The sequence below is a fragment of the Dama dama genome, chromosome 26 (assembly GCF_033118175.1).
Source record: "Dama dama isolate Ldn47 chromosome 26, ASM3311817v1, whole genome shotgun sequence".
NCBI lineage: Eukaryota > Metazoa > Chordata > Mammalia > Artiodactyla > Cervidae > Dama > Dama dama.
In genome coordinates, this window is record NC_083706.1 from 56730634 (window position 1) to 56801338 (window position 70705).

General features: G+C 52.0%; 1 protein-coding gene across 3 annotated transcripts; it reads right to left on the reverse strand.

Annotated features, from left to right (window-relative positions):
* Positions 1 to 28303: 28303 nt before the first annotated feature.
* THBS2 (thrombospondin 2) lies at positions 28304 to 54921 on the reverse strand. Of its 3 annotated transcripts, none has more exons than XM_061130589.1 (22): positions 54791 to 54892; positions 52149 to 52223; positions 49959 to 50515; positions 48432 to 48516; positions 45511 to 45707; positions 44274 to 44414; positions 43597 to 43693; positions 42384 to 42548; positions 42036 to 42212; positions 41736 to 41909; positions 41392 to 41519; positions 41161 to 41313; positions 40626 to 40844; positions 39758 to 39865; positions 38350 to 38509; positions 36617 to 36735; positions 35741 to 35975; positions 34276 to 34503; positions 33590 to 33861; positions 32825 to 32922; positions 31307 to 31446; positions 28304 to 30325 (listed from the first exon to the last, which is right to left on the reverse strand). In XM_061130589.1, exons 2-22 carry the CDS (start codon positions 52213 to 52215, stop codon positions 30318 to 30320), a joined length of 3528 nt encoding a protein of 1175 aa, XP_060986572.1. In that variant the 5' UTR covers positions 52216 to 52223; positions 54791 to 54892; the 3' UTR covers positions 28304 to 30317. The 3 variants fall into 3 exon arrangements, with proteins under 3 accessions (XP_060986572.1, XP_060986570.1, XP_060986573.1); XM_061130587.1 differs by lacking the exon at positions 54791 to 54892 and adding an exon at positions 50636 to 50713 and having other exon boundaries at positions 52149 to 52215; XM_061130590.1 differs by lacking the exons at positions 28304 to 30325; positions 31307 to 31446 and adding an exon at positions 50636 to 50713 and having other exon boundaries at positions 32821 to 32922; positions 54791 to 54921.
* Between the last annotated feature and the right edge of the window lie 15784 nt (positions 54922 to 70705).

Consider the following 70705-nt stretch of genomic DNA (forward strand, 5'->3'; position numbering starts at 1 on the left):
TCAAGAGGGTGTGAGTGCAAGGGCGCCTTGAGTCTTAAGGGACTAGTTTCCTTTCAAGGCTTGCCCTGTGTGGATTACAGATGGAAGAACCCTAGAAAAGCTTGTTGCCAAGAGTCATGTGTGAAAGGACAGCCGTGATACTGGTTATGTGAGCAAACACTAGACCGTAAGTGTTTGGAGCCGTCTGCTGGGGTTCCTGGAACCCCTGGGCGCCCAGAGGGCACAGAGGGTGTTCTCATCCTGAAGGCAGTGCAGGGCATGGGGGACGTGGCAGCCTTGCCACTGGCCCAGTTGCACCAAAGTGGAAAGAGGTCGGTTTTAAGTTGCAAAATGAGTTAAGAATAGGCAAATCCCCAGCAATTTTGTCTGGCCAAATTATACTTTTAGACTCATGCCTATAACTTTATATTTTAAAAGCTCACATTATTTTATAATCTCCTGAAAATACATCATCTTGCTATTTGTTTTTAAAACCTCATCTGGAACTTTTTATAGTATTTAAACACCTCCCCCCTCCCGCTTTGGATAAATAAAGTAACATCATCCCGTTAAGACCAACGACTGAATTGTCTTTAGACACCTCCTTAAGAAGCAGTTTTTAGGGTAGAAGGGTTTCACTGCTGTCTCCTAAAGAGCAAGGCCAGGCTGCCGTGGGCTCCAGAGTGCACGTTGCTGCAGGCCTCAGAGGCTCCTGGTGTCACCCCAGGCTGGGGAGGCAGATGCTGGGCTCCAGGATGGGGATCACAAAGCCGAGGGTGTGTAGATGGAATACATCCCAAACCCAAGTCTCCTGAGGCCAAAGCACCACGGCCTCTGCCCTCCTCGAAAAGGGAAGGGGTGTGGGCTGCCCCCATCCCCACCACCGCCTGGGCCCATGGCCCCTGCTTCTTTACGTAACCAACCCAGCCTCCGGGTGATCTTTGTGGTTGAATCACATTCTCTCCCATAGACAGTTGTACAGAACCCACATATTCCTTTATTCTATGTTCTTCTCCAAGGTTGTTGGTGCTGTGAGAGGTGGAAATGACTCTTGTGCTGGTCCCCAGGCCTGGGAGTGTCATGGACAGGGTCCCAGCGCTGTGACCCACCCTAGGACACCCCACCTCTGCCCGCCGTCCCCTTAGCCCCACGGCCCTGGCCATCCTTTCGTCCACCTTGTCGCTCGATGGCACCAAATACCTGCAGGACCTCAGCGCTGGCCATTCCCAGCCACTGTCCCCATGGAGGGTATCTGCACTGAAAGCCTCCGGATCAGCACGCTGGTTCTGTCCTTCACCCCAAGGTGTGCCTCCGGGACGTTTCCCCATCACCATCGGCAGAGAGAAGGGATGAGACGCACGTAAGTTCTGTACACCTTTAAAGATGGGTGGCCCCCTGCAGTCCTATAGATCCAAACGTCGGGGTGACAGTAAACGAAATGCGATGCTCTCGGGGCAGCTCTAAGCCAAAGCTTGACAAGGTTAATCCCACGTGATCCTCTTGACCAGCCCACAGAGCCCACATCTTCAAAGACCTTTTAAAGGAGAGCTGTACCCAGCCTCCCAGGACCTCGGCGAGGGTGAACATACCAAGCGCTCAGGACACCCCTGGACACCAGCACCTCGGTCACATGCGTTTCTTCATCGTCAGGAACCTCCCTGAGGCCACAGAGCGGTCAGCGGCCAAGTAGGGCCAGCTCCCCCTCATGCCGGAGCCCAGAGCAGGAAGCGCCAGATTTCAGGCTCTGGTGTCCTTGTCCTTTTTATTTTTCACCTAAAAACTTTGGGTCTTGTGAACAATGGATGATAAAAATAGCTCACATATTTCCTTTCTATTGGAATATCTATATCCTTCCAGTGGCTGGGAATTGGTGTAGCAACATGGTCAGGACCACCAATGCTGTTGTCCGGTGACCTGAGGTCAGATCTAGGCTCTGCCAGTTCATCTCATCACCTGCCTTGGATCAATTTATCCATCTGTAAAACTGACATAATGGCTGTTCTGGGCAGTTCAGATAACATAATTGCCCCAGGGCACTCATACACAGGCACAGGTACACAGTCGTTGTTGTTTAGTCGCTCAGTCCTGTTCAACTCTTGGAGACCTCGTGGACTATAGCCCTGCAGGCTCCTCCGTCCATGGGATTCTCCACGCAAGAATACTGGAGTGGGTTGCCATGCCCTCCTCCAGGGGATCTTCCTGATCCAGGGATCAAACCCACGTCTCCCACATTGGCGGGTGGATTCTTTACCACTGAGCCACCAGGAAAGTCCCAGGTACACAGTTGGTGCTCCGTAAATGTTGGCTACACATACTTGTTTTCAACTGAACTTTGCAAAGATCACCCTCTGTGTACTGTTCCAGATGCCCAGTGAGAATACTGCCCTTTAAACACTATTTGGTGATGCTGACCTAACAGGACCCTTTCTGCACCAGGTAAGAATGACTGTATACATCAGCCAAGTTTCTGTTGCCCCGTCAGCAGCCACGCCTCTGCGGGGACTTTCCTTGGGGTCATGTCTGCCTGACGCTCCCTACTTGTCATCCAGCAGAGGTTCCAGCTGAGAGAAGATAGCAGCAGGCATAGAGACAAATGTGTATAATTTCAGACGTTTCTGAAGTGAGAAATCGAGGCCACAGAGGAAAAGACCACTGTGTTCCAAAAAATGAAATTTGGTGTCAAAACGTATTCTGATGAGGCTATTGAGTTTCAAAGAAAGAGCATTTCACATGTCCATGCACATCTTAGGAGAAGGCGATGACCCGGCTGGCCTCCGGGGTTTGTGCCTCAACTCTGACACCAAACGCTGGAATCTGCAGCTTTGGCCCAGCCGTGTTTCCCCTCCAGCACAAAGACACTGCCAGCGGATGACAGCTCCACATCTATGCTGGGTCCAGGGCAACATGGATGTGGGGCACAGAGCCTTCTTCCTGAGCACCCCAGGGCCACCCTCTCCTTCTCCACTAGCCCCGCTTCCCTGCAGGGACCCCAGATTCTGCCCCTCCTCAGGGCTGCCCCAATTCTCCCCTTCCCATCCTACACCCATAAGACTGCTGTGAGCAGGTGGTGAGAACTTGGAAAAGCTTCTAAAACAAGCAGAAGAGGAAGAAAATTGAAATTAAAAATCAAACTGCTCTGAAAGCCCATAGCAGACAAGCAGTCACCATGACACAGTTGAAGGAATGAACAAGTGGATGGACAAAGAACAGATAGTGTCACTAAGTCTTTCCTGGTTCGTGGACACACAATGTGCATTTTTTAAAATGTCATCTTTTCTGCTTCTAATTAGTTGTGCATAGTTTAATGACTATCGCATTGCATCATATACAGCGGATACTTTCTGGGCAAAGTCTTCATGGGAGCAAAAGAAAACCCTAAGGCCAATAAATCAGTGTATACTTGATAAAAACTATGAAAGCAAAGCCTTTGTTGTCCTCGTCAGCCAGCAGGAGGGGTCAGTTCTCGTAGGGTCAGAGCCTCGGAGAGCGTGGCCCTGCCTCACGCTGGCCCCGTGCCCGCAGACCCTCACGCCTGCCAGAGACAAGGGCTGCTGCTTTATTTCTCAGACTCTCCTCCCTGCCAGCGAGGAAGATGAACACGGCAGGAGGATGCCAGCTCCCCCAGAGTTAAGATCATGTGAGCGGCTTTCAGAGACACTGACTCCCTGTCATTTAATGAAAGCAGAAATGAAGACTTGAGCACTTGAGAATCTTGGGCATTTTAGCCAACAGATTTATCTCACAGAAGATGATTTCCCAAGCAGCAAATGCCTGCTTGTTCTAGAAAGAATGTGTCCCGTGGAGACAGGACAGCACGTGGTCTTCAGAGCATTTTTGTCCCACCGGCCCTGCGCTCAGCACCGCACTCAGGGCAACACGCAGCCTCGTGGGTGGAGGTCGGGAAGCAAGGTTCCCAGCCCTGCAGGAGAGGCGTTCAGGCCCTGTGAACAAAGGGTGTTCTGTATCATTTTCTGGGCAATTTCTGAACAGTCTCACCTACAGGTGGAGATTGTCTTTAACTGACAGTGTTCTTGGCAACACAGACTGTTCTTGATAAACTGCACCAGGAAACTCCCACGGAGAGGAAGGGGGCGCTACGGACAGACCCACGACGGCGACACAGGACAGGTCACGTGTACCCGCAGGTGTGCATGTGACACACCTCTCCCTAACGCCGGCGTCACAGTGACTAACGCAGGGATGCCCTGATGCAAACGGCCCCCTTGTTCACCCATCTGCTCAGCCCCCAGACATCTCCCCTTCACCGTGGACGGCGGGTTCTCTGCTGGGTCTGTCAGCTCATGGGCACGACCAGCCACACGCCCAGCGTCTCTGCAGTGACTGTCTGAGGTTCTCTTCACCCCAGCCGGGGCCCCGACATAACCTGGGGGTCAGCAATCATCCTGGACTTTGGGTTCCTAAAAAAGAATAAATCCACACATCTTCCATCCACTGGTGGTTAAAGTTTAGTCTCAAAACAGATCTCTTTCTACAGCTGACAGGAAACACAGACACTGGGTTCCTGCCTCAAAAATGGAGAAGAGGTGAGTAAAGTCTCCTTACTTTTGGGAGAAACTCAGTGGCTTTGTGACCCAGAGCAGTTGGGGACCAGGATGCCTGCCTGCTGGCTGGGACGCCTGGGCGAGCGTGGTCCCTGCTGAGTGGATGCGGATATCACCCCCCTTGTTCTGCTCATGCCTCTGTGAGACCCCCACGCCTGTGTGTGCACGTTTGACCTGACCTCACAGGAACCTGGAGCCCAAGGGCCGCCTCACTTGTTCTCAGGAGAAGGTGAGCTGGGACTCCGCCCACTGCAGGCTCCGGGGGGGCGGGGCTTGGGGACTTGGCTCTGACCCACCCCAGGGGGCGGGGCCTCTGGGGAGGGGGCGGTCCTCTCCCCGGCGCCCGTCAGTCACAGCTGTCGGCAAACGAACAAGACCTGGGTCCCAGGGCTTCAGGGCCCTGACTGGGCTAGAAGCCCCTGGGCCCCAGCCAGACAAAGCCAGCGCCGTCCTTCTGTTGGGGCCAAAAGCACTTTACACCTAGTGTTTGCTGAGTCTTCGTGGCTCTTCTTTCTCTGTGCAAACAGCATAATAGTATTTTGAGATTTATTTGTAGGGGATGATAGTAGTTAGTAGTGATTTTATACATATTTGTAAAACGGGAAAGATTGTACCTATTTGCAGTGAATCAGGAGAAATGAGAGAAGTTCAGTGCATCCTGAGATCTCCTCTGCTGGCCTCTCAGGATTTGGGAATTTTCATTAGACGCTGTTCCACCAGGTGTAAGTAGCCTGGGGCTGACTGATGGCTCATGGAAAACATGGACATTCAGAGAGACTCCATTGGTGATGACATACAGAAAGATTTCTTGTTGCATGCAGTCCTATGCATGATGCCAAAGGTGTTTTATTAGGTTAATCTCAGAGCCTGCAGCTGGGCTGAGGTCTCGAGCCTTCAGTCAGGCATTGGGTACAAAAAGCTGAGAAGGAGGAGACAGGTTAGAAGCAGGAGACTGGGGTGTCTTGGGTCCACCTCTCACATAGGTGGGATCAGGCGAGCCCTGAACCAACTCGAGCATCCCTGTGGGACCGTGAAATAGACTTACTTGACAAAATTACCAAAGCTGCATCACACAGTTGTGTTGGGGTGAAGTAAGATAGGTGAAAGAAGTTATAATTCCTCCCGTGTGGCTCATGCCTGGGGATCTTGTCCACACTCCTGATGCTGGTCTCTGGTACCCACAGAACACGTATGATTCCTGCCAGCTCCAAGCCCAAACCAGGCAGTCACCTGCCTCTTAGTGAGAGCTGACCTTTCTTCCCCTTTTCACAAGGAAATGCAGTGTGATGGCCACTTCCCGCAGGCTGTGAGCGGAGGCAGGAGGAGGCAGCATCTTCACAGACGTGGCAGGCTTGACCTTGCCTGTCTTCCCATGAAAATAAAATTCATATATAGTGAGAGTAAAGCAAAGCCACAGCCGCACACGTCCCACAAAAGCAGGACATTGTTGACGTGAGAGAATTCGTCTCAGGAGATGCCGTCGATGACATTGTCCTTCACTTAAACCAAGCTGCTTATTTCTTCTGATGCTAAACCTCTTAAGCGGGGCTCCCATCACCTGGCGATGAGCAAAGTCTAGAATTCATGGCCACCTACCTTCAGTGTCGCTCACCTCACCCTCCTCACTCCCGTAGACACCAGAAGTGCTTCCATGGTTGGAGTGAAGGTGATTTCACCTCACCCTCCTCACTCCTGCAGGTGTGTACCTGTAGACTCCAGAAGTGCTTCCGTGGTTGGAGGGGAATAATTTGTTAAAAGCAGAGCCTGTGGTTCATCCACCGAGATGCCTTCCCCTTTCTGGAATGTTGCCTGGGCAGTAAGCTTCTTGCTGGCTGCCCTGGATATCATCTTATGCATTAATCTATGGGCTACTTTCATGCATATGCTTCCTGTATTGATTTTATTTTTGTAGGAAAGTTGACAGGGAATCACAGAAAAGTTGAAATGTCTCATGGATTCTGTCCTCCATCCTTCCCTCTTATTGTAAAATGTGATTTCTCCTTGGAAAATACCTCCTAAAATATAAACATTGCTTGGCAACAGGGTGGAATCTTGTGTCAGTGTGGCCCAGAATCTTCCTGAAGGTACAAGCCCTTAATTTTATTCTGAAGACAGTCCTTAAGAGGTTTTCAAGCTCCCAGAATTAATAGTCCTGGGATATCATTCAACAGAGCAAACTTCTAATGAGAGATGAGGGTAGTCAGCACACGCCCACAGTGGCAGTCTGTGAATCAGATCTCTCCATCTTTCCTCAGGGATACGAGAGACAGAAACCCAGTTCTGACAGGTCCTCTCTCCACTGCCTGGCTGGTTTGTCTGCTTTCCTCTTCTCTGCTTGCCGGGTGCAGGGTTAACAGCTCACCTGGCAAGCTGTTAGCAACAGTCAGCAAGTCCCCGTGAGGACCAGCCCGAGCTCACTTCCTCCCGCCATCCCCGTGTCCTGCTCCAGGGTTGCTGGGACACCGTGAGGGGACCGTCCCTGCTGGAGGAGGCATCCACGGAGCCCAGCCCGGGGGCGGGGGAGACCCAGGCAGACAGGAGCCTGCCTCTGGCCCCATGGGTCACCTGGGTGCAGCTCCTATTCACCTCACCGTAGACCCAGGGATGTCCCCCATACTGGGAAGGAAGGGGACGTCTAGAGGTCAGGCAGATGGGGCAGGGGGCTGGCTACTCCCCTGCAGAGCAGAGTTTTCAGACCGGCTTCCACCAGAAAGGGGCCTCGGCCTGTTGGTTCCTGCGTCAGTCCGGCCAGCTCTTCCCTGGGGTCGGGGTGGGGACCTTTCCCTGGGGTATAAGTACCAGGTCAGCCCCGTCCATCCAGGTGGCCCAAGGGAGTCTGGGGAGAGACAGGCTGGGTGGGGAAGGGGGTCCCCTTTCTCCCTGGTGCCCCTGCAGGCCCCTACCCTGCACAGCCCCCACGCTCTGCACCCCCAGCCCAGCAGCACCTTCTGCAAAGCTGCTTTCTTCACACCTTCGAGGTGGGTGGGGGGCTCCCACAAGCCAAGCCCCCAGCCTGGAGGAGGGCCCAGGGGCCCATCCCTCCGCGGCCAGGACGAGCTCCAGCTCCGGGGTGCCCTGTCCTGCCTGGGGGCCACAGGGCCCCTGCACGCCCCCCTGCCCCCTTCCTTGACCCCTCCTGCCTGGCCCCTCGATGCTGACGTCCCCCGGCTCCAGTGACCGCCGGCCTGTCCATCCCTCCAACAGGACCCTCACTGCCTTGCAGCTGCCCCTCGGGGTTCCTTGGGGCTCCAGACTCTTCCCTTTCTTTCTGGACCTGAGTGTGCAAGGGGCCCCTCAGGGCTGTGGCCGCCTCATTATCACACTGGGAGTCGGTCCAAAGCGAGGGGGTGCCTGGCGGAGACCCAGGCCGGATCGGGACACTCGGAGCTGCAAAGCCCCTCCTCCCAGGACTAGGATGACGTCCGCCCCCGGCGCGGCGGGAGCCCGTGAGAGTCGGGGGCCCTTTGACCCAAGCTGGGAAGCGTCCCCCCACTGTCATCTGGTGTGTGCGCTTTGTCCACGGGGCTGCGGCCCGCGCCCTCTGAGCCCTGACTCCGGGAGGGCCTGGCGCATGACAGCCCTGAGTCCTGCCTGGGATGGATCGCATCCTGTGTTTATCTCTGACTGTCCAGCTGGGCGCTAAGCTCATTAGGACAAGGATTAGCCTTCCTCTTCTCACAAGCCTGTAGAATCTGACAGAAAACAAGATTCATACTTGGTGGTGGTTTAGTTGCTCAGTCATGTCCAACTCTTTGTGACCTCATGGACTGCAGCATGCCAGGCTGCCCTCCCTGTCCTTCCCCACCTCCCCGAGTTTGCTCAGACTCATGTTCATTGAGTCAGTGATGCCATCCAACCATCTCATCCTCTGTCGTCCTGGAGTGGGTTGCCATTTCCTTCTCCAGGGGGTCTTCCCGACCCAGGGATCAAACCCTGGTCTCCGGCATTGCAGGCAGATGCTTTACCAACTCAGCCACCAGGGAAGTCTAAATTATGCTTGGTACCCAACAAATGATGAGATCAAATGAGCATCTTCCATTTGCTACTTGTGCAGTGATGAATTCTCTGTACTATGTTTTCTGGCATTTTTTAAATATATCACTGTATAATCAGGAAAGGTATTTGATAGCTGATACCAGAAAGCCTCTCAGGGAGAAAGCCATGGTTAGGAAGACAGACACCTTCACACGTAGCTCAAGGAGGAAGGTGATCCCAGGGCAGGCACTGGCGGGACACGGGGCAGCTGTCCAGGGCTGGAGGAAAGGGACAAGGCGCAGATCAGAGTGGGAGGGTGCTGAGGACCGCACCAGAGGCCGCAGGACTCCCGGGAGCCTTGGGGTTGACTGCTGGCTGCCTGACCCACTGCCGCACAAGCCCTGCCTCCCCCAACTCCGCGTGCTCCGTGCTCACACAGAGGCTCCGCCCGTTTGCTTCTGTTTTTTGGATGATTGGCTGTTCGGCTCAGGGTCAAGAGCTGGGTTGGGGGCTGTAGAAATTACAGAAAAAGCAGAATCCCTTATCTGCATCAGCATTCACAGGCCACGGCGAGGTGGGGGCTCTGCGTGATGTGTGGGCTGACCCAGCACAGGAGGCGCTGGGACGCTGCATGCACAGGGTGACAACTCCGTAGATGGAGTGCAGAGCATCTCTGCATGTCCGTGTGCACCCGCGTTTGCACCCACCACCTACCTGCCCGCTGCTTACGGGAAGGATGCGGCCTCTGAAGGCCAACAGAGGGGTCAGCCACGTCTGCTTAAGCTGCTACTGCAGGACGCCCCCCATGGTGGCTTATACACAATGGACACTTCATCCCCAGGTCCGGAGGCTGGATGCCCGAGATGCAGGGACCGACAGTGTCTGCTGAAGACCCTCTTCCAGGCGTCTGCTCACCATGTCTTCACGTGGAGGGAGGGGCAGAGGGGTCCCTGGGGATCCTTTACAAGGTCACTGGTTCCCTTTGCAGGGCTCCATCCCAGGACGGCATGACCCCTGTGGACCGACCTGCTAGGGCTTCAGCATGTGACTTTGTGGGGGAACACAGGCATTAGTGTGTAACTTTGTGGGGGGGGCACAGACATTAGTGTGTGACTTTGTAGGGGGCACAAACATTAGTCTGTGACTTTGTGGGGGGCACAGACATTAGTGTGTGACTTTGTAGGGGGCACAGACATTAGTGTGTGACTTTGTGGGGGGCACAGACATTAGTGTGTGACTTTGTGGGTGATAGAGATATTAGTGTGTGACTTTGTGGGGGGCACAGACATTAGTGTGTGACTTTGTAGGGGGCACAAACATTAGTCTGTGACTTTGTGGGGGGCACAGACATTAGTGTGTGACTTTGTAGGGGGCACAGACATTAGTGTGTGACTTTGTGGGGGGCACAGACATTAGTCTGTGACTTTGTGGGTGATAGAGATATTAGTGTGTGACTTTGCGGGGGGCACAGACATTAGTGTGTGACTTTGTAGGGGGCACAGACATTAGTCTGTGACTTTGTGGGTGATAGAGATATTAGTGTGTGACTTTGTGGGGGGGCACAGACATTAGTCTGTGACTTTGTGGGGGGCACAGATGTTAGTCTGTGACTTTGTGGGGGGCACAGACGTTAGTCTGTGACTTTGTGGGTGATAGAGATATTAGTGTGTGACTTTGTGGGGGGGCACAGACATTAGTGTGTGACTTTGTGGGGGGCACAGATGTTAGTCTGTGACTTTGTGGGGGGCACAGACATTAGTCTGTGACTTTGTGGGTGATAGAGATATTAGTGTGTGACTTTGTGGGGGGGCACAGACATTAGTCTGTGACTTTGTGGGGGGCACAGACGTTAGTCTGTGACTTTGTGGGGGGCACAGACGTTAGTCTGTGACTTTGTGGGTGATAGAGATATTAGTGTGTGACTTTGTGGGGGGGCACAGACATTAGTCTGTGACTTTGTGGGGGGCACAGACGTTAGTCTGTGACTTTGTCGGGGGCACAGACGTTAGTCTGTGACTTTGTGGGTGATAGAGATATTAGTCTGTGACTTTGTAGGGGGCACAGACATTAGTCCGTCACAGCCCTGACAGCTAAGATGCCAGGCCTGCAGGGCGCCGTCCTAAGGAGAACACTTGGCACCTGCAGACGGTCCTCTGCTCACCTTGTCCTCGTGCCTGAACAGCTCCTGTTCGTGGTGGCAACAGGTGTCTGTTAACCACTCACTTTGCTCCAGATGCTGCACCAGATGCTAGATGTATAAGCAGAGCCCCTCGACAGCACGTCATAGATGCCATGATATTTACAGACTCAAGTTGTGTGACAATCCTGCTCCGAGTCTACCGGAGCCATTTTCCAAACAGCATATACTCACTTCATTTCTGCATCACACTCTGCTCATTCTCACACCATTTGTTCATTACTAGGATATTTGCTATTATGACCCATGGGCTCTGGTCTTTGATGTTACTATTGCAAAAAAATTACAACTCGCTGTTGACTCAGGACAGGCCGCAGTTTTTGGCAATGAAGTGTTTTATAATGACGCTTACTCCTTGGAAGGAAAGTTATGACCAACCTAGACCGCATATTAAAAAGCAGAGACATTACTTTGCCAACAAAGGTCCGTCTAGTCAAAGCTATGGTTTTTCTAGTAGTCATGCATGGATGTGAGAGTTGGACCATAAAGGAAGCTGAGCACTGAAGAATTGATGCTTTTGAACTGTGGTGTTGGAGAAGAGTCTTGAGAGTCCCTTGGACTGCAAGGAGATCCAACCAGTCCATCCTAAAGGAAAGCAGTCCTGAATATTCATTGGAAGGACTAATGCTAAAGCTGAAGCTCCAATATGGCTACCTGATGTGAAGAACTGACTCATTCGAAAAGACCCTGATGCTGGGAAAGATTGAAGCCGGGAGGAGAAGGGGACGACAGAGGATGAGATGGTTGGATGGCATCACCAACTCAGTGGACATGAGTTTGTGTAAACTCCAGGAGTTGGTGAAGGACAGGGAGGCCTGGCATGCTGCAGTCCATGGGGTCGCAAAGAGTCAGACATGACTGAGTGACTGATCTGAACTGAACTGATTTTGTAATGAAGATCTGTCTGTTGATTTATAGACATAATGCTGGTGCACGCTTGACAACCACAGCATAGTATAGTGCGCACTGGGAAACCAAGTAATTTGTGTGAGTCACTTTATTGCAATATTTGCTTTCCTGCCGTGGCCTGGATGTGACATGTCATTCAGTTATGCTGAAGGAAGACCAGTGGGACCTAGTTTTTATGGTCCTCGAAAACTTTGCAAAAACACACGTCACCACTAAGGGGACGTAAAACCCTGTCACCTCCAGGAATGATGATCCTTCCCATCCAAGGATCAGGAACAGGCCTGAATGGCGCTTTGCATGCACCCTCCCAGAAAGTCTTGCACCTTTGCCCTTGCACAGTTCGTACAGAAACGTAGACACTGTCCCCAGCACAGAGGACGAGTAGTGAGACACCCACAGTCTGGTGTGGCGTGTGGAGTAAAGAAGCCGCCCCTACGCTTACTGCCCAGCCCTTGCCCAAGCAGCGTGCCAGGGCCGTTCCCAAGGTCCAGTGGAGGGGTCGCGGCTCGGGCTGAGAGCGAGCGTCATCTTGTGGCTTCTCAACTCCTCCTGCTCTACTGCTCTGGGTTTACTGCTCTCATTGGAAGCAATGATGCTGAAGCTGAAGCTCCAATACTTTGGCCACCTGATGAGAAAGGCAACTCATTGGAAAAGGTCTTGATGCTGGGAAAGATTGAGGGCAGGAGGAGAAGGGGACGCCAGAGGACAAGTTGGTTGCATGGCATCACCGACTCAGTGGACATGAGTCTGAGCCAGCTCCTGGAGACAGTGAAGGACAGGGAAGCCTGGCACTTGCAGTCCGTGGCGTTGCAGAGAGTCAGACACGACTGAGGGACAGCAAGACGTGGCAAAGTGCACTTTATGCGACCCTCCGCGCTGGGGCTGGCAGTGTTGGCCCTACGGTATGTCTGGTATCTGCGCAGATTAGATGGAGCCTGGCCTTCCGTGAGGAGGGCTGCTCTGTGTTTACCCACCTTCGTGCCTCCCAAACATGGGACATGAATACAGTGACAGCCTCTCCTGAACATCATGTCCCAGCATCAAACTCAGGCATCTTTGCTGCTGGACACAAAACCTACAGAATTTGACAATCTGTGGCTTCCCTTGTCCAACATGTGTCTGCATCATGCTGTTGTAGATGACATGGCTCTAAGCAGAGTTGAGTCAAAAACCTTCTCTCTCTGTAACCAGATTGTGGATTCCAGGATGTCTGGCTCTAGGTGAGTGATCACACCATCGTGGTTATCTGGGTCATGAAGATCTTTCTTGTATAGTTCTGTGTATTCTTGCCACCTCTTCCTAATATATTCTGCTTGTTAGGTCCATACCATTTTGTCCTTTATTGAGCCCATCTTTGCATGAAATGTTCCCTTGGTAACTCTAATTTTCTTGAAGACATCTCTAGTCTTTCCCATTCTATTGTTTTCCTCCATTTCTTTGCACTGATCACTGAGGAAGGCTTTCTTATCTCTCCTCACTATTCTTAGCAACTCTGCATTCAGTTGGGAATATCTTTCCTTTTCTCCTTTGCCTTTTGCTTCTCTTCTTTTCTCAGCTATTTGTAAGGCCTCCTCAGACAACCATTTTGTCTTTTTGCATTTCTTTTTCTTGGGGATGGTCTTATTCACTGCCTCCTGTACAATGTCATGAACCTCCATCCATAGTTCTTCAGGCATTCTGTCTGTCAGATCTAATCCCTTGAATCTGTTTGCCACTTCCTCTGTATAATCATAAGGGATTTGATTTAGTTCATATCTGAATGCTCTAGTGGTTTTCCCTACTTTCTTCAATTTAAGTCTGAATTTGGCAATAAGGAGTTCATGATCTGAGCCACAGTCAGCTCCCGGACTTGTTTTTGCTGACTGTGTAGAGCTTCTCCATCTTTGGCTGCAAAGAATATAATCAATCTGATTTCAGTGTTGACCACCTGCCAATGTCCATGTGTATAGTCATCTCTTGTGTTATTGGAAGAGGGTGTTTGCTCTGACCAATGCATTCTCTTGGCAAAACTCTATTAGCCTTTGCCCTGCTTCATTCTGTATTCCAAGGTCAAATTTTCCTGTTACTCCAGGTGTTTCTTGACTTCCTACTTTAGCATTCCAGTCCCCTATAATGAAAAGGATATCTTTTTTTGGTGTTAGTTCTAGAAGGTCTTGTAGATCTTGATAGAACCGTTCAACTTCAGCTTCTTCAGCATTACTGCTCAGGGCATAGACTTGCATTACTGTGATATTGAATGGTTTGCCTTGGAAACGAACAGAGATCATTCTGTTGTTTTTGAGATTGCATCCGAGTACTGCATTTTGGACTCTTTTCTTGACTGTGAGGGCTACTCCATTTCTTCTAAGGGGTTCTTGCCCACAGTAGTAGATATAATGGTCATTCGAATTAAATTCACTCATTCCAGTCAATTTTAATTCACTGATACCTAAAAAGTCAATGTTGACTCTTGCCATCTCCTGTTTGACCACTTCCAATTCATCTTGATTCATGAACCTCACTTTCCAAGTTCTTCTGCAATATTGTTCTTCACAGTGTCAGACTTTATTTCCATCACCAGTCACATCTACAACTAGGCGTTGTTTATGCTTTGGCTCCATCTCTTCATTCTTTCTGGAGTTATTTCTCCACTAATCTCGAGTAGCATATTGGGCACCTACTGACCTGGGGAGTTCATCTTTCAGTGTCATATCTTTTTGCCTTTTCATACTGTTCATGGGGTTCTCAAGGCAAGAAGATTGAAGTGGTTTGCCATTCCCTTCTCCAGTGGACCATGTTTTGTGTGATCACTCACCTAGAGCCAGAAATCCTGGAGTTCAAAGTCAAGCGGGCCTTAGAAAGCATCATTGCAAACAAAGCTAATGGAGGTGATGAAATTCCAGCTGATCTATGTCAAGTCCTAAATGGTGATGTTGTTAAAGTGCTACACTCAATATGCCAGCAAATTTGGAAAACTCAGCAGTGGCATGGACTGGAAAAGGTCAGCTTTCATTCCAATCCCAAGGAAAGGCAATGCCAAAGAATGTTCAAAAATACTGCACAATTGCACTCATCTCACATGCTAGCAAAGTAATGCTCAAAATTCTCCAAGCCAGGCTTCAACAGTACATGAACCGAGAACTTCCAGATGTTCAAGCTGGATTTTAAAAAGGCAGAGGAACAAGAGATCGAATTACCAACATCCATTGGATTATAGAAAAAGCAAAAGAATTCCAGAAAAACATCTGCTTCTGCTTTATTGACTAAACCAAAGCCTTTGACTGTATGGGTTACAACAAACTGTGGAAAATTCTTAAAGAGATAGGACTACCAGACCACCTTACCTGCCTCCTGAGAAATCTGTATGCAGGTCAAGAAGCAACAGTTAGAACTGAACATGGAACAATGAACTGGTTCCAAATTGGGAAAAGAGTACGTCAAGGATGTATATTGTCACCCTGCTTATTTAACTTATATGCAGAGTACATCATGGGAAATGCCAGACTGGATGACGCACAGGCTGGAATCAAGATTGCCGGGAGAAATATCCATAACCTCAGCTATTCAGGTGACACCACCCATATGGCAGAAAGTGAAGAGGAACTGAAAAGCCTCTTAATGAATAAAAGAGAGTGAAAAAGCTGGCTTAAAACTCAACATTCAAATAATTAAGATCATGGCATCTGGTCCTACCACTTCATGGCAAATAGATGGGGAAAGAATGGAAACAGTGACAGGCTTTATTTTGGGGGGCTCCAAAATCACTGTAGATGGTGACTGCATGAAATTAAAAGATGCTTACTCCTTGGAAGAAAAGTTATGACCAACCTAGGCAGCCTATTAAAAAGCAAAGATATCACTTTGCTATCAAAGGTCCATCTAGTCAAAGCTATGGTTTTTCTAGTAGTCATGTATGGATGTGAGAGTTGGACTATAAAGACAGCTGAGTGCCGAAGAATTGATGCTTTCAAACTGTGGTATTGGAGAAGACTCTTGAGTGTCCCTTGGACTGCAAGGAGATCAAACCAGTCAACCCTAAAGTAAATCAGTCCTGAATATTCATTGGAAGGACTGATGCTGAAGCTGAAGCTCCAATACTTTGGCCACCTTATGTGAAGAACTGACTCATTAGAAAAGACCCTAATGGTAGGACGGATTGAAGGCAGGAGGAGAAGGGGACAACAGAGGATGAGATGGTTGGATGCCATCACTGATTTGATGGACATGAGTTTGAACAAGCTCCTGGAATTGGTGATGGACAGGGAAGCCTGGAGTGCTGCAGTCCATGGGGACACGACTGAGCAATTGAATTGAAATCAACCAAATTTTACCTAGGCAAAAATCTCGACTCTTTCTACAGCTCGAGAGCCCAAGGCACAGGCTGGCTGAGCAGGGCCAGACCCTGGGCGTTGCATCCACTATGCACAGACTCCCTCCAGTCTGGGGCAGCTTCTTAGAAAAGCTTCTCACGCATAAGCACAGGAGAGCAGGCCGGTGCCCTCTGGCCCTGACCTTCGGCTGTGACTCGGTGGGCCAGGAGGCCAGAGCCTCGGTCCCCAGCAGACTCGGGAGGGTGAGCTCACACACTCCCAGGTCAGTCCTCCCAGGCGATGGCCCCTGCCCTTCCCTTGCAGTCGGTCACCAACCCCAACGCTCCCTCCTTCCCCTCTCCCCGTGCCTTCCTCTGGCCCCTGGTCCCAAGTGTGTGCGCACCGTGAGGGCCGGGCCTCTGCTGGCCACTTAACGACCACGTCCCCAGCACCTGAGGGTGTCCAGAACATGTGGGATTCTAGAAAACGTCGCTGAACGGTGAGTGAAGGAATCCATGTGCTTCGGCGTGTTGTTTGCGATCAGAAGACTTTCCGCAAGTGGCGGGTCTGCCTCCCAGACTCACTCCTTCCTGAGGCTCGGGGCCCCGCACACTTCCACACGCAGTGAGCAGCTTGTGTGCCAAGCTGAGAGTCTCGGCCCGCGGGCCCTGGAGTGTAGGCATGCGCCTTCTGGGGCCATGGGCAGTTCGGCCGTGCCAGTCCCCTGGTGCCCTGGGTTGACCACATCACATGTGTCTCCCCAGTCCACCCTGCCGGGCCAGCTTTCGCCACATCACTGGTCTCCCGGCGGCCGGTGACTGGGCTCCTGTGGGCACTGTGGCAGCTGGAGGCCACTGGGCCCAGGAATCTGGGTTCCTCTTACTTGAATCACCATAATTGCACTTTTCTGGGAAGCTTGGAATCTGGTGTCTGACAAAATGCATGCTATTTATTGAAGGTAAATGTTGAAACTTGCCATTTCACAATAAAGTAAAAGTTGGATATAGTCTCAGTAGCCATTAAGAGAACCACAGATTTTTTTTTCATAGAAATATTTTTTAAGTCATGCTTTGGCAAACAATGTAGTAGCTAATTCTGGGTTTTGAGCTTTTCTTGAGCAAGAACTCTGGGCTTAACATCTTGAAGCATACTTCCATTTAAAAACTAAGATAATTCACAGAACACTGTGAGAAGATGAACACTACATAACTGCTGACAAAGCTCCTTGAGTGTGGGGTTTGGGGCATGTGAAGAGGCGCTCGGGGAAGGGAGATGGGAGTCAGTGGACCCTCAGCATTGCTCGGGGCCCCTCTGATGGTCAGAGTGTTTCTGTGAGCCTGAGTGGTCTTTCTCCTTCACAGCTAAGAAACTGGATGCTTTAACCAAAGCCACTCAGCTCGGAGATGCCACACCTAAAACTTGGGCCCCAAACCTCTGCCTCTTATTGTGAACAATATCTGCCTTTTACAAAAGGTGACTTTCATTCATGCATGCAAGTCATTTTTGAAGTAAAAGATTATAAAAAAATAGCCTGAGTCTCAGGCTCAAAGTCAGGAACCCCAGAACCCTCACAGACTTGCTTTCTGATAGTATGTGGCTACTCACCAGCTTCTTTTCATCTGCAGAAAAGGGTAGTTCCTCCCTCCCGGACCAGCCCATTGGTTGTCAAAATAAACTGAGAAAATATGTTATCAAAATGTCTAGTTTTTTTTTTTAAATGTCTAGTTTTTCTTTTTACAGTTGAATTGTATTTCACATGTTGTTTTTCCATCTAGAATATATTTTGATGGCAATTTCTCTTTCTTCATTTTATTGCTGAGCATGCTGAGTGAAGTGTGGGGAAGCAAGAGTCTCAGGAGCTGTGAAGCCCCCACCCCCCCCCACCCCGCCCCACTGCCCGAGGACACGTGGGCCCTGGTGTCTGACTCTTCACACACTTGAAGACACACTGGAACCTCCTATGCCTGGATTGAACTCAAGGTCCTGTGGACTCTGCCCTCCAGCGCTCGCTCTTAAAGTGGAGATTCGATCAGGAATACCCTGCCACCTGGGAGACGACACCCGCTTGGTGATGCCCAAGTCTTGGAAGGTCCTTGCATCCCCACCCGTAGTTTTATTGAGTGCCCATGGCAGCAGGCTCGCTCCCCACCCTGCTCAGAAGATCAGCTCTGTCTCCCATCACAACCACGCTCGCTCGCCCCCAGCTCCATCCTGGACCGGAGCAGAGTGTCTCCGCTCTTCCCACCTCCTGCTCCGCAGCGCCCTGCAGACCCGCTTCCTTCACACGGCCATCTTCTCCTGTATCCACGGATGCTCCCTGAGAGCAGGTGGGCTACGCTGACCACCCCGCTTCTCCCCTCCTCCAGGTCCCCTCGTGGACTCCCCCACACCCGGTCCTCTCTCAAGGAACCCGCATACCCATTTTTAGTAAGAGGATCCCTGCGCTGACCTTGGTTTTGGGGCCTTACTGTGGGGGAGTCTGGGGCCAGCTGACCTCTGAGCTTCTGCCTCCTCCCTGGGGCACCACTGACGGGTCTCCTCGAGGAGATGCTGGGAAGATGCTGCGGAGCAGGGAACTGGCTGCCAGGGGCTGGCGGGAACCACAGAGCTGATTTCAGTTGTTCCCACTTTCACTCTGCTTTGCCAAAGGTCTTGAGCTCTTAAACAAAACCCCTGGTGTCCTTAGGCTGCAAAGGCAGTCAGTCCCATCAGAGGTTCAGGCTGGAATGCAGCCTGAGGGAAGAAGAGAGGAAAAACCGGGCCTTTGATGTGGATGTTTCCATGGTGGCTCAGATGGTAAAGAATCTGCCTGCAATACAGGAGACCCAGGTTCAATTCCTGGGTTGGGACGATCCCCTGGAGGAGAGCACGGCAACCCACTCCAGTACTCTTGCCTGGGGATTTCCATGGACAGAGGAGCCTGGCAGGCTACAGTCCACGGGGTCACAAAGAGCCGGACATGACTGAGTGACTAACACTGTCACTTTGATGTGGACATTTGTGGCATCTCTTTTGTGCCTGAAATCAACTCCTATTCCCTTCGTCTGGCAGCTAATCTTCCTCTACCAGTAATGCAAGGTCTCTTTCAGGACCTGGAGAACACTTTTCAGAAGCAGGTTTTGTGTGATCCAGGAAATCCCAGTGTGTAACATGAAATAACTCTTTGGAACTCAAAATGGTGAGTGAGCCTTTCAGAAGACTCTTCTCAGCTAGGGAGGTCAGAGTCCAGCCTTTTGGAGGAAAGTGGTAGAATCGCGGCTTGGACCCCAGAGGACGCTGGCAGCCCCCACTCATGTCTCTGGGCTTCTGCGTCCACTCTGAGCTCTTTGGTGGTGAACCAGCTGCTTCTGGAAAGAATGGTGTAAATACACAGGCTCGCGTTGTCCTGCGGGCGGAGCCTCGTGGCTGGTGCTGCCTCCCTTTGTAGGAGTATCTGCACATCCACGCACGCAACCCAAAGCTGGATCCCCTTGTTCCTGAGCCCCACCCACCCCCTGAGCCCCCAGCCCGAGCTGCAGCCGGTGGGTCAGCCAGGCCTCTCCAACCCTTCCACCCTCAAGCTCCAACCGCCTCCCGAATACCTCCTTACACCCTCTTCTCTCAGCCCACAGGGTGAGCAGCCCCGTCATGGGGTGATTGGGGGTTTGGGGCTGGTGGACAAATGCTCCAGACTCCTTTCTTTCAGAGGGGCCTTCTGCTTCCTCAAATGGGCCTGAAGACCCTTGAGCTCGAATTGCTCACTGAGAGGTGACCTCTTAGTGGTGGACACACTACTCCCCTCAGCCACTTCCCAGCTCCTGGAGTCCCAAGATAAGGGACCTGACCCCAAGTTCATGGCCGTGCTCCCCTTTGGGGGCAGCCAAGCTGAGATGAAGTTCAATTACAAAGTCTCCTTGGTTCCTGGAGAATCGACACAGAAACTAAACTCATGATCACAAAAGCTGAAACCTTCTGACGCTGATTGCTTCGCATCATGACCGTCCAGCCTCCAGGAACAGAGCCATCTGGCTGCCCACACAGGTCAGAGGACACCTGTCCTACACAGGCGACTGGGGTCTCCCTCTCGGCCACCCCTCTGTCTGGGCCCCAAGGCTAACAGTCCCTTCTCTGATCGCACGGTCTGCTTTCAGCAAATCAACCTGCAGGGGACATGCTTAGGCTTTAAAGCTGCATTCCTTTGGAAGGTTACACCCAGGACATTTCTATTAGGATTTGGGTGTTTCCTAAACTTGTCAGCACCTCCTTCAAGGTTAAGGCTCGGGAAGGCTCCCTCCTCTGTGAGGACGGCCTCGCCCAGCCCAGGCCGGCCCATCCGGATTGAATTTTCCAAGGGTCCTGCCTTCTACTCAGAGGCAAGGAACAAAGCGGCCGTGGGAAACTACCTGGAGCCCTGCTGCATCTTCTCCAGGCTTCCTCCGCCCAGTCTAATTCCTGCTGAAGTTTCAAGGGATGTTCCTGCTGTAGAGGTCACATTAGCAAAGGTTGATGCCAAGTCCCTGCTCAGCACAGCCCCTGGAAGACCCACCTGAGCATGTCCACATGTCTTCATGTGCCGTAGGGACCCCGGAACTCAGGAGTCTCCTCCAGACACTCCGAGCTTATTGCCAATTCTTTTAGGAGTTTTATCCAGAGATAATTTAAATTTGAGTCAATGATTTTCCTCCCAAGACAAATAACCATAGGTGGTGGAGATAAAGCTGGCAGCTCAACCTCTGCTGGTGACTTGACTCAGGCCTGGAGGAAAAGGGGCCAGAAAGAAAGAGCAAGACCCCAGAGAGGGCAGAGGACAGAGGGCAGACGGCAGAGGGCAAGGGTGGCTTCACGTCATTCTCTTCTGTATACTTCTCTTCGCCTTTGCTCACACAAAGCGAAGCATCAGAGTTCTTAGTCTGACCAGTTCATTAACTGAGCATGTGCTACAGTCATGATCATATAGTTCCCATTCTTACAATAAGGTGAAATTCATGCCACGTGAAGTTAACCATATTCAAGTGTACATTGCAACAGCGTGCATTCACAATGATGTGACATGATCGCCTGTATTTCATTTCAGAATATTCTTATCTCCACGAAAGAAACTCTGACCATCACCAATCTACTTTATGTCTGTACGGATTTACCCATTCTGGATATTCCAAATAAACGGAGTCATATAGTATGTACCCTTTGTGTCCGGCTTATTTCATTCAGCATAATATTATTTGGGTCCATTCCAAGTGGCACTGGTGGTAAAGAAGCCACCTGCCAATGCAGGAGATGTAAGAGACTTGGGTTTGATCCCTGGGTGGGGAAGATCCCATGGAGAAGGACAAGGCAACCCATTCCAGTATTCTTGCCTGGAGAATCCCATGGACAGAGGAGCCTGGTGAGCTACAGTTCATGGGGTCACAGAGTCAGACATGACTGAAGTGACTTAGCACACATGTATGCATGCTGTAGCAGGTGTCAGAGCATCAGTTTTAAGGCTGAACAACATTCCACAGTTTGGACTCCATCCGTCTGTGATGCATGTTCGGGCGTTTCCAGGTTCTCACTGCTGTGGATAGTGTTGCTAAGAACATGTGTGACACGCACTTGTGTGAGTTCCTATTTTCAGCCCTCTGGGGTTTATACCCAGGAGTGGAATTGTTGGGTCATATGATGTCTCTGTTTCACTTTTTGAGGAACAGCCAAACTGCTGTCCAGAGCAGATGGTTCATTTTTCATCCCCTGCAGCAAAGCGCTCCAGTTCCATCATTGGTCCCATCTTTACCAACACTTCTCTTGTTCTTAAATTATTATTTCAGTGGGTATGAAGTGAACCTCATCGTGGTTTCTCTAGTGGTTAATGAGAGAAAGATGATGACCATTTGTATGTCTTTAGAGAAACACCTATTCAAAACCGTTGCCCATTTTTCTAGTTTTTTTTCTTTTTTTTTTTTTTTTGGCTTTTGTTTTGGGGTTGTAAGAGTTCTTATCTATTCTGGACACCAGATCCTCATGAGATTTATAATTTCTAAATATTTTCTCCCATTCAATAGTTTGTCTTTTTACTTTCCCAGTAATGTTCTCTGATACAGATATTCTTTTTAATTTGATTGAGTGTCCAACTTATCTTTTTTTCCCCCCTTAATGCTCATGCTTTTGGTGTCATGCTTAAGAGTCCATTCCTAAATTCAAGGTCATGAAGATTTATCCATGTTTTGCCTGAGAGGTTTATAGTTTTAGTTCTTATATTTAGGTCACTGACTTAATTTAATTTTTCTGACCTAAGTTAATTTTTCTATGTGGAGTGAAACAGGAGTCAACGTTATTCTTTGGCACGTGAACATCCACTCGTTGAAGATGCTGTTCCTTCCTTACTAAACAATCCTGGGACCCTTGTTGAAAACCAGTCCACCATGATCATCTGGGTTTACTTCTGGACTCAGTTCCAGTGTGTTGGCCTATGTGTCCATCCTTACGTCATCACCAAACTGTTCTGAACACTGTACCTTTGTTGTAGAATTGGGAATCAGGAAGTGTGAGTCCTCCAATTTTGTCCTTATCTTTAAGTCTTATGTTGGCAATTATTCAGAACTCTTGTAATCCCATGTGAAGTTGAGGGTCATCTTTTCCATTTCTGCTAAAAGTTATTGGAATTTTGATAGGGATTGAACTGAATCTATAGCTTGCATTGTGTAGTATCATAGTTCTAACAATGTTAAATCCTCCAATCTATAAATACAAGCTGTCTTAGCATTTATTTAGGCTTTTCTTATTCTTTTTCACAATGTTTTCCACTTTTATTATGTAAGTATTTTACCTTTTGGCTGAATTTACTTCTAGGCATTTTGTTTCAAATTCTACTGCAAGTGAAATTGTTTTCTTAATTTTATTTTCATATTATATCTTGCTGGTGGATAGAAATACACAGCGATTTTGTGTGTTGATCGTGTACCCTGCAGCTTCTCTGAATTTGCCTTTTTTCTTTATTGAGGTATAATCGACATATAACATAGTTTAAGCTTAAGGTGTACACCCATATTTTTTAAATCCCCCAAAATATGTTATTAGAAAAGAAAGAGCTTGGAAATTAGAAAGAGAAATTATGAATAAAATACCATGGCATTCCAGAAACAGATTTTAGAGTTTTCTATTATATCCTTTATCAAGCAGCATGCAACAGCCCCAGAGAATCAGCAGCTATGTGACTGTGTTTTAAGAAACTGCTAGGATGGACCATGTTGGCAGTCTCTTTGTCCAACTATTTAGGACTGAGCTTTGATTGATCTGGGGTTGCCAGTCCTGTTCTGGAACTGACTCGTCTCACCACGCATGGTGAAGCTTCATTGTTGCTGTTTAGTCACCAAGGTGTGTCTGACTCTTTGTGACCCATGGACTGTAGCCCGCCAGGTTCCTCTTTCCATGGAATTTCCCAGGTAAGAATACTGCAGTGGGTTGCCATTTGCTTCTCCAGATCTTCCCGACCCAGGGATTGACCCCATATCTCCTGCTTGGCAGGTGGATTCTTTACCACTGAGCTGCCTGGGAAACCTACTCCTCCCCAAACATAGCAAGAAGCTCCAAAATCTACTAGAGCCCTCCTGACGCCAATCTAATTCACGCTTCCCAGCAACTGAAATCTTCAGCTGAAGTGCCGTTGAGTCTTGAGTACAAGATGGAAGTTTCTAAAGAAATGAGTCCTGATGGAGAGACTGTGCCTTCATGAGGTATGTGTATGTGTGCATGCACAAGCATATAATGCAAAATACACATGATTAAGGATCTTATATCATATATTCATGAGGCATGTCTATGTGAGTACACATGAGCATATAATGCTAAATCTATATAATTCAGTTCAGTTCAGTTCAGCTGCTCAGTCGTGTCTGACCCTATAGACTACAACATGCCAGGCCTCCCTACCCACTCACCAACTCCCAGAGTTTACTCAAACTCATGTCCATTGAGTTGGTGATGCCATCCAACCTTCTCATCCTCTGTCGTCCCCTTCTCCTCCTGCCTTCAATATTTCCCAGCATCAGGGTCTTTTCTAATGAGTCAGTTCTTTGCATCAGGTGGCCAAAGTATTGGAGCTTCAGCTTCAGCATCAGTCTTTCCAATGAATATTCAGGATTGATTTCCTTTAGGATGGACTCGTTGGATCTCCCTGCAGTCCAAGGGACTCTCAAGAGTCTTCTCCAACACCACAGTTCAAAAGCATCAATTCTTCGGTGCTCAGCTTTCTTTGTATGTGAGTCAAACTCTCACATCCATACATGACTATTGGAAAAAGCCATGGCTTTGACTAGACAGACCTTTGTTGGGAAAGTAATGTCTCTGCTTTTTAATATGCTGTCTAGGTTGGTCATAACTTTTCTTCCAAGGAGTAAGCATCTTTTAATTTCATGGCTGCAGTCACTATCTACAGTGATTTTGGAGCCCCCAAAAAATAAAGTCTGCCACTGTTTCCACTGTTTCCCCATCTATTTGCCATGATGTGATAGGACCAGATGCCATGACCTTAGTTTTCTGAATGCTGAGTTTTAACCCAACTTTTTCACTCTCCCCTTTCACTTTCATCAAGAGGCTCTTTAGTTCTTCTTCACTTTCTGTCATAAGGGTGGTGTCATCTGCATATCTGAGATTATTGATATTTCTCCCAGCAATCGTGATTCCAGCTTATGCTTTATTCAGCCCAGCGTTTTTCATGATGTACTCTGCATATAAGTTAAATAAGCAGAGTGACAATATACAGCCTTGACGTACTCCTTTCCCTATTTGGAACTAGTCTGTTGTTCCATGTCCAGTTCTAACTGTTGCTTCCTGACCTGCATACAGATTTCTCAAGAGCCAGGTCAGGTGATATTCCCACTTCTTGAAGAATTTTCCAGAGTTTATTGTGGTCCACACAGTCAAAGGTTTTGGCATAATCAATTAAGCAGAAATAGATGTTTTTCTGGAACTCTCTTGCTTTTTCAATGATCCAGCAGATGTTGGCAATTTGATCTCTGGTTCCTCTGCCTTTTCTAAATCCAGCTTGAACATCTGGAAGTTCATGGTTCACGTACTGTTGAAGCCTGGCTTGGAGAATTTTGAGCATTACTTTACTAGCGTGAGATGAGTACAACTGTGCGGTAGTTTGAGCATTCTTTGGCATTGCCTTTCTTTGGGATTGCAATGAAAACTGATCTTTTCCAGTCCTGTGGCCACTGCTGAGTTTTCCAGATTTGCTGACATATTGAGTGCAGCACTTTCACAGCATCATCTTTCAGGATTTGAATTAGCTCAACTGGAATTCCATCACCTCTACTAGCTTTGCTCATAGTGATGCTTCCTAAGGCCCATTTGACTTCACACTCCAGGATGTCTGGCTCTAGGTTGGTGATCACACCATCATGATTATCTGGGTCGTGAAGATCTTTTTTGTGTAGTTCTGTGTATTCTTGCCACCTCTTCTGAATATCTTCTGCTTCTGTTAGGTCCATACTATTTCTGTCCTTTATTGTGCCCATCTTTTCATGAAATGTTCCCTTGGTATCTCTAATTCTTGAAGAGATCTCTAGATTTCCCATTCTGTTGTTTTCCTCTATTTCTTTGCATTGATCGCTGAGGAAGGCTTTCTTATCTCTCCTTGCTATTCTTTGGAACTCTGCATTCAAATGGTTATATCTTTCCTTTTCTCCTTTGCCTTTCACAAAATATTTGATTAAGTATCTTATATCATATATTCATGAGGCATGTGTATGTGTGTACACATGAGCACATGATACTAAATATATATGATTATTTTATGCTAAGTTTATGTGAATATATTTTGTATATACATAAATGTCTTATTTACGAATTGTAATATATCTCTTAAACCATAAGAAAAACCATTCTTTTTTTTTTACACTAAACTACAACTGATTTATAAAAAAGCTGAGCGCCGAAGAATTGATGCTTTTGCACTGTGATGTTGGAGAAGACTCTCGAGAGTCCCTTGGACAGCAAGGAGACCCAACCAGTCCATCCTAAAGGAGATCAGTCCTGAATATTCATTGGAAGGCCTGATGTTGAAGCTGAAAATAAATCCACCGTACAGCAAAACACATTTTTATAAATAATGAATTATTTGAAAGTAAATACACAGCACATAAAAGGAGGTGTGGTCAGGTTTTACTACTCTACCTGTTTCAGAATCCACCCTCTAGAGGTGCGCGGGCACCTTGCAGTCAGGCTGTCCTCTTACCCCGAGGTTCATCCGTTAAAGACCCCATCTGGCCAAGAAAAGGCTGACCTCCCGAGAGCCTGGAGTCTAGGGTCTGAGCCAATGGCCGGGGTCTGAGGCTGTCTGGGTGGCTGTTCCCCAAGCTGACCACCCAATCCTGTCCACACTTGGGCACTTGATCTAATCTTGTTCGCTGGGATGGCTTCTGACTGAGCTGTTGTTAATGATGTAGAGAGAGTGTCTTTGCTGGAAATGTCAACATCTCACTTCTCATAATGTACTTGGTGTGTCTGGGGGTCAAAAAGTCACTCTATGGAAAAGCAATAGCTGGAAACGGTTCAAGTTTCCAGGCCCTGTTACAGCTGAGAGATGTGACCTGAAGGTCACCCTGGAGCCTATAATCGCGGGTCACCTGCCCTGGTCACTGAGACCCGCGTGGCCCCCACGGGGCTCAGAGCTGCCTCTATATCCATCCCTGGGTGGCTGTACCAGGGGACCCTGGATGGTGGGGACAGCGTGGGCGGAGCTCAGCCAGGGTCAGACCTGGCGACGGGTTGACACTTGGCCACTGCTCAGGACCCAGACGTCTTGGCAGGAGTTCTGCGGGCTTCCCCAAAGCCAAGGTCACCGTCGGCTGGGCCGGGAGCCACTGTCATCTCTGGACCCTCGCCCTCTGCCAAGTCGCTCCCCTGGGACCAGAGGCCCAGGCTTGGGCAGGCGTGGACGGTCCCCACCTTCCCCCTTCCTCCCCCGGGATCCCAGGGCTGTGGTCCTTGGCATCCAGATGAGGATCTTCAGAGGAGCGGAACCCTGATTCTATGACCAGGGTGGCCGAGCTGTCAGCCAGCAGCCCCCAGGGGTCCCTGAGCCGTCGACCGCCAGCTCCCGTGGCCAAAACACCACTCTGCAAAACAGACGAACTGAACATGAGCCGCTCGAGCAGCTCGGACCCAAGGGACCCCCGGGCCTTCCACCCTCAGCCATGACAGACCCCGCGGACCCCCTTCCCGTCAGCCCCCTCAGGCCCTGGAGAAGGTGCCGTGGGGGACCCGGCCTCGGACCCCCACACTCCCTCACCTCAGGCTGGACCCATTCCTGTGTGAGAGTCACCTCCAGTTCCTGACGATGGCCCACCGAACACTGTCTGAAGGCTCAGTTTTGGGGGTGGGGAGGGCCTTTTCTTCAGGGACAGTGATGGAGCACAGCGTGACCCCGAGTGTTAGAACCTCACATAAAGGGAAGAGACTCCACAGACTCGTCCCCCGGGGGGCCACCGCCTCCCCCACAGGTCACAGAGACACAGAACTGGTCCTGGGACCACCGCGTGCTGGTGGGGGCCGGGTCTGTCAGAAACTTGCCTTTCGATAAACATTCCCCAAATCGGAACGTGAGGAGCTGCGCCTCGCTTCATCGCCTGACTTCTCAGCACCCTCACCACGCCCCCCGTCCGCTCTCCGTTCCACAGGCGGCACGCACCTCAGTGTCCCCGGTCGTCACAGCACCGGGGCCAGCCTCCTCATCGCCCCTGTCTCAGTCCCCTGAGCCTCTCGAGTCCCTTCCCTGGGTCTGGCCTCATCCTCCTCCTCCACGTGCGCACACCCACCTGTTCTCCACCCAAATCAAGCCGGACCTTCGCCTCCACACATCCCCTCGGGAGGCCTTTCCTGCACCCGAGGCTTCCAAACGTGCTGTCCATCTGTCCGTCTCCCCCTGCAGCTCTCACGATTCCCCCATAACTGAGGCCGCGGTACTGCTCAGAAGTCCCGGAGATGCCCAGGCTGCCCGTGGCCTCCTCCTGTCACTGAGCGAGCAGCTTATCCAGACACCGCCGTGATCGCACACGCACCCGCTGAGCCTCCTGTGGCTTCACGCTCCCATTTGCCACCAGACTGGTCCAGGGAAGCACCGTCCGTGTGATGAGGGGCCCCGTGGGTTGCCCCTTTCCCCTGAGTCGTCCCAGGGGGAGCGACACTCACCACACCGCTCGGTCCCCAGCGGGATAGCAAGAGGCAACAGAGGATGGACTCCCTAGGGCTAAATCCTGCGTGACCCAGGCGGCTCCACCGACGATGGTGAGACCTGCCTTCAACAGCCTCCTGCTCTGTGAGACCCCCACTGCATCTTGGCCTGAGAAGGGGGTTTGCTCGTCCTGCTGGGGTCCGTCCACTGCACCCCGGCAGGAGCCCTGCTAGCTCTTTAAAAAAGGGAGAGAGATTGATTTATAGTAAAGCTTTTTACAATTTATTTCCTGTTATGAACCTTTGAAGTATAAAAATGAGGCTCTAGCTAAATGCAGGGTTCAGTGGTGAAAATCTGACCATGTGAACAAATAAATTAATATTTACAGTCTTTGGCAAAACAAAAGAAGTTTCATCCATCTGTACCAAAAGTCTGTTTTTTTTTTAAAAAAACATAAATAATTTACAAAAAAAATATGGTACATTCTATATATTCACATCATCATCCCGTACCACCGAACACACCAACATGGAAACCTGCACTCTCCTCACCACGGGGACGTTTAATGACACCTCCCAATACTCCGTTGTCTTGGGAGGACAGCTCCCCCCGAAAAACGTAAGAAGTGCAGCACAGCAAGAAGGCAATTAACCTCAGAGAAGCAACAAATGTAAGTTTATCAGACGGCACGAGCAAGGGAGACAGGTTGCGGGTCCTCTCTCTCCGTGATGGAGGCTTAGCCCGCTGTCAACCGGAAGGGAGGCTGTCTGCCACATCAGGCCGACGAGACAAGTCTTCCTCCTGAGCCCCTACGTGGAGTGAGAGTAACTAATATTTCCTGCAGAAACGTCATGCAACTTAAAGCGAAAAACAAATCAAGCCTGTGCATACTGCTGTCTAAGGGGTGTGTCTGCTGAGACAGCACTGGTTTATCCTTGGCATTCAAAGTCTTTAAAGTCCTACGTACAGCAGATAGAAAATAGTGAAAAATATATATATATGGAATTAAAGTCACTGGCAACAGTATATATTAAGGTTCCATTATAAACTCTTCATTATTATTTGTTTCTTCTATCACATTTTGCAGCATGCTTGATCATGGCAATATAACATTGTAAAGCCTTGTATTCTGACAGAAGGTATTTTGCTATAACTGGATCTTTATATTATATGCTAGTTATATGTTTACTTCTAGAAATTATACTACATATGCACTACTTGGCATATTTAAATAAGTTACTGATGAACAGCACTGCATTCTATACTCACTTAATAAATATTAACACAACATTTATAACTGGAACCTTAATGGAATGTGTTACCAAGTTAGGTAAAAGCAACTTGCCCACAGCGTCAAAGCCTCGATGAGGGATTAGATGTAGAAACGCATTTGCTGACCACTTCTCCACTGGCTCTCCTACAGCCGCAGAGATGGGAAGGAGCCCCGGCAAGGATTCTGGGGACCACACCTCGGAACCAAGGGACAACTGGCCGTGAGTTCTCCCAGGCTGGAGGGGCCACTGTAGCAATGGCAGGACCTGCTAAACCATCAGGTCAACAGGGCTTTGCCAGGCCCAAGTCTAGACCCACAGCAGAGCCGTCTCACAAGGATTTTCCTTCTATGATGAGACCACATCTCTGAGGGATTCCACTGTGGGACAAGAGAGTCGGGGAGGGCGTATTCACTTATTCCCATGGGTATTTCTGATGTTCCTGACATCCCACATATGTGACTGCTGTCTCCTGACCTCTTTCTGATGATGGAATTACTTCAAACTTGAGTTGACCCTTCTTTATAATTTACCTAACAATATTTGGGTGCTCTCACACCCAACTTAAAGCACTGAAAGTAGTGTGGCAATATTTTTCCTGCTTAATTTATGATAATGGCTTATACACAATACTCCCTTCAACTCCATATACACATAAATACAAAAAGTACTTACATTTCATATGTAAACGTCATTCTTTTTAAACACACAAGAAAAGAAAAAACAATGCAATATCATGCTCAATTTTCACTCCACATAAAGTCTCATGGATCATCAAACTGCTTTTCCTATAGTGGGTTGGATGTTCATCTTTCAGTTCCATTATTATTTATCCTCTGAAGGCACATGGGTTTGAGTTGAGGACAGCAGGTGAAGAACCATTCAAGGTTAGGGTCAAGGACAGGAGGTCTGCTAGAGAGGGCAGCTGGAAGCACTGGGATGGACTGAGGTGTCTGGATAACAGCATCTACAGTACTTTGCTGGAAACGCAGCAAACCTTGCTTAGACATCTGCAAAACATAGAGAAAGAGTCTGGGAGACCGGACCATGAGTTTCGTTTTGCTTTATTTGTTCAACTATAACCTAAAATATCATTATTTCTATTTTTTAAAAGACATCCACAATATGCACGGATGCATGAATGATTGAATGAATGGATGGAAAGATGGATGGATGGGGATGGATGGATGGATGGATGGGTATGGGTGGATGGGTGGATGGATGGATGGATGGATGGATGGATGGGGGTGGATGGATGGATGGATGGATGGATGGACATATGGAAGGAAATGTGAAATGTCTCAACTGAAACCTAACGTAAGGAAGAGAACCCTCCATCAGAATCAAGAAGACATATCAACACTTTTGCTGTGTGATTTTTGAGAAGCACCTTTGAGTCTTACCTCAACCATAAAAGAAACTTTCATATCTACAGGAAAGCACAGGTTTAGACCACATAGAAGCCAAGTTCCCATCCAGCTCTATCGTACTTTGACTTGAACATACTCCTAGAGAGACAGCCAGAGAGACCCTTCCCAGCACCTCCTCCCTCCTCCTTCCTTCCACTGTCCCTCCCTCCCTCTCTCCATCTCTGCCTCTTCCTTCCTTTCTTTCTCACCCTTTCCTGACTTCTTTCTCTCTACCTTTCCTTTTCTTCTTCCTTCCTTCCTTTCTCTCTATCAGGGGCTGCAGTCTAAAGTGCCAGAGGGGCCCAGAAGATATAGACAAGGCAGGAAGCTACGGGGTAGAGTACAGTGGGCAGGTAGAGCCTGTGAATAACTCAAGTGTTTGTCCTACTGAAGACATTCACACGGAATTCAAAACAAACAGACTGACAAAGTCCGCTCAAGCTGACCAAACCAAACATCTGCTGGGCGGGCCAGCAGTTTATTTCCCTGATGTGCAGCTCTTGTAAAATGAAAAGCAAAATGTGCATTCTTTCCCCGTTCTCTGTGACACATGGCCCCAGTGACCCCTGTTCTCACACTCACCTCTGCATTCATATTTGAGGTCCGAGAAGTAGACCATCTCTTGAGAGAAGACAAACAGACCCAGCCGCCCACCGGCGTAGGTTTGGTCATAGATGGGCCCTGAGTCCGCCATGACTTGTTTTCCTTCATGTACTAAGACTCTGAAAACAAAACAAAGAGACAGAAAGAGAAGGTCAAGACTGTGAAACAGTCACCAGAGGGCGGGAGGTCAGCTTTCTCCTCACAAGGCTCGCCAAGAGCAACAGCAGCACCCAGGCAACCTTCCTCCCCGTGACTCACTGACAATCGCCCGCCCAAGCTTCCAGGCTGCCTCTGCCTCCAAGAGCCAGGAATACTGCAGTGGACTCAGGAGGCCCTTCCCTCAGCCTAACCCTGATCTCAACTCCGACCCTACCCTGACCTTAGCTCTAACCCTAACCATGACCCTGACCCTAACTTGACCTTAACGCTAACCCTAACCCTGACTCTAACACTGACCCCGACCCTGACTCTAACCCCCGCCCTGGCAGCAGGCTCCTGGCCTTCACACTGCACTAAAGCCTTGTGCTCACCTGTTTCCTCGAAAACCGTGAGCTGACCGACATGTAAGCACCGGCCACACCCCTCATGCACAGAGGCACTAAATTTCCGTGGCAGGGGAGGAGCTCACGAGTGGTGAGACAGGGACTCTCCCCAGAAACAGTCCCTGCAGCCAACCAGCACTGCCCCTTCTCAGATCTGTCTGCTGTCATCGAGGGCACACACACTCCTGGTGGAGGATCAGACCAGCCTGTGCGCTAAGCCTAACTCTGCAAAAAGTTTCAACTTCAGTCACTGTGCTTTAATCAAAACTGATTGAAAATGCTGTCATGCTGAGAGAACGAAATTCTGTTGGACTGCTTTGTCCAAGTTTTGTTTGAGATGAGTCTTGGACTCAGCAAAACTATCCTTGTTTTCCCGACGCGGGACTGAGACCTTTGGAGCCCTAATCTCCCCATTTCTACAGGGCGCAGACCCATGCTTCATGTGCAAGAGGTTCGCCAGTTGTGTCTATAAAAGCACCAGGCATGGCCTCTTTAATAAGCAAGATTATTGAAATTGTCTGAGCTTCCCTGATGGCTCAGATGGAAGAGAGTCTGCCTGCAATGCAGGACACTCAGGTTCAATTCACAAATCAGAAACAGGCAGGAATCTGTGCAAGGGAATCACGAACTAATCCACAAGGATGCAGCACTTCAACTGCACTTTCCCTCCCATGAGAGAGATGCTTACCACCTTCTGGCTTATTACAAGTTTGATCTCCTCTTCAATGGTTTTGTTTTGGCTTTTTTATTTCTTTTTCTTTTTTTTAAGTGACATGCAGAAGAAGATGCTGGACAGAAAAGAGAAGCGTTTAAAGTGGGAAAATCCAGGGAGCAGCACAAGGGCAGAATCCACTTCAGCCGATTCATCTGGGGATGCCGTGCAGCGGAAAGACGTTTCTGAAATGGACAATTGCTGGGCAGAAACGCAGCGGACAGCGAGTGTCCCTCCGCCTACCTTATGTAGCCCGTCTTAGGCCTGTGGGTCAGATGCCACCGGTAGGCAGTGTAGTCCTTCCAGCCGATATTTTTGGGGTCGTGCCATAGAGTGCGAACCTGGGGAAGAGATTACTCTGAGAACAACCGGCTCCCCGAGCCATAAGCGCAGCTTTAGAGCACAAAAAGCGAGACAGAACATCCCTGTGACGAGAAACCCCCGCGCTCAGGCAGCCAGGTCTCCCTCTGACGAATCCCACAGCGTAAACCTTAGTGTGAGCAAAGCCCGCTGACGGGGGCCGTGCCGCTCACTGTGAGGAGCCCCCAGGCCGAGCCCCGGGCCTCTGCTTTCCCAACGTGGAACCAAGACCTTTGGAGCCCCTTTCTCCCCGTTTCTATAGGGCACAGACCTATGCTTCACGTGCAAGAGGTTCGCCAGTCGAGTTTATAAAAGCACCAGGCATGGCCTCTTTAATAAGCAGAAGTATTGAAATTATCTGAGCTTCCCTGGTGCCTCAGATGGTAACGAGTCTGCCTGCAATGCAGGAGACTCGGGTTCAATCCTTGGCTCGGAAAGATCCTCTGGAGAAAGGAATGACACCCACTCCAGTGTTCTTGCCTGGAGAATCCCATGGACAGAGGAGCCTGGCGGGCTACAGTCCCTGGGGTCGCAAAGGGTCAGACACGATGGAGCAACTCACACTGACTGGCCGAGGTGAGATGAAGGTAACGGGGCTGCTCTCCCGAGGGCCCACGGCAGCCGCCCGCCTGGGGGATGCGTGCTCACCTGGCCCTCCGTGTTGCCCGTGTGCCACAGAGCGTTCCTCAGGTGTTCGCCCGTCCCCGTGGTGGAGTTCACCACCTTGAGGGACACTCCCGAGTAGCCGTAGGCCCGGGTGGGCTGGTCTTCCCAGTAGGTCTGCGTCACCTGCTTCCACATCACCACATAGAAGCGGCTGCTGGACTGGTAGCCAAAGACGAAGCCGGCATAGTCGTCGTCGCGGTCTGTGTTGACGTAGAATGTGCCGCTGAAGTCGACAGACCCGAACTCGTCGAAACCTGGAGGCCGCAGGGAACATCGGTCGTCAGAAACAGCCTTCTAGGAAAGTCCTGGAGGCCTGGGGACCCCTGGACACAGGTAGAGAGGGCTCTTCCCTTCCAGCCAACTGGAGCCCTTTCCTGGGCGATTAGGGCACTTAGGGAACTTAACCTTCCTAAAGTTATGGGAGGGCTGCACCGCCTTAGGTAATAACTTAAACACAGAATTCATAAAATAAAACGGCCTGCTGAATATGAGATCTCAGAGACTGGAGGGGCAAAGACGCCCTTCCCCAAGTTCCCCCATCACAAATACTTAGGCAGATGGTTTACAAACCGAGGGAGGGTGGGAGCTGCCAGAAAGGCCCATTGCTCCACCCCCTCGGTCTCAAAGGGCAAGCTTGCGTGCTCCGCGGCGCGCATGCTGAGGCTCACCGACAGCGATGCCAGGGTCGGAGTTGGCTGTCTGCACCAGCTCTTTGCCTTGATGGCGAATGACCCAGTTGGGATCAATCTGAGTGGTGCCCTTGGGGTCCAAGTGGACCATCTGGAAGTTCCGGAAGTCTGTCTCGCTGATGGCATTGTTCTCAGGACACACATCGTCAATATCAGGGACACTGTCATTGTCGAAGTCATCTTTACAAGCGTCCCCACGCCCATCGCCTGTCGCCAAGGAAAAGCAGAGAGAAAAGAAGAGCTCACCATCTGCCTCTCTGTGTCTGAGAAGACTTAGTACATGAGTCTCTGAAGCCCTGAGGCCAAGGGCTTGGCAGCGCTTTCTGGATCAGTGCCTGTAATCGCTGACATTTTGCCCCAGCACTCTGAGGAGGAGTCTGGACTCTTCTCAAAACGTCACTCTGATAACACCACAGTGAAGCTTGCCATGTGTGAGCTCCCGTGAGAGCCATTTCTTTTCATTCTGAACTTGAAATTGGGATACAAAACCTGAACTTTGCCAGGGGAAATCAAGCTGAATTTCCAGCTTTTCCCTCTGATTGTCTTCAGAACCTTTGCTACTACCTCAATTGCCCCTGCTTGCAATCTACTTGGCATTGAGGGCAGAACTCTCTAATGAAAAATGGTCTCCCTGGGGAGAAATAGACTTCCACATTCGGGGGGCATCTTGTCAATTTTCCCAGGGGTGGGGCTGGGAGCCACGGACCAGCCTGGCTTTAGAGAGGCCGGTTAGACCTCACAGGTATGCAGCCCATCCATGCTAATGGTGACAATCCAGACAACCACTCACTAAATCACCCCATAGGAGTGCCTGATGCTTTAGAGGGAGAAAAGATACTGAGTTTAACCAAGTTTCCATCACATCCTTCACACGGCCCCTCAGTTCCCCTCAGAGGCAGATGGCCCCTCAGTTCTGCTCAGAGGCAGACATTCCGCGCTCTGGGTGACAGGCCCGTGCTCTGGCTGGCAGGAGCATCCACAGCCCCGACGACGTCCCCGAGCACCAGCCTCGCCTCCACCCCAGCTCCCCCAGCACCAGCCAAGCCCTCCCCCCAGGCCCAGCTGTGAGGAGAGAAGCCATCGGTCCTCTTGTCAACAATGGGCTCTGTGCTGCTCGCGGCCGGGTGTCCTTGGAGCTCCCCTTCAGCCAGTGAGTCTCCATGTGCCTCGGGGTCAGTGGGCTCCGGCCCCCCGCCCCCACCTCCCATCTCATCCACAGCAGCCGCGCGCCCTCCACCAGCGCTGGAGTCAGCCTCCAGCAGACGCCCGAGGACGCCCGGTCGCCCCCGCACAGCTGTGCCCCTGCTGCGTCACCGGAGACCCTGAGCCGCCCTGGGCTCCGCGCCCTCCAGATCCTCTCCCCGGGGACCACTGGGGCTAGCGAGTTCTTTTCGTCCAACATCTCACATCCCCGTGGCCCCCCGCTCCTGCGGGAGGTGCCTACCGTCCGAGTCCTCCTGGTCGGGGTTGGCGACCAGCCGGCAGTTGTCCCTGTCGTCGGGGACCCCGTCGTTGTCGTCATCCGAGTCGCAGGCGTCGCCCTGGCCGTCGTGGTCGTGGTCGGCCTGGTTGGCGTTGGAGATGTAGGGGCAGTTGTCCTGGTTGTTCTGGTGGCCGTCCTCGTCAATGTCCTCGTTGTTGTCACACTGGTCTCCCACAAGGTCATTGTCCACGTCGGTCTGCGAGGCAGAGTTCGGGGACAGCGGCACTGAGCCTCCGTGCAGCAAAACAGATGCCGGGGTGAAAGTCACTGAGCACATGCAGGCTGGACCACCTCACCCCACACGCGCGCCGTGACCGCAGAGAGAAAACGGCCTCCTGAGATGACCCGCCAACGTCAGAATGGGGATTGGAGTCCAGGCGCCTCTGCATCTAACCCACCTCCCTACAGGGGCCCGCTCTCCTTAAGGGAGAGTGCAAGGAATTAGCGGCCGCACAATCGAGTCCGTTCTGACAACGTCCTTTCTCCAGCACGTTCTGTGAACTGCATCAGCACGTTCTATTCCCACTGTGACTTCCAGAGGCCAGCCTGGAAAAGCAGCCAATTCCTCTGTCTGCATCAGGGAAACACCGAGCTGATCAGGAGACTCGCGCCCACGCACAGCGGGGCAGAGGCACCTACTGCCTGGCTGGGGGCCACCGAGATACAGTCATGCTCAGGCTCGCGTTCAGTCAGCGTTTTCAATTAAAACGATTGAGCAGCCTGTGCCGTTACGTCCTGGCATAGTGCGTGGAAAACCACAAGGCCATGCAGCCTGTGATGATAACCCCTCGACCTCCGCTCCTCGCAGACGCCCTGATCGGCCGCCCCGCCTGTTACCTGGTCGGGGTTGTGCACCAGAGGGCAGTTGTCACAGTGGTCGCCCACGCCGTCCCCGTCGGTGTCCCGCTGGTCCGTGTTGTAGACGTAGGGACAGTTGTCTCGCTCGTTGAAGACATCTGTGGGGTTCAGGGAGAACAGAGCCCCCAGAGTTTAGAGAAGGCACGCTGCTTTGCTTACTCCATTAAACAACTTACAGCCAAACGTCTGTTTAATAAAAGAGAAATCTAAGAAACCATAAAATGTGAGGATTATTAGATTCATGGCAGATTTCCCATTAGAAGGAAAATACCCTTAGTTTAAAGAACCAATGCTTGGAGGTCTCTGGATGGTGACGCACACCGAGGGTCAGCGAGTCACTGCAGCGTAAATGTACAAGTCTTCACGCTGACTGTTTGCCCTAACACCCACTCAGAAAATCTACATGAGCTGCTAGGGGCTGGCCAGCCACCTGGGCTCCACAAACTCATCCATTTCCTACGTTACTAGGAAACCAACAATGACAGACACTGATGGGGGCTTAGGTGCAGTACCTTATACCCAGAAATCTGAAAATAGATCATGAATTTCATTAATGACAAAGTTATGAAAACTGTGAATTAACCTGGCAGGTGGGGGATCCCAGGACGTGAAGGGGTCTTGGCAGGTTGGGGGTTGCAGCAGGTGGGGGGGGTCCTGAGAAGTGATGGGGGTTCCTGGCAGGTAGTGGGGTTCCTGGGAGGTAGGGGATTCAGGCAGGTGGGGGGTCATAGGAGGTAGGGGGTCCTGGCAGTTGGTGGGTCCTGGGAGTTGGTGGGGGTTCAGGCAGGTGGGGGGTCCTGGGAGGTGGAAGTCCTGGGAGGTGGGGGTCCTGGGAGGTGGGGGTCCTGGGAGGTGGGGGTCTTGGGAGGTTGGGGTCCTGGCAGGTGGGGGTCCTGGCAGGTGGGGGTCCTAGGAGTTAGAGGGTCCTGAGAGGTAGGGGGTCCTGGCAGGCAGGGAGGGTTCTGGGAGGTGGAGAGAGTCAGGGGAAGGACCCCTGACAGATATGGGATTTGGAAGTCACAGATGGATGATGGGAGGAGACGCCTCATCTCCAGGAAAAGCCCTCGAGAGCAGTGTGGGCAGACGCCGTCCTGTGCTGGTAGAAGCCAGTCAGTGAGATGCCAAGTTGCACCAAGAAAGCAGCCTGGAGACAGCGTAGTTGGGAGCGGGTGGGTGGGGGGAGTGGGTATGAGTCTGGCGGGCTGCTGGCCGGGCTGCAGGCGCCCAGGGTGAGGCCATGCAGGCAGTGGGTGCAGGGTCACGCCCGCAGGCACCGCTTAAAAGGCCTGATGCTGTCAGAAGTTTCCAGTGTCCGGGGTGAAACCCTAGCGGGGTCTTTGCAATGGACTCAGTGATGCCTGGAAGCGGGCCGTTGGGGAAACAGAGGGGGTACGGGAGACCCTTCTCAGAAGCTCGGTTTGTTCAGGGCAGGGCGCTGGGCTCCTGGGGCTGTGAATGGCGGCGGGCGGGAGAGGAGACACCAGAGCTGGCAGGACATGGGACGGGGAGCCGGGGTCAGGAAGGGAAGCTGCAGGTCGGCTGTTTTCCACAGGGTGGTCCAAGGCCCCAGGGAAGAGGGGCTGGATGAGGATGGTCTCGTGAGCAGAGACATGACTCGGGATGTCGCGTGTTGGTAAACAGATGGGGCTGAGCGCCCCCAGCCCGCACAGAGCCCCGCGGCGTCCGCAGCCCACGCGGAGGGCTCCACTCACCGTCCCCATCGATGTCCACGGAGCAGGCGTCGCCCTCCCCGTTGTTGTCCGTGTCGATCTGCGCTGGGTTGTGCACGTAGGGGCAGTTGTCGCATCGGTCCCCGACCTCGTCTTTGTCATAGTCGAACTGACGGGGGTTGAAGAGAAGCTGGCAGTTGTCCTAGAATAAAAAACGAGGGAAGAATTCCAGAGACAGCGTAGAGACGCTTGCTGGGTTACTCGTAACATGACTCGGCACTTAAAAGTCGTGTATTTAAAGCAGATCAAGATGACCAAGGTAGAAATAGAGCCAGGAAGCTCTTTACCTACTATTTCTTGACATCAAGTCCTTTCATAATTATTTACACCACCTATCCCTGTGAAAAATTTTGAGATTGTCTATGGTAAAGGTGATACAGTATATATATATAATGGTGAGGACAGACACATAAGACAGTGACCATAGACATGTCGATGTTGAGGGAATGAAGGATCGAAAGAGTCGAGGCATCAGTGGAAGTGAACCCTCGAACAAAGACTTAGCATTCTGTGTCTGCTAATGCTGAATCATGCATGAATACGTTAGATGGCATATGTCTGCCACAGTTCTCTCGGGAAATGAAGAGTCCCTTGGACTGCAAGGAGATCCAACCAGTATATCCTAAAGGAAATCAGCCCTGAATATTCATTGGAAGGACTGATGCTGAAGCTGAAACTCCAATCCTTTGGCCACCAGATGCGAAGAACTGACACATTGGAAAAGACCCTGATGCTGGGAAAGATTGAAGGCAGGAGGAGAAGGAGATAACAGAGGATGAGAAGGTTGGATGGCATCACCGACTCAATGGACATGAGTTTAAGCAAGCTCCAGGAGTTGGTGATGGACAGGGAGGCCTGGGGTGCCACAGTCCATGGGGTCTCAGAGTCTGACACGACTGAGCGACTGAACAAGATTCTGCTATCAAAGCAGTGAGCGGTAGCCTCTCTCCTTGAAGAGACAGCCCTGGATCACTGGCACCACTCCCCCCCACCCCCCGCCACCCCCCAGAAGGAGGATGGAAAAGTAAAAGTAAACTATTGAAAGCGTTCTAAGTAGAGCAGCCCGCGAGGCTGCACGCCTGGCTGGCTAACGTGCGGTAGAAACCACGGGGTTCTCCCAGCGGCTCCAGCCTCGCTGGGGAGAGAAGTCCTGGCGGTTCACAGTGACCGTTCGGAAGCGCTCCTGCCCCGGGCGCTCCGGAGTGCAAGGAACAGCTCCGCGGTGCGAGGAACGGCCCCGGGCGCTCCGGGGCGAGAGGAACGGCCCGGGCGCTGGGGAGAGAAGTCCCGGCGGCGGTTCACAGCAGCGTCGAGCAGAGTGCTGCGCTCCCGCCTGGGCGCTCTGGAGCGCAAGCAACGCCCGGGCGCTCGGGGCGCGGGAGCCGCCCACCTTCTCGTCGGTGACGCCGTCGTTGTCGTCGTCGTCGTCGCAGGCGTCCCCGATGCCGTCCTTGTCGAAGTCTTCCTGCCCCGAGTTGGGCAGGAGGGGGCAGTTGTCCTGCGAGAGGAGGAAGCAGACGTTATAAAAACGTCCCCGAGCCCCCTGCCCTCAGGACCAAGCGGGAAGGGCGCAGCTGGTGAAGCCCCACTGCGGAGACCTCACAGCCAGGCTGGGCCCCGCGTGTCCCCGGGAGCTGCCTGAGGCCTGACGTCAGCACCACCCGTGAGGGGAGAAAGGAGGCCTGTGTCTGGAGCCCGGGATCCCCGTGAAGAGCCCACGACCACAGAACCAGGAAAGAAGGAAAACACTGGACGGACCGGGCCCCACCAGGCTCCTCCCCCAAAGCTCCGGGCAGCAGTGACCAGCTCTGACCGGCCACCAGGCTGCCTAGGGCCACTGCAGCTGCAGGGTTGTGCCAGGAGCCGAGGGCCAGCACCACCCATCGCCCCATTCACTGGCTTCAACCCTCTCTGAATTCAGCCGATAAACGTGTATCAGGTGCTCTGTCCCCCACCAATTCCAACAATTCCCCAGAACGACCCCTGGAATTTGCAGAAAACCCCGGGGGCAGATGCCTTGGGGGCGGTGCCGGTGGGTGGCCTGGAGTTTCCCGCCCCCCCAGTCCCGGCAGCACCCTGGGTGGGCACATGTCTTGGGGGGGGGTGCCGGTGGGTGGCCTGGTGTTTCCAACCCCCCCAGTCCCGTCGGCATCCCAGGTGGGCACATGTCTTGGGGGCGGTGCCGGTGGGTGGCCCGGAGTTTCCCGCCCCCCCAGTCCCGGCGGCATCCGGGTGGGCACGCGGCGGGGCGCCCGCACCTTGATGCAGTGGTAGGTGGCGTTGGTGGCGCACACCAGGTTCTTGTTGGGCCAGCCGTCCAGGTCTGAGTCCTCCCCGCAGATGAGCCCGTCGCCCGCGTAGCCCGTCTGGCACTCACACTTGTACATGGGGTCGCTGAAGTGGCCCAGGTAGATGCACTCGGCGTGCCGGTGGCAGCTGTGGGTCTTGTCCTTGCAGGGGTTCTCGGGCTCACATACCTGCAGAGGCGAGGGCGCACGCTGACCCCGACCCTGACGGGGGCCCTGGGAGCCCAGGTCCGTCCAGACCCGCGGGGCTGCACTCCCCGGATGCCAAGCAGGGGCAGGGCCCGCCCCAGCCTCGGCGACGCCTGGGGTCACGGCGAGGCCACAGCTCCTCACCCGGGCCCTCGGGATGCTGTGGGTGGATACTCAGCTCCGCGGGCCTTGCTCCCTGCAGAGTAAGTGGTCCCTCCCCAGGCCACCCGCCCCTCTCCACCCCAGCCCGCCTGACTGTCCTCACGCCTCTACAGGAAGACAGCGGCCAGCAGCTCACCTGCTTCTCAGTCCTGGCCGCCTCCAGGCCGACGCCAAAGGGCTGGTTCCCCTTGTAGCGCGGCGGGCAGGGCAGGCAGTGGTAGCCGGGGTTGGTGTTGACGCAGCGGTGGGCCTTGCTGGTTGCGAAGCACACGTCCGTGACCACGGCGCACTGTGGGACCAACAGGCTGGATGTGAGCCCCGGCCCCGGCCTCCTCGGGCCGCCCCGCGGCCTGGGGAGGGCACCCACCTCGTCCAGGTCCTCGCAGTGGGTGCCGTTGCCCAGGAAGCCCACGGGGCAGGCGCCGCAGGACCAGGAGCCATCGGGGAAGCTGCTGCACTCGGCTCCGGGGAAGCAGGGGTTGGACAGGCAGCCGTCTGCAGGGAGGGAGGAGATGGCGAGGCTTGCAGCCACCCACCGGGCGGCACCTCGCCCAGGAGCAGCACCCAGCAGCGTGCTCAGAGACGCGTCCAGCCCCACAGCAGGTGCCCAGCGGCCGAGTGGCGGAGGGCCGAGGAGCCACGCCACACACCCACGTGCCGGGAGGCTCCACACACCCACCTGCCGGGTGGCTCCACATCCCGAACACCCACCTACAGGGCAGCTCTTCCTGTTACACATCTGGTGCTCCTTGACGTCCCCCACGCAGTCCTTGCCCCCATGCTGGGGCTCCGGGCTGTTGCAGACGCGTGTCCGCTCGCGGATCCCTCCGGCACAGGTGACTGTGCAGGCTGACCACGGGGACCAGGGGCTCCACCGGCCGTCCACTGGGGGCGGGAGGACAGCGAGGTCATGCGGGGACAGGACCTGCGCTGGGACGCGGCCGGGTCTCCACGCGGGAACGCCAGCCAGACAAGGGGCTCCCGGCGCCCGGCGGAGCCATATCCACTCACCCGGGCAGGGCGGGCCCTGGCAGGCCTTGGTCTCGCGACCACTCCCCTTGCAGTTCCGGCCCCCCATCTGTGGCACCGGCGAGTTGCAGAGGCGGATGCGGGTGACGTTGCCGACGCCGCAGGTCACCGAGCAGGAGGACCACGGCGACCAGTGGCTCCAGCCGCCGTCCTGCCGGACTAGCGCGGAGGGGGAAAGCACACCGGGACTCAGAGGGCTGATCGGAGAGCAGGCCGAACCCTCCCGGGACCTTCCCACCGACCAGGCGGGGAAGAGCCCCCGCGGCACGAGGCCCGGACCGGCGGAGGCCCCGAGGACCCCCAGGACCCCGGGGCGGGCCTGACACTCACTGCGGTGGTCGCACTTGCCCAGGCTGCAGGCCCGCGTCTGGATGGACGGCCCCAGGCAGGTGTTGCTGGTGACGTCACAGGAGCGGCCCCTCTGCTGGGTGCCCGACCCACAGGTGGCCGAGCACTCCGTCCACTCCGCCCACGGGGACCAGCCTTCCTCGCCATCTGCACAGGGACACCGCTGTCTGTCAGGCCCCAGGGGCCAGGACACGGGGGGCCCAGCCCTGCAGTCTGAGCAGACTCCCTGGGTAGATGTGGGAGGTGGGCAGACACATCCGTCCCGGGGTCGGAGCGTGGGAGTGGACCCCAAGAAAGGAAAGGGGGCGTACAAGGAGCTTGCCCGGATGCCCAGTGGCCCCCGGCAGGAAGGGGCCCATGGGAGACCCTGACGGCTTCTCAGAGGAGACACCGATTCTGCTGCAGAGCTGTCGCTGGGGCCACCAGGACGTGAGCTATTTCCACTCTAACCGCTGTTTGCTGGTTTACATACATACATACATACATACATACATTACATACATAATGAAGCTTCAATTTGGGGTTGAAATGACAGGATGCTAAATTTAGTTCCAAATACTCTAAATGGGAACAAGTTAAATAAAAGGAAATTTCCTGCCAAGAAACACCCAGTGCCTGCCATGCACATTTGTACACATTGTCCTGCATTTTCATCGTAAAACTCACCCTGGGTCACGGGCATCATCACCCTGAAGCCCAGAAACGCTACATTTTCATGGAGACGCAGAGCCCTGCCCATCGCCATGGGCTCCCAGCCCCCGCCCAGGCCAGCAACCTGCAGGCCCCGAGACCAGGATGATGAGACGGGCAGGACACGCAGAGCATGTCTCAGAGAAAGCAACCAGTCCGGTCAGCACTGCTGTGACACGGGAGGGGGTGGGGAGCCGCCGTGAAGGAGCTGGGGGCGGGGCTGGGGGCCAAAGGCAGGGGGCCAGCTGATGGGGGGGGGGGCACTGAGCCGGCAGGGGGCCGCGAGCGTCTGGGGGCTTCCAGAGGGGGGCACTGGGCTGTCCGGGAGCCGCGAGCATCTAGGGGCTTCCAGAGGACCTGGAGGCTCTGTTGACGCGAGGTCCCGGGAGCCCTGGCCCTGAGGACCGCAGCCCAAGCCCCAGACTTCCCGCAGCTGGCACGCGACGCGCAAGGACACGGCTGAGCCCAGAGAGCCGAGGTTGCTGCCCACCCGCCGGGCACTCACCGTGGACACAGGACGGGCAGCACTCGCCCTCCACGAACCAAGGGTCTGCACACGTCGCGGGCGGGCAGCTGATTTGGTGGCAAACGGTCTTAAATTTCTACAAGGAAAAGCAGCGTTTGTGTCACACGCGTTCAGAAACAGAAATGCTGAACAAGGGCCGGACCGGAAGGGTCAGGAGGGTCCGCTTGTTACAGAGACGCGGGGACATCTCTGCCCTCAGCTGGAGCGGCTCCCTGGACCGTGATCCCCTAGGCCCCCCACACGGTGCACCAAGCCCAGGGCCCTCCACACCCAGCAGCGGGACAGGTGGGACGGGCGACGTCCAGTGTCCAGGCCGAGTGGGTGACCGAGTGGGCGAACAAGGAAACAGAACGGGCTGCCGTGCTGCGGGCGCTGACACTCCCCCGGGGTCTGTGCTGAGCCCGAGGCCCTCACAGGACCCAGCGGCCTCAGACCCAGGAGGGGCGCCTGCCAGTCCTGCCCGCTCCGCCCCCACCACCGGGCGACCCTGGCCACGCGCTCCTGGTTCTCGTGCAGAACCACGGGCTGACTCCTCATCCGGGGTGGCCTCCATCCGCACGGCCCCTGCAGGCAGCATGTTTAGCAGGGGCCCCTCGGGGTCTGGGGGTCAGAGCGTCCGGCCCAGGGCTGCCCCCGGGGACTGCGCGTCCGCTCACCTTGCAGGTGCATTTGGTGCAGCTGTCCACCACCCAGGTCTCATTCTCTGCAAAGAACCGGCCGTCCTGCCAGCAGGCAGACATGTTCCTGGTCTTGGGGGGCCCGCCAATGAGCTCCCAGAGAAACTGGTTGTCATTTGACTGGAGGATGGAGGAAAGGACGTCAGTGTGGACGGGATGAGGCTGTGCAGCCTTCGCGCTCAGCCACAGCCCACACCAAACTCCCATCTTTAAATAGATTGCCCTCTGAATCCGGGCTTCCTGTTTCCTGGGAGATCAATCTCCTTGAGTTCAAGACTTCGCAGTGGAGGCCATGTAGCCTGTGAGCACCCATTTTCTACCAGAGTCCTCTACTCATGGCATTCTAACCAGATATCTGGGTCTCTGTCCAGGGAGCTGGCTGGTTACTTCTGGTTAGCAAAGGCTAGTGGTGGTTAGTAAATGTTACTGATGGTTACTCATGGTTACACATGGTTAGTGGTGGTTAGTCATGGTTTGTGGAGGTTAGTTGTGGTTAGTGGTGGTTACTCATTGTTAGTGGAGACTAATTGTAGTTAGTGGAAGTTAGTAAAGATTAGTTGAATTAGTGAAGGTTAGGAGAGGTTAGTCATAGTTTTGGTTAGTGGTTACTCATGGTGAGTGGTGGCTAGTTGTGGTTAGCAGTGGTTAGTCATGGTTAATGGAGATTGTCATGGTTAGTGGAGGTTATTTGTGGTTAATGGTGGTTACTCATGGTTAGCAGAGATTAGTCATGGTTAGTTTTGGTTAGTCATAGTGGAAGTTACTTGTGGTTAGTGGTGGTTAGTGTGGTTTGTGGTAGTTACTAGTGGTTAGTGTGGTTAGTCATAGTGAACATTATTTGTGGTTAATGGTGATTACTCATGGTTAGCAGAGACTAGTCATCATTAGTCTTGGTTAGTGGTGGTTAGTCATAGTGGCAGTTACTCATGGTTAGTGGTGGTTAGTCATGGTTAGTGGAGGTTTCTAATGGTTAGTGGTGGTCACTCATGGTTAGCAGAGATTAGTCATAGTTAGTCATAGTGGCAGTTACTCATGGTTAGTGGTGGTTAGTCATGGTTAGTGGAGGTTTCTAATGGTTAGTGGTGGTCACTCATAGTTAACAGAGATCAGTCATGGTTAGTTATGGTTAGTGGAGGTTAGTTGTGGTTAGTGGCAGTTACCCGTGGTTACTGGGGGTTAGTCCTGGTCAGAGGGGCGTCGCCAACTAGGCACCCACCACTTTGCGCAGGTTCTCGTGGAGCTGGTTCACAATGACGTGCAGCCCCGAGAGCTCTCGGATCATGCTGCCCAGCTCCTCGCAGGAGTGCTCGCACACCTCCGGGCCCCTCTCCGCACTCCGGCCCACGTGATCCATGGTGACCATGGGGCTCAGGTGCAGTGTCTCCGTGTCCTCACTGATGGCGTTGGCTTCGGCTGAAGGAAGGAAGTGGGACAGTCACAGCCTGGCCGGCACGACGGGGCGCTGCTCAGCGTGCTCGTGCTACGTGGCTCCCGGGAGCCCGAGAACCGGCATCTGTTTCCCACCACAGGACTCTGCCCCTCACAGCACCATGGGGACCAAGCCTCAGACACTGCCGTCTGCAGAGCAGAAGTTCAGCTCAGGTAAAAAATGCAAAAGCATCAGAGACACACATCTGCCTCGTGTTCAAACTGGTTAGAGGCAACAGCTTCCTGTTTTTCTTCTTTTTTTATATAACTATTTATATAACTTATTATCTAAAATAAATTCCTTATTTTGGTCCCAAACCTCAAATCTGTTTCTGACCCCATAATTTCTATACATTCTGACAACCCCTCTCAACTCCTCAATTATCCCATTTTTTTAATCCTAAACACCATTTATTTTGGCTACTTGTTTTGCACTAAGGTAAATTTTTTTTTCTTGCTAAATGAGTAATTTTGTCAATTCTCTGCTGGCCTCAGAAGACCCCTGAAGTGCAGAACCCGGACTATGGACTCAGAACCCACTGCTCAGAGATGGTACAGGCCTCGGAAGTCCCCAAACACAGGACACACAGCTACTCCACTAAAGACAAAAGTGATCTGGGAAAGTCCCGAACCAGGCGTGGCCTCCGGGTGGAGCCGGCCGGGTGGGACCTGGCCGCCAAGGCCAGGCCATGTCGTCTCCGCAGTGACGCTCATGTCTTGTCTGAGACGTTCCATGACTGAGTCACGACTTGTCAGTGTTATAGTTCTGTCAGACCTTCTATGACTGGGTTTTTATTATGTGGTTGTAAATCCTTGTTGCAACTCACACAGATCTTGAGAGGTTCCCTCAGACTCACCAGGCCTAAAGCCACGTGTGTGTGTGTGTTGGTTGCTCTGCTGCTGCTGCTAAGTCGCTTCAGTTGTGTCCGACTCTGCGCGACCCCATAGACGGCAGCCACCAGGCTCCCCCGTCCCTGGGATTCTCCAGGCAAGAACACTGCAGTGGGTTGCCATTTCCTTCTCCAATGCATGAGAGTGAAAAGTGAAAGTGAAGTCGCTCAGTCGTGTCCGACTCTTTGCGACCCCATGGACTGCAGCCCACCAGGCTCCTCCGTCCATGGGATTTTCCAGGCAAGAGTACTGGAATGGGGTGCCATTTCCTTCTCCAGAAAGCCACATATAACCATAAGCATATTAATCACTAGTCGTACATAGAAGAATAAAAATAGGGCAACAAAAATGCCCAAAAGTCCCAGGACCGCCTCACGGAAGACGAGCAGAGTCCTTCTTCAGGAGAGGACGTCCCAGCCTATAGCATGAGGGGCTGAGACTGGGGTGAGGAACACTCCACCCCCACCTCCTGCCCCCTCGCTGAGGGTCATTGCTCCCTTTCCCTCTCTCTGTCACCCAGACATCACCAGGCGACTGCCCCCAGGGATGCTCGGCTCGGATCAGAGACAAGCAAGGCTCCCTCCATCTGCGTCCTGGGACCACCTTCTCTTCCCATGTGTCCTCTTGGATGTCAGTTCACTCTGTCTTAGCATTTTCAGAACTTTTGCTTTTTTATGACCACACCCCTCAGAAAGACTGTGACCTAATCCAGAGGGACCTCGATCCGCGTTTCAGCTGGAGCTAGCGGTACAGTGTGGGATGTTGTGGCCATAGCACTCAGGAAGTTTGGGGGCTGAGAGCAAGTGTGTGGCCCACCATAAAGCCCTCCTAGGTGCACAAGCTGCCAAGCATCACAATTTAAACTCTTTCCCTCCTGAACTCGACTGACCAACAGCTGAGAGATGCGCCGATTGAAAGGCAGCCGGCCGTGGACGGAAAGGCTCACACGTCAGATCTGCACTCACGCCGCAATGCCAGTGATCAGGTCCCGGGCTCTGAATCCTCAGCCCTGCGTTCCCACATGGGGTCAAGGGCTGGGTCCCAAAGCTACGTTACAGACAACAAACCCCATATCCTTCCACGTGGATCCATAAAGTGACAATTTATATTTGTGTACAGTTGATGTAAAGAAGCCTTTTAACAAAGTGAATCAGAAGATGGGGTCATGTGGCAGTTGAGAGCCTCCTCTGTGGGGCTCAGCCTGGGTGGGGGGCAGTTAACAGGCCCTATCGGTCCCCACCCTCTTTATTTGTAAAGTGAGGAAAGCGGATGAGCCCAACTCAGGGGGTTTTGAAGATGAAATGATATGTTGCATTCAAAAAGCCCAGCATAGTGACCTTCAAATATCAAACACTCAAGACAAGGTTGACAAATTATGGTTGGATATAAATTCAAAATGCAATTAACAGACAGTGTGGGATTATGTCAAAGGTTCAAGTGGCCCATTTTCCTAATAAGATGGTATCACCAGCTGTGACTAGTATAAAACTTCCCATAAACCAAGCTTGACAAAGAGCTGTGGAGTCATCTTATGAAGAAGATCTTCATACATCAGTAGGCTGGCATCATTGCATATATTTAAAATCATGTTAAAATGCCAGGGATGCTTTTGGCATGTAAAATGGATTATATTTGAATAATTAAAATGTATTCACAGTTAATCCTTCAAGCAATGTACTGTTTTCAGATGTCAGCACACCCGAGTTGACCAGCCACCTGGGCAAGGCCAGGATGGCACCGTATTCCAATGCGTCCCCTTACCCTTCACGGCCCTCCCCACGGGAGGAGGACGCACTGCAGCGGGACCCAGGCACCTACCTCCCTGGTTCTGCTGACAGCCTTTTTTGCTCAGAAGATCCTCCACCGAGTTTTCAAAGACTAAGTAGACGTTCTGCAGCAAACCCTGAGACACGTACGAGGACAGAAACACAAGTGGGTAAACAGCAGACATTTGAGGACACACTAAGCTATGTCTCAAAGACACAAGATGCAATTTAAAGCAGTGAGAACGTTTTCTCCTGCGCTCTTATTCTCAGCAGGTCTGAAATCTCGTTAATGGGTTACCTGTGTATGTTACTTCGAAGCTTCGTTTGAGGCCAGAGGCAGATGTGGGTTTGACTCAAGAAGGGAGAACGTTTGAGAGAAGGGGCTTGAGAGGGATGGTGGAGACAGGCTTAGGGGACAGATCATGGAGGCCACATTCTCGGCTAGGGACCTTGAGGGTGACCAGCACTCCCACGCGTGGCCATGGGTTGCAGGAACATGCACTGCTCTGCCTGTCCACGGAACAGACAGCTCATCTATGAGAACAGGCAGTCCACCCTGCGACAGTGAGGATCTCGTCCCATTGAGCTGAGGGCTTCCTGACGACCACCAGAGACCACACGGGGCATCTCTAGGCCTCTTACTGAAATAGCTGAGTCTGAACATACATTTATTTCCAAAACGCACACACACATGGAGGAGAACAGTCGCTGACCCTCTGCTGCAGTTTCTAAACACTAGCATTTAGAAAAAATCCTCTTGCAAACATATTTTACCTGAGATGAACGTGGAACCACTCCCTCATAAATCAACAGCCCTTTCCTTAGGAAACATGGTTAATTTTCTCTCCTGCCAGCCTGTCGTGTCAGGAGTGAACTGGAATCTGGGGACCCCGGGAGACATCTGAACTGAGCTGATGTCTCCATGATCAAATCAATGTTCAGTCTGGAGATCAGTGACCATTCTGGCAGCTAAGAAAGGTGCCTGTGTCCACTACTCTGTTGGTTCCTGGGTCAGAGTGTGTGTGTGCACGTGTGTGCTGTGTGTGCATGTAAAAGTGCATGTGTGTGCACGTGTACTGTGCGTGGTGTGCACATGTATGTGCAATGTGTGCACATGTCTGCACGTGTGTGTGTGCAGTGTGCATGGGTACAGTGTGTGCACCTGAGAGTGCCTATGTCCACTGCTCTGTTGGTTCCTGGGTCAGATTGCGTGTGTGCGCGTGTGTGCGCGTGTACTGTGTGTGGTGTGCACATGTGTGTGCAATGTATGCACGTGTGTGCGCAGTGTGCGTGGGTACAGTGTGTGCACCTGAGAGTGCCTGTGTCCACTGCTCTGTTGGTTCCTGGGTCAGAGTGCGTGTGTGCACGTGTGTGCACGTGTATTGTGTGTGGTGTGCACATGTGTGTGCAATGTGTGCACGTGTGTGCACGTGCGTGTGTGCAGTGTGCGTGGGTACAGTGTGTGTGCCGTGACCACACGTGCCAGCCGCTGTGCATGGGCGCTCCTTACGCGCACGCGTGCCCGTGTGCACCGCCCCCCACCCAGGCCAGGCCCGGTGGGAGTGCCCGCAGCACCTACCCGGAAGTGGCTCTCGCGCGCCGCGCCCTTGGCCACGTACATCCGGCTCCTCTCGGTCTGCAGGTGCTCGTAGAAGGGCTCGTCCAGCGCGAAGCTGTCTATCAGGTCGCAGCCCACGTACAGGCTGTAGGTCTCTCCGGTCACCTGCACGGTGACGTTCTTCCATTGGGAGTCAGCCAGGCCCACGTCCTCCAGGGAGATGACGTGCTGGGTGCCGTCCACCCAGTAGGTGAGGTCCAGGGTGTCCGCGGGGCCGTTGGACACGATCTCGAACTGCCTGTGCGCGGCGCCCGGGCCCTCCAGCGCCAGCAGGGTGCCCCGGGACCGGCGGTCCTGCTTCAGGCTGGCCGTCAGGAAGAAGCCCTCCCTGCGCCGCATGGCCTCGGCGATCCGGCCCAGGTGCTCCGCGCTCACCGGCGGGATGTAGTCAAAGCGGACGAAGCGGTAGGCGGGCACGCTGGGGTCCGGGCCCCGGAATTGCTTGGCCCCGATGGTCTTGCGGTTGATGTTGCTGATGCTGAAGAGGTCGAAGGCGGTGTCCTCGTCCTGGTCTCCGGCTGCTCGGGGAGCAGGGCACGAAGGTCAGGGGCGCGGGGTCACAGGGCCCTCCTCTCGGGGGCCATGCAGGCTCACACGCAGCCCCTGCGAGGCCCGAGAGCCCGCCCCTCCTCGCTCACCTGGGCCCTCCCCGGCCGGCGACGACCACAGGCCCGGCTCGCCCATGAGCGGCTCTCTGTGCGGACCAGCGGAGGAGCCTTCACGGAGAAAGGGAGTGGCGTCCGGTCCCCACTCGCCGCCTCCCTGACAAGGGCCCTGCGCTGCCGTCTTGGCTCCCCACTTGAGCTGGGCTCAGGGGAGACCCTCCCTCTCCCACCCAAGTGCCCAGGAAAGCTGCGGGCAGCTGCACCACTGGGGAGCGGCTACCTTCGATGTCGCTTTCCTAGAGACATAATCTGAGCTGAACTCCTCCCGTGGGGACCCTGTATTTCTCAGAAATACATCCTGCCTCTCAGGGCTCACACTGCCGGAGAGTGTCTGAGAGACCCAAGGCCACAGACGCACGGTTTTAATGCGCTGTCCAAACACTGGAGAGAGAGGTTGTCTGCCCTCACCAACACTGTAACGCTTTAAATCATTCGAAATAATTTTCTGAACAGAGAGTCTAAACAAAGTATAACTTTTATCTAATACTTGGCAAATTGCAGCATTCGATTACTTGGTGTTGTTGACAGAAGTGTTCATCTTACTTCCTGCAATAGAGCTATTTGACCATATGTCAAAAATGCTTAAAATCATTAAAGACTTTGCAGTTTTACTCTGGTAAGTTATCCTAAATATGTAATCACAAATGCAAGGATATATGTATTCACAACAGTCTTCCCTGTGGTGTCATTTATAGTCATGTAAATGTGTAATGTAGATGGGAATGGCCTAAAGATACAGAGGGGTACCTTCTAATGGAATACTACAGTCATTAAAAATCATGTTGTAAGAAAATAAACACATGAAAAAATATTTAGATATGTTTTTAAGTGCAAAAATGGGGGAAGGATAGACGCTGTAGAACACCAAATACTTCAGTATGCTGTAAATATTACATACAAAAAAAGGCAGCGGCCTCCCTGGAGGTCCGGTGTTTACAGCTGTGCGCTTCCAATACTGGAGCCGCAGGTTTGATCCCTGGTTGGCAAATTGACATCCCACATGCCTTGTGGCACAACCAAAAAAACCCAAATAAACAGGTGTTGTTGTTTTTTCTAATCCAATTTAAAAAAGAAGGAAGACAGACCATGTCCAGCAAAAGACTGCATCTACAGGTGGGAGGGTATTTTTCTCTAATACCTCAATTTTCCAAAAATAAATTTCCTACTATATGGACTCAAAAGTGAGTGAAGATTTATTTTAAACCAAGTTAAGGTCCTAAGGGGTGAGCTGCTCCAGCCAGGCCTCCACTTTATCCACCCTTGTCCAGCAGGTGAACCTCGTCCTGGGGGCCCAGGTCACCGAGGGGGTCCACACTCACCCTGAGCGCTGGACCAGGTCACCCAGGGGCGTCCACACTCACCTTGAGCGCTGGACCAGGTCACCCAGGGGCGTCCACACTCACCCTGAGCGCTGGACCAGGTCACCCAGGGGCGTCCACACTCACCCTGAGCGCTGGACCAGGTCACCCAGGGGGTCCACACTCACCTTGAGCACTGGACCAGGCCCACAGGGCAAGCAGCAGCAGTGGCCGCAGCATCTTGCGTCTTCCCATCCAAACCCCTGCAGGTAAATTAGACCCTGTTACTTAAGAAAACATAACCACAGCTTCTAATTTGGATTAGAAATTTTACTCATATGATCATTTAAAAACAGTTTGTGTATAAAAATCAGAAACAAATGGATTTGTGGGCAAAGTTAGAAAATATGCTTTTCAAACGAGTTTTTCTAACTAAAGTTGGTATTCATTGGACTAGCATTTGTCAACAAGCACTGTACTAATGATGTCCTAAGCATTCATATTATTTAATCCTCATAATGACCTAGGCAATAAATATGATCATTATCATATCCATTTTACAGATGGGTAAGTGGAGACTCAAACAAGTTAAGTGCTTGCCCAGAGCCAGAACATAAACCCAGGAAGTTCGAATTTAGAAAAATATCAGCCTGGGGAAAATAGCCTACAAAGACATTTTGCACAAATAGCCAAAAAAAGTTGCACATGATTTAATTAAAGAGAATAAATAGTAACTGTATATGAGTTAGAAGTAAACCTAGTTTGCTGGATCATAACTGCTAAGAAAATAGCCTTCTACTTAGTAATCATTTTTGCTCTGCTTTTCTATTTTCTTGAGGCCTGTTTTTCCATTCTTGAGGATTCTCAGTTGGCAGGCTCAGCAGACACTGGCCCAGAAGTCAGAGCCTGGCTGGGAGCCTGCTCCACGGTTAACCCCTGCTCGGCCTCCCCGTGTCCGGGCCTCAGCCTCCTTGCCTCCCCTGAGCACGGGCCCCAGGGCCTTCCAGCGACACTCTGCGTTCCACGGAGGTGAAGGCACTCTGAGACCCCAACCCTCCTTGGTTAGAGCTTCTTGGTGAGAAAGAAATCCCTGCAGGAGCCTCTCCAGAAGGAGCGACTTTCCCCAAGAGGGGGACCGTCACCTGGGGAGGGGCTCCAAGCAGGACTCTCCCGTCCCGGCAGGCTGCAGACACCTGCCTTCAGCCCGTCCACAGCAAGTGCAGGGCTTGGCTGTGTTCCGCCTGCAGCCCCAGGCAGCGGGCGGGCCCCACGGGCAAGGCGCCGGCTCAGAGCTGCGGCGCCAGCATCACCGTGCCGCCTGGGGAAGCGTCCTTGAGTCCTCCGGTCTCAGACACCCCTTCTGAGGAATGAGGACCGGGCGTTTAAATCAGCCAGTCACAGGGTGAGTGTGGGAAAAGAGCCCAGCAAGTCAGTGTTTGTAAAGACTTCTGAAGCGCAGCCCAGTAGGAGAGACGAGAGGCTGCCGTTAGCAGGACTCTTCCGAGGACTGAGTCACGCGGTGAACCCTCCTCGGGGACTCAGAACAGCACTGGCACGCTGTGAGTGCTGCACAAGTGACTTCAGAGTAAGCGGGGGGCAGGCATGTCCTCTGTCCCCCACAGCAGACAGCGGGACCACTGCCTCCAGCAACAAACTCCGTCCGAATTAAGAGTCCCACGTCCTGAGGGCTCAGCTTCCCGTCGGTCCTGAGGACGCACACGGAGCTCTGTCGGGAACAAAAGCAGACCCTCTGGTGCTGAGATAGACGTGTCGGCGCTCTGCCATCGGCCACACGGGCCTGGGGCGCCCATCCCGTCTCGGGGGTCGCCCAGCAGAAAAGAAACCACCAGGGTCGTGGCTGGGGCTCCAGCCTTCTCTCGTCCCGTGTTGCTAAAAGGCAACACATACACTACGGGGACACATGCTCCCACGTTGTACACCTCGCTTCACACATTCAGGGCTTAAGGTTATAGTTTTTTCCAAAAGAAAGCTGTCTACAACAGAATGTCGTTAGCACTTTTACAGTTACACCTAATTACATTAGAACTTTCACAAAGATCTGCAAAGATCTTTTACAATTCTTATACCAGCAATCAGCGCAAACATAACTTTACTGAGAAACACGACCTTCCAATGGTCAAGAACAAGGTGATTCAACAGAGCCCCTCACTGTCCTCAGCCTCCCCTTGCAAAGGAACCTGACCCCCCTTCACAGAAGTTAGGCTAATCTGCTAATTCCCGCTGCCTTTTCATCTGCAAATTACCCCCCAAACTTGTAAGAAGAGCTGGAATCTCTGGGCAGTCAGGGCAGTCTTCACTGACTTACTAAATACCATTCATTAAAAACTTTCAGAAACACTTTTCAGCTATGAAAACTGGTTAGCATGCGTCCTTATAACTTCTCATCATTCTTTCACATCCTCAGGAACAACTTCTAGTTGCTTCCTCACGGCCGCCCCCCAGTAACAGACTTTATTGGAAGCATCCTTTTCAGTGGCTGAAACGGAAGCCTCTGCCCAGGATTCCAGGCAGGTACCTTCACGAAAGCCCCAGGGGTCCTCAGGCAGCGGGCAATCCGGCAGGATCACAGCATCCTGTGTGCAGGTAAGACGCCAAAGGGAGCTCACCTGCGCCAGTTCTGCCACTGAGCAGCAGCAGGCGAGGGGAAAACCTGTTTCTGCTTAGGTGCCAACGGGCAAGCTCCCTCCCTGCCTCAAAACTAGTTTGCACTTTCTCCTTCTCTCCTCTTAGAATAAAAAATTTTTTAAAGACTTTTCTTAAAAGTTAAATCACAGCACGGTGATTTGGTAAATGGAGAAGCCGCTCTTACCTGGTGTGGAAACCCTGCAGGAATGACTGGCTCAGAGCCGGGAGGGGGTCGGGGAGGGACGAGGGGCCGCAGGAGGAGACCCAACCCCGCTCTGCGGAGGAGCTGGGCTTGGATCCGCGGCGGGCTGCGGCCGCCCCTTATATGCGCGGAGTCCGGTGCGGCCGGCAGTCAGATGCACGCGGAAGCCCTGGACTCGTTCCCCGGCGGGATGACATAATTCCTCCTCTGATCTCGCATTTGCTGGAGCACCTGGCATGGGTCCGGTCCGGCCCCCTCCTGCCCCCACCCGTGCGGCCCGCCCCTGGTCTGGCCGCAGCCGGGGGACCACGGGGGAGGAGCCGGAGGAGCCGGGGAAGACGGACTTTTCCTGCCTTCTCTCAGGAAATACAATGCTATAAATAAAACCAGCGAGATTGGCTGGAGCTTCTTGCTGAAGAGAGAGAATGCAAGTTGTAGGCTTCCAATCTGGTTCGCATTACCCAAAGTGAGAACGGTCTCTCTCAACCGAGGAAAAGGCCATCAGCAAAAAGCAAAAGAACCGGTGGGTGGAAATGGTCAGTATACGTATTGACGAAGCTGTATGGATAAATTCATTTATCACGTGCAGAAAGTGTGGTATTTAATCTAAAGGGACGTCAGTGCATCAGTTGGATGACTGAGAAACAGGATTGGGTGGATTTATTTTCATCCAAATCCTGCTTCATGCCCAGCCTGGGCCCCACAGGGTGTCTGCTCCCTGGGGACACCCCGTGTGGGACCAAGAACCTCCCGCACAGACTTTCCCGGCAGCAGGAACAACCTGTAATCAGCTTCCACAGCCTCACTTAGCCCGACAGCCCCAAGGGCGGGTTACGCAGGGGGAAGCCTCCAGAAGTAAGAATGGCAACAGGGGTGGGCTGCCCGCCCACGCCAGAGCGCAGCGTCCCCCAGAAAGTCTGGATCATGGGCAGAGGAGGGGGTCGGAGGGAGGGGTGAGGCACCCCCAAAGGCCAGGCTGGGCTTTGCATAGAGGAGTGGTCCCCAGCACAGGCTGGCAGATGGCACCCGAGGCGCCAGGCCATGGTGGGCAGAGCCGTGGACAAGTGAAGTCTGAGCTGAAGGGCGTCAGAGAGGGTTTGCTCTGAGCCACCTTGGAATCTGAGCGGTAATGTTGCTGAGGAGCCTGCTTCTCCACCTGGGTCCTTGCTGGGTGGGGGTCACAGAGGGGCCACAGGCGCACACAGTCTAGCGCTGCGGAGGCCCAGCCAGGCATCCATGGGGCGTGGGGGGGCAGAGAGGGGCGGGGTGGGGGGGCTTCTGATTGAGCAGGCAGCATTTGTTACCTTGCTCACTGCTTGTATTTTTTGAAAGGATTTGTTTATGTCAACTGTTCACTTTTTCCAGGTAGACAATGTCAATTTCTGACGTGCAGAGAAAAAAGAAACTTGACTCAAAGAACATTGTGTGTGTGTGTGTGTGTGTCAGTCGTGTCTGACTCTTTGCAACCTCATGGACTGTAGCTCACCAGGCTCCTCTGTCCATGGGAATCTCCAGGCAAGAATACTGGAGCGGGATCCCTTCTCCAGGGGATGGTCCCAACCCAGGATCGAACCCCAGCCTCCTGCATGGCATCCTGTCCAAGGTGAGATATCTTACTCTTGATCAACTAACTGGTGGCAGAGTCACATGATTTAAACTTAAAATTCTGAGCGCTGTGTAACTAAGCTGATGTCACTGCAAACTCCAGAGAGGAACGTCTAACCCAGTTTCCCCTAAAGCCTTATTAGTGGCTAGCAGTTGATTTGCCAGTCGACCTGACTTTGCTTACAGTTTGGCTTTTCCTTGGCCGGAAGTTGGCCTCTGGCCCTCACACCCCACTTGCCGGCAGAAGGTACCATCTAGTCAGGCTTCCCTGGTGGCTCAGCCATAAAGAATCCACCCACCGTGCAGGAGACTCAGGAGACGCAGTTTCCATCCTTGGGTGAGAAAGGTCCCCTGGAGGAGGAAATGGCAGCCCACTCCAGCATTCTTGCCTGGGGAATCCCATGGACAGTGGAGCCTGACGGGCTACAGTCCCTGGGGTCGCACAGAGTCGGACATAACTGAGTGACTTAACAACAACAACAACTCCTCTGCTCAGCCGCGGGCAGCCACTCACCCCACGAGCGTTAGGACAGAAAGCGTTAGGACAGAAAGTGCTGCTGTGTTGAGCATCTCAGGAGCGCAGACCGCACCCAGGACAGGTCAGAGGGCTGCCTTGCTGGGGCCCTAGGGAGATGTTCCTTCCACGGGGGAGGTTTCTTGAGGAGACAGGACATGCCTGACTGGATCTTGGCCTCTGGGGAGGGCATCTGAGGTCGGAGGTGCCCCACGAAAGGCCCAGGTGAGGGGAATTGAAGGAGGGGTCAGGCCTTCTGGGGCAGGGAAGTAACGGGAGGTGACAGATGGCAGGAATGCTGGGGCCCTGCTGGGGCCGGGCTGGGCAGCTCTCCTGCAGGGAGGTGGGGACCAGAGGCAGGGGTAGGCACAGGACGTCTGGGGCCAACCACCCCACCCTGGGACAGAAGGACAGGTGACCTGCAACCGCAAAGCAAGGCCGGGTCACACCAGGCGGGCCTCGGAGCGGAGTGTCAGCTTCTGGGATGGGGAATAGGGTGCGTCTGCTGGAAGGAGGAAGCAGAGGCCAGAGCAGCGCGGAGCCTGCCCGCCGGAGGGGGAGTCACATCCCCAGCGCCCGCTGCCTGGAACCGGTGCACGTGGCCGTGTTCCGAGACCCGGTCTCTGCAGGTGAGGCTGTACTGGGGGAGGGCAACCTAAGTCCAGAGACCCGCGTCGTCATAGCAAGAGGACCATCGGGACACAGGACACCCTGTGAGGGCAGAGGTGGAGAGGGGAGGAGTGCAGCCACCCACCAAGGGACCCCCAAGATCACACAGCCCCCAGAGCCTCCAGAGGGGGCCCGGCCCTGCTCACACCCAGAGACGCGAGAGAATTCACCTAGGCTGTCTCAGGCCACCCCGCGTGTGGCCCTTCCTTACAGCGGCCCCAGGAGACCAATGCACGCCCCGCTAGGCTCCAGAAACTCCCGTGTTCAGAGCCCTTTGGGAGCCCAAGGAGGGTGCAGCGAGGCCAGCTGCATCGGCGGTGGCAGGGTGTTCCACTGACCAGCCGGTGACCATGCCTGGCTGGGGACAGCGTCAGCCCGGGGACGGCTGTGCCTGCCCGGGAATCAGGGGCTCTGGGACTGAGGACAGACGGGGTCCGGCAGGTTCCTCAGCAGAGTCAAAGATCCGCTGGTTTAGAGCATCCTGGCAGCCGGGCCAGGCTGGGCTCCCGGAAGCGCCCGGGGCAATGCTGGCTCCAGCCTGCCCCTCAGGCAGGTGTCCAGTTCCAGACGGGGCACTGCAGATAGATCTGGCCCTGGAGCAGGAGGGGAAGGAGTGGAAGGAGCAAATAGCCGAGGGGCCACGGCCAGTAAGGCGAGATGCAGAGAAGCCTCGGGAAAGGGTGTCTTCCTGTCTCTGGAGCTCACTTAGGGTTTCCGCGCGCCAGGGAAACCGGGTTGAGATCCGCAATCACTCATGGCAGCTGCCTGTTGGGCAGTCACGTCCATTCACAGTAAACATCTGAGCATCGGCTGGCGGCCAGGGACGCAGGGAGACAGGCCGGGGATTCACCAGAAAGGCGAGGAGTTTCCCGCACAGCTGGGCGGCCGGGGAACAGGGTCTGCTCTGAGTCCGGGCTCTGGATGCTCATGAGAACCTTCTGAGTTAAAGGGTGGACCCACGGCTTACAGGGGAGCCAACACGAAAACCCTGAGCCAGCGAGGTTAGGATGGGATTGAGGAGGGTGAGCCCAGCGTGGGCCCTGGGGAGTCTCACAGGCCCCTCCCTGCCACCCCCGCCCCCCCCCCCCCACGCCCTGCTCTGTGTCCCTGGGTGGGAGGGGGGTGAGGGCGCCCGGGGATCCTCCCCATGTTCACAGAGCCCCCCACCCACCCCAGGGAGAGGTGAGGGCGCCCGGGGACCCTCCCCATGTTCACAGAGCCCCCCACCCACCCCAGGGGGAGGTGAGGGCGCCCGGGGACCCTCCCCATGTTCACAGAGCCCCCCACCCACCCCAGGGGGAGGTGAGGCCGCCCGGGGACCCTCCCCATGTTCACAGAGCCCCCCACCCACCCCAGGGGGAGGTGAGGCCGCCCGGGGACCCTCCCCATGTTCACAGAGCCCCCCACCCACCCCAGGGGGAGGTGAGGGCGCCCGGGGACCCTCCCCTAGTCACAGAGCACCCCCCACCCCAGGGGGAGGTGAGGGCGCCCGGGGACCCGCCCCGTGTTCACAGAGCACCCCGCCCCCAGCTCTGTGTCCCCTGGGGTGGAGGTGAGGGCTGCGCGCCGGCGGGGCGCAAGGCCGCCGGGGCAGGCGCTGGGAGCTCTGCATGGGAAGCAGCCGCATCTGTTTGCTTTCAGCCTCCGCCCGCTGCTGGGCTTTCTCACCCGCTGTGGGCGGAGGGTTCCGGGAACTCGCTCTGCCCTGACCGACAGCAGCGGAGAAACTGCAGCCTGCGACTCCGACTGGAGGGCGCCCGGGCTGGTCGCGGGAGGAGAAGATTCCTTTAAACAGCTCCTGTGGATGGAGGCCAGGCAGGATGAGGTCGCGGGTTATTTCCAGTCCGGGCGGAGACGGAGTAGCCGCACCGAAACGCTGGGGGCCGGGCTGGGGGCGGCGTGGGCCCGGAGCGAGGCCGCAGACGCTGGGGGGCGTGAAGGGGCGTCCGGAGCGGGAAGCCCGGCTCCAGCCCGGACCCTCCCGGGCCCAGCTCCCTCCCGTGTGAAACGGGCGCAGTCACAGAACCCGCGGGGTCAGAACCGGTTCTCAGCCGACCTGGGGTTCTGTGCCCTTCCGACATCAGCGGGTGAAACGAGGGTCCTCTCCAGAGCCCCCACACTCGGGGGGTGCTTGGGAGCGGGACACGGCTCTGCGGGTCCAGGCCGGAGGGTCCAGCGACCGCACTGACCACAAAGGCCCCAGCTCAGCTGCGGGGCGGGGGTGCCTAGGAGCGCCCGTCTGTGCGCTTCCCCTGCTCTTGGGAACCGACGAGGCCCCCAGGGCTGCAGACTCCTGATCCCATGGAGACCACGGGGTCGCAGGGACCGGGCGCCTGGGCTGGGGGCGCCGCCCGCTCTGGCCAGAACGCCGGCCGGTCCCCTCCGCTGTGTCCTGCACCCCCACATCTGACAGCAGCTCCCGGTGTGGGGCCTCCTTGTAGCTGGCCTCCTGGCCTCACGCATCCCGTCGGGGTTCCACCTCTCCCCAGCCAGGCCCGGCCCCATCTGGCTTCAGCCTCACTGCATCCGACTTCCGTTCACGCTCACGTTGGAAGTAAACCCACGTCCACAGCAGGGGCGCCGCCTCTCCACCTTTCTCAGCCTCGCAGGTCAGGACAGCCCGGCCGCTCAGGCCGAGGCCGTGAGTCACCCCATCGTGTGTCTCACTGGAACTCCTGCCCAGCCTCTGCGCCCACCGAGGCCCGGCTCTCCAGGTCTGTCCCGCCCCGGCCTCTGCCGGCCCCTGGGACACGGGCTCCCGGCCCCCAAGGCCTCGCCGGCACCCAGGAGTCAGCCTTCCGCACCGCCTACATGACAGTGAAGTGAGAGACCGCGGAACACCTTCTCCAGGGGCCCGGTGAGCCCAGGACGGCCCAGGGAGTGCTGGGTGCCCCAGGCGTGAGATAGCTATCAGCTGCCTGTGTGCGGAGTCGCTTCAGTCCTGTCCGACTGTGTGACCCCAGGGACTGCAGCCTGCCAGGCTCCTCTGTCCATGGGACTCTCCAGGCAAGAATACTGGAGTGAGTTGCCATGCCCTCCTCCAGGGGATCTTCCTGACCCAGGAATTGAACCCGCATCTCTTACGTCTCCTGCATTGGCGGGCATGGTCTTTACCACGAGCGCCCCCTGGGAAGCCCTGGTTAGCTGCCCGCCGGGTCAATCGCACCCTGACCCCCATGCCATGCCCCATAGCCAGCCCCTGGAGTGACCACAGGGACACGGCAGACACCCCCCCATCTCCTCCCGTTGTCCTTACTGCCCCTCCCCCTCCCACATCCTCTGGGCTCCCCTCACCCTTTCTGTACCCCAAGTGCTCTTTTTAGGGACCTTGAACTTGCTACCCCTTCTGCGAAACCCTTTCCCGTCGGCTGTCCGATGGCTGGTTCTTTCCACTGGAGGAGCTCAGACCTCAGCTCCAAGGTCTCCTCCGTGCCCAGCTGACCAAGACCTCTGCCTGCTCCCTGGCCTGACCCGTGTCCTGTGGCTCTCAGGACCCCATTCACGCAAGCTTGTCTGCGGATTCCTGGAGCTCGTGTCTCTCCCACTGGCCTGTGATCTCCAGGAGTCAGCAGCGGTTTGGCCTCCTGCCTGCAGGGCTGTGACCCCAGCCTGGGTGAAGGACCCCAGGGGGGTGGCCGAGTGGGGCCGTGACTGCAGGAGGGACGGGGTCTTCCCCTGGTGGTTCCATCCACACCCCGCTGCTCCTCGCCTTGTGCCTCAGGGACTTCTGATTACCCAGCTGAAGTTCACCGATAGCATCTTGTTCCTTTGCTAAGTTGACAGTTAATGTCAGTAAACGCCATATGCCTGGACCAGACCAGTCTCTGAGAATATTTTAGGTGTGAAGCTGAGACCTGAAGGGACAGCAGCCTCCAACGGACCACTTCCCACAGAATTCCTTGCTGAGCCTGGGGGAGACTTGCCCGCAGCCTGAAAACCGAGTCTCAGCCTGTGCTGCTGGGGATTGGGAAGAGTTTAAAGTGGTGTGAAGGCTGCTTTTGTCTCAGAAACCCTCCATCAGCAACACGTTCCCAGCCCAGGCTCCAGACCAGTCCAGGGTCAGTATCAGGTGTTTAATGAGGAACCAAAGTTCCAACAAGATCCTGGGGACATTCAGCTCCCTGACAGGCCGGTGCACATTCGGACTGTGATAAAGCAGAGAGGGCAGGATAAGGAACAGAAGACAGTCTGGGGGCATCTCTTCAGCTGGGCCAGGAAGCACACCGGGCCTCAGTAAGGAGGCTCCTCTTCCCCGGGGCAGTGGGAGCTGGCCCACTCCAGGGCCCCAAGGGAGCATCGTCTCTGTTCCACACGGGACACCAGGTGTCTACTGAGGGGCCCCCGGAAGGTGTCTGCAGCTGGTTCTGTTCCACCCAGAACCTCCAACACAAGCTGTGCCCAACCCACCCATCAGGTCCCCAGTTCTCAAGGCCGAAGAACAGCCTCCACCCGCAGTAGGGTCTCGAGGAGGAAGCATCCACCTCCTTTCTTCGGATAAGGATCTTACGCGCACATTGAAGTCGAGCGACTCCACACAGACAGCTTGGGCTTTTGTTTCTCTCAAGCCCTAAAGACAGCCGAGCTCTGATCCATGATATACAGGAAACCAGGGTCTCCCGGCCCCCAGGGCCCCAAATGGACATGACCGTGGCAGTCGCCCTGGGCTGTCCACACCCACGGTCAGTGGAGCGCATTGTGTCAGCGTGGTGTTTCTTTGGGGTTTTCCCTGAATTTGTTTCATCTCTGGGGCATTTTGCTCAAGATGTCTTTCGGGTGAAAAGACTTCGTGCTGAGTCACTCTGCGCGGTATCCTGGGAGAATGCACACATGGCCATGGGTTTTCGCAAACAGATTCATCTGACTGACATTTGCACAATGTTTTTGTAATTAAGGAGCAGGAATCGGAGCAAAGAGACAAAAAGGGAAGATTTTCAGGCCCGTCCGCCTTGTGCCTGCTGTGTGCACACGTGTGCGTGCACTGTTGCTGTGGAATCCAGACCGGAAGGACAGAAGAATCCAGTGGTTATAAAAGATCCCAGCTCGCGTGACAGATGTAAATATGACTCCCAGAATTGAGCAAGGGCAACCTTTTGCAAAGCGCAATCACAGAAAAGAGTTTAGAAGTATCTTCTTTCTTTTCAATGCCCTTGCAAGTGAGTGATAGGAACAGATTTTGCAAGATGTCCTAAGCCGTGTGACCTCGAAAGAAGGGCTCAAGGCCTTCATCTTCTACTCAGCTTTGAGTCATTTCAAAAAGTCTTTGGCAAACCTTATATATTAGTCAGAGCTCTCTGGAGAAAAAGAACCAATAGGCTGTACACATATAAAGATTGATTATAAGGAGCTGGCTCACACAATCAGCGAGGCTGACAAGCTTGCAGCCATCAAGCTGGAGGCCCAGGAAAGATGATCGTTTAGGTTCAGTCCTCATCCAAAGGCCAGGTGCCAGGAGAAGGGAGGATGTGTTTCCCATCTGGGGGCCCAGGAAGAATTAATGCTTCACTCAAGTCCAAAGGAGGGTCGGGACGCCAGTGTCCCAGTTCAGAGACAGTCAGGCAAGAAGCGTTCCCTCATATCCAAGGGAGGGTCAGCATTTTTGGTCTATTCAGGCCTTCAACTGATTGGACAAGGCCCACCACACTAGAGAGGGCAAGCTGCTTTCCTCAGTCTACAGATTCGAGTGTTACTCTCATCCAAAAATACCTTCACAGAATAACGTTTGGCCAAATGACTGGGCTCCCCATGGACAGATGGCACAAAAAATTAGCTGTCACAACTTATATGGACAAAAATTAAAAACCAAAAGGAGAGAAAGCCGAAGGAGTCCTTGGATGAGTGGAGTTTTGCAGCAGGTACAAGCTAGTAATGGGCTGTGTGCGATACGCACGTCTAGAATAGACTCACTCCTCAGTGCTTACCTTGACCTTTCAGTGAGTAGAATGAATCCAGTGACCTGATATTATTAAGGGAGTGTAAAAGGAAATCCTTTTAATTCAAATGTTCATCCTGAAACTGTTTCTTGTCCTGTGAATTTCATACTTTCAAATTTTGAAACTATTGAAAAACAGAAAAAGAGATAGAAATTGTCTTTGCTTGTAAATCTGTATAAAGTATTTTATTTCCTCCATTCAGAAGAGCAGTAACACAGTCCACACACGAGGTTCTTAATTAATTTAAAGTTCTATAAATTTGATAAAGCACCTAGCACAGTGAAAAGAATTCAGAGGTACAGAAATGTACATATTTTGAACTGAATTGTTGATTCAAAAGTGAAGTTGGTGATCCAAAGTCTAAGGAAAAATGAGGAAAACAGAATAAGATTTTGGTCTATCCAACACTGAAAGCAACTCTGTGGTATAAAAGCATCATATGAAAATAATACAATTTAACTCAAATTTCAGGGTTTTCTTTGCATTTCTCCTAATATTTAGTGCATTTATCTAAAGATATCTCTCAGACTCATCAAAACATGCTCATGTTCCTATCTATACAATTTCATTTTATTTTTTTGAGTCTATTATAAATAGGACTGTTTTCTTAATTTCTTTTTCAAATAATTTATTTAGTGTATAAAAGAACAACTGGCTTGTGTATTGATTGACTTGTGTGTTGATTTTGTATCCTGCAATATGCCAGATTTGTTTATTAATTCCAACCGTTTTGTGTGTACGTGTGGAATCTTTAGGGTTCTTCCCATATAAGATCATGCCAAAGAGATAACTTTGCTTCTTCCTCTCTGAGTTGGATGACTTGTTTCTCTTTCTTGCCTAATTGCTCTGTCTAGGACTTAACCATGCTGAGTAGAACTGCTAGCATGCACACTCGGTCACTAAGCCATGTGTCCAACTCCTTGCAACCCCATGGACTGTAGCCCACCAGGTTCCTCTGTCCATGAGATTTCCCAGGCAAGAATACTGGAGTGGGTTACCATTTCCTTCTCCAGGGGATTTTCCTGAACCAGGGATTGAACCTGTGTCTCCTGCATTGGCAGGCAAATTCTTTACCACTGAGCCATATTCCTGGATCATATGGTAATTATGTTTCTAATTTCAAGGGACTGTCATTCTGGTTTATATAGTAGCTGTACCATTGTACATTTCCACCAACAGCACACAAGGGTTCACTGTCTCCACATCCTCACCAACACTTTGGCCACAGATGCAAAGAGCTGACTGATTAGAAAAGACGCTGATGCTGGGAAAGGTTGAAGGCAGGAGGAGAAGGGGACGACAGAGGATGAGAAGGCTGGATGGCATCACCAACTCGATGGACATGAGTTTGAGCAAGCTCCGGGAGTTGGTGAAGGACAGGGAGGCCTGGCGTGCTGCAGTCCATGGGGTCACAGAGTCGGACACGACTGAGCAACTGAACACCACCACCAAGACTTGTTACTTCCTTTTGCTTGTTTATTGAAGTCACTCTGTAATGACTATCTATGTGTGTGTGAAAGTGAAAGTGTTAGTCACTCAGTTGTATCCAACTCACTGTGACTCTATCGGCTGTAGGCCTCCAGGCCCCTCTGTCCATGGGATTCTCCTGGTAAGAATACTGGAGTGGGTTACCATTCCTTTCCCCAAGGAATCTTCCCAGCCCAGGGATTGAACTCTAGTCTCCTGCTTTGCAGGCAGACTCTTCACTGTCTGAGCCACCAGGGAAGATTGGAGGTGACGTGGGATTGCAGTTTTACTTGCATTTCATGATGTATTGAATACAGTGATCAGAAAGCTCTGGTGTTAAGTAGCCCTAAGCTAACTGCTACTGTGTTCCCACCTCATGAATCTTAAAAGCAGGGCCTGAGAGGATTAAATTACCCTCAAGCAACTTAAAGTGAAGTTGCTCAGTCGAATCTGACTCCTTGTGAACCCACGGACTGTAGCCTACCAGGCTTCTCTGTCCATGGGATTTTCTAGGCAAGAGTACTGGAGTGGGGTGCCATTTCCTTCTCCAGGGGCTCTTCCCGACCCAGGGATCGAATCCAGGTCTCCTGTGTTGCAGGCAGACACTTTACCCTCTGAGCCACCAGGGAATTCCCCTGGTCAAGTAACTTAACTGGACCCCAAATCAGAATAGACTATAAGTATATATATATATATATATATATATATATGGGGATATTCAGCAAGCCACAGAGTAAAATCCACATCTAGTATATAATCAGAGTACTATGTATGCAATAATGATAAAAGTACAACCCATAATAGGAAGAAAATGCAACCCAGTAAAGCTGCCCAAGGACTGATGCAGATGATAGAAAATAGAAGATTATGGCAGTAAAACAATTTTATAACTGTCTTTTGTATGTTCAGAAGTTAAGTAGATACAGTGAAGATGTAAAATGCGTCTTAATAGAGCTTGTAGACATGAAAAATATAATGTGTGAGATGAGAAATACATGTGTGCTGACTTTTTTGGAAAAAAGAGAGATTAGTGAACTTGGAGACCTAGCAAAGTTACTATCCATAAGAAAACATACAGAGAACGAGGGATTTAGAACATTTAACAGAGCGCAGTGGACTATAGTGCCCTAATTTAGTATACTACACATTAAAACACCTCTGTTAGCATGATTATAAATAGGCTTATAAACATTTGAATGAGATGAGAAATCTGTTCAAGACACCTAGTTTCCAACAGTGAAATATTAATACACTATGAAAGTGAAAGTCGCTCAGTCATGTCTGACTCTTTGCAACCCCATACAGTCCATGGAGTTCTCCAGGCCAGAATACTGGAGTGGGTAGCTTTTTCTCTTCTCCAACGGATCTTCCCAACTCAGGAATTGAACTGGGTTCTCCTGCATTGCAGGCAGATTCTTTACCAACTGAGCTATCAGGGAAGCCCCCAACATTTAAAGTACTGAAATTAAAATGTCATACTAAAATTCTATACTCAGCCAAAATATCTTTCATAAACAAAAGTAAAACAAAGACTTTTTCAGACATACAAATGTGGGAAGAATTAATCACCAATGGACTTCTATATACAAAATGCTAAAGAAAGTCTCTCTGCCAGAAATAAACTAGAAACACAAAGAGAAGTAAGAATATAAAAACATTTTCTCAACCTGATAAAGGGCATCTATAAAAATCTATAGTTTAAGGATAAAAGACTGAATGCTTCCCCCTCAGATGTGAAAGACCTCTCATCACTTACTTCTATTCAGTATTGTACTGGAAATTCTAGCCAGTGCAGCAAGGCAAGAAAAAGAGTATTGAGGCTAGAAAGGTAGACGTAAAACTGTCCCTTTGTTTACATACATGATCATCTATGTAAAAATTCAGTGGAACCTACAAAAAAACTACTAGGAATAGTGAGTTCTGTGAGGTTACAGAAAATAAAAATCAATATACGAAATTCTGTTGTACTTATGTATATTAGCAATGAGTCATCAGAAATTTAAATTTTCAGATCCCATTTACAGTAACAACAAAAACATGAAATACTACGGAATTAGTCAGACAAAATAGTGCAATAGCTATCCGCTTACAACTATAAAACATTGAGAGTAATTGAGGAAGTCCTAAATAAATGGAAAGATATACCATGTTCATTTATCAGAGGACGCAGTATTTTTTAAGATGCAATTATTTCCAAATTCGCAGTTTCGATGCAATTTCAATTAAAATCTCTGTTATGCCCGATGTCCGAATCCCCGAGTGGGAAGAGAGAGAAGGCTTCCAAGACAATGCAACTCGCAAAAAAGGGAAGTTTATTACTGTCTCGAGCCAGGGCTTTCTGCCACAAACATCACAGTGGTGCAGGGTCAGAAAGCGCCGAGCTCAAGCTTGTTACACAAATTTATAAGATATGCAAAAGCGGTTAGTAGCTGGCTTAAGCGGATTGGTTACATGTTTGCAAAGCAATTCTATTGGCACAGACTTTCGCGGGCTTTTTTCAAACCTGGGCGTTCGTGGGCTTTTCAGCTCTCCCTTTGTTCTTACTGGGCGCATATTGATTGGCTGGCTCCAGGTTACCTGATGGGGGTAGGGAATCTTACCATTTCGGGGGAAGCTAAAACTTAGGTCCAGGCCGCCTGTCATGGTGTTAACCCTGGCAGCCTCACAATCTCAACATGTGTTTTTGTATAAACTTGCAAGCTGATTATGAAATTCACTTGGAAATGCAAAGGATCTGGAATAGACAATATGGCTTTGAAAAGCAAAAAAAAAAAAAAAAAAAAAAGAAGAAGAAGAAGACTTATACTACTTGATTTAAAATCTCATTATAAAAGTAGTAAAGACAGTATGGTATCATTGAAAAATAGAAAGTTAAGTCAATAGAACAGAAAAAGGTTTCTGACATAGACTTATGTGAACAACTGATTTTTGACAAAAAATTTTACAGGAAACTCAGTATAGAAGAAAATAGTCTTTCCCAACAAGTGATTCTGGACCGATTAAATATCCATGTGCAAGAATAAAATAAAAACAAATTAAACGCTTGATTTATATCTTGTACCATGTAGATTAATCCAAAATGGACAATGAACCTAAATATAAAACCTAAAACTCTAAAAATTCCAGAAGAAAGTAAGAAAATAGCTTTGTGACTTCATTTGAACCAGAGACTTATTTGCTACAACATCAAAACTACAACCCATGAAAATATCAATAACTGGACCTCATGAAAACTAAATAATCCTACTTTTCAATCTATCCATCCATCCATCCATCCATCAAAAACATTGTTAAAAGAATGAAAAGATGTGCCTCAGACTGGGAGAAATATATTTGCAAATGTTGCATGATAAAGGACTTAAGTCCCTTCTGAATGATGAGGGGGGATATTTCAAAAGATTTGAGCAGACACATCATCAAAAAATATATATGGTTTAAAAGATGCCCAACTCTGTTAGCCTCCAGGTCAATGAAAATTTAAATGCCAGTAAGATTCTACTACATATCTATCAGAATAGTTGAAAAACTTGAACATACTGAATATCGGTAAGGTGTGGGGGAACTGAGCTCAGAATTTCATACACTACTGTTGGGAAGGTAAAGTCCCACTTTAGGAAACAATTTGGAATATAGTTTGTCCATTTACTCAAACGTTAAGCACTCACCAGTCCTGTGACCTGACTAGTCCATGACTGGATAAGGGAAAGCATATTTCCACTTATATAAGAATGTTCATAACAGCCCTAGGCAATAACCTCAAACTGAAAACAACCTGATGTCTATCAACAGATGAGTGGCTAAATACAGAAGCAGTATATCCATTCAGTGAGACGCTACTCATTCATGAAAACAAGTCAGTCAGAAAGAGAAAAGCAAATTTTGTATATTAACACATATATACAGAATCTAGAAAAAGATACTGATGAGTCTATTTGCAGGACAGGAAGAGAGACACGGACATAGATGAACAGATTTATGGACACGGCGGGGGAAGGAAAGTGTGGGTCAAACAGAGAGAGCAGCATTGATATATGCACACCACCTACACACTATCCCGCTGGCTGTCTGCAGTCGATAGCTGACAGAGTAGACAGCCAGGGGGAAGCTGCCGTATGGGAACAGGAAGCTTGCCCTGGCGCTCTGTGACAGCCTGGAGTGATGGGATGGGGTGGCAAAAATGGACGGCGGGGAGAGAAGGACGGGCTTCCAAAGAGGCAAGAGGAAGAGTCGGTGAAGAAGAAGATGTCAGGGACATTGTGCATGTGTGATGATGGTTTCATGAGTGTATAAATGTCACAAATCATCAGATCTTACGGTTTAGATATGTGAAATTTATTATATGTGATTATAACTTACCAAAGTCTAAAACATAGTGGAGCTTGAGTAACAACATACTAGAATTGGCCAGTTCCACTTTGTGAAAGCCAGTTATGAAATTTTCAGAATTTCATGAGCCAGTTAGTGTTTCAAGAGCCAGTAGGCTGTAGTCCTCCACGCTGGGAGGTTCTTTGTCTTGGAAACAAGTGTGTTTATGTGTCTATTTCTACTGAAAACTGGTTGACAAACATTCACCAGCACATCATTGGACTAAGAGTAAAAACAATATAGTCAGATAAGAGAGTTACTCAGAGAAATATTTTCCCTTTTGCTATTTAAGAACTTGTAGATATTCCACTAATGTGTCTCATTGTATATTTGCATGATGTTAGTTAATCAAATGGCAATAATTATCCAATGTTGACTGCAGCCATGAAATTAAGACACTTGCTCCTTGGAAGGAAAGTTATGACCAACCTAGACAGCATATTAAAAAGCCAAGACATTACTTTGCCAACAAAGCTCCATCTAGTCAAAGCTATGGTTTTTCTAGTAGTCATGTATGGATGTTAGAGTTGGGCTATAAAGAAAGCTGAGCCCTGAAGAATTAATGTATCTGAACTGTGGTGTTGAAGGAGACTCTTGAGTGTCCCTTGGTCTGCAAGGAGATCCAGCCAGTCCATCCTATAGGAAATTAATCCTGATTATTCATTGGAAGGACTGATGCTGAAGCTGAAGCTCCAATACTTTGGTCACCTGATGTGAAGAACTGACTCATTGGAAAAGGCCCTGATGCTGGGAAAGATTGAAGGCGGGAGGAGAAGGGGAGGACAGAGGATGAGATGGCTGGATGGCATCACCGACTCGATGGACATGAGTTTGAGCAAGCTCCAGGAGTTGGTGATGGACAGGGAGGCCTGGTGTGCTGCAGTCCTTGGGGTCTCAAAGAGTCAGACACGACTGAGCAACTGAACTGAACTGAATTCACTAAATTTCTCATCTTCTACCTAATTAAATTTGGTAAAATACTAATGGAAAAGATCATATGATATCACTTGTATGTGAAATGTAAACCATGACACAAACGATCCAATCTATGAAACAGAAACGGACTCACAGACATCGAGATCAGACTTGTGGTTGCCCGGGGGGAAGGGGAAGGGGAGGGATGGACTGGAAGTTTGGAGTTAGCAATGGAAACTATTAGGTATATGATGGATGAGCAACAAAGTCTTACCGTAGCACAGGGAGCTATACTCAACATCCTGTGATAAGCCAGAATGGAAAAGAAGATGAAAAATAATGTACATACATGTGTTAGTGAATCACTTTGCTATAAAGCAGAAATTAACAAAACATTGTAAGTCACATATATTTCAATAAACTAAATTTTTA

Excerpts from the sequence above, each read along its gene's own strand:
- THBS2 (XM_061130587.1), bottom strand. The coding sequence starts at position 52,215 with ATGGGAAGACGCAAGATGCTGCGGCCACTGCTGCTGCTTGCCCTGTGG. Across the intron at positions 50,714-52,148 it reads GGCCTGGTCCAGTGCTCAAG|GCTCCTCCGCTGGTCCGCAC; the intron begins GTGAGTGTGGAC and ends TTCTCCGTGAAG. Across the intron at positions 48,517-49,958 it reads CGCGCGAGAGCCACTTCCGG|GGTTTGCTGCAGAACGTCTA; the intron begins GTAGGTGCTGCG and ends TACGTGTCTCAG.